This window comes from Siniperca chuatsi, linkage group LG2 (assembly GCF_020085105.1).
Source record: "Siniperca chuatsi isolate FFG_IHB_CAS linkage group LG2, ASM2008510v1, whole genome shotgun sequence".
Lineage (NCBI taxonomy): Eukaryota > Metazoa > Chordata > Actinopteri > Centrarchiformes > Sinipercidae > Siniperca > Siniperca chuatsi.
The window spans coordinates 21321753-21393331 of record NC_058043.1 but is presented as its reverse complement, the minus strand read 5'-3'; the positions used below and the strand labels follow the sequence as shown (position 1 = coordinate 21393331).

Here is a 71579-nt window from a genome sequence, read left to right as displayed (position 1 = left end):
CACTTAAAGTTTCAGTTTCGAGTCATGTTTCTGGGCTGCCTGAAATTTTAAGTCCAGCATTCACTCTGCTTTTAGCTGCATTTTTGTCTCCACCAACTCCTGAGCACAATATTTGTGTTTAGCTCGCTAGATGTTCGACATTCTTTGGTAGCTACTTGCTAAGTTGGTCTGCCTTTGTAGTTAGGCAGATAGTTTACAGTGGCTTTATCAGATCTTTTTAGCTGAAAAGACTGGCTTACTGCTGCCGGAAACTGTATTGTTGAGAGCTGTGAGACTGAACTAGTAAATGCACAGACCATAAAACCAAAGCAATGAGCTAAATGTGGCTAAGAATCTGTGTAAAGATGCAGAGTGGATTCTCATTCTCTGTGTACTAGAAACTTAAGAAATAGTTCCTACTTAAACACACATAATTTTGCAATGTATAAGATCCTGTCACAGAACCACAATGTACATCACACACTGACCATTACTGAAGTCAAAACATTGTTCAACACGTGTATACCTAGATTTACAGTTGTTTGCATTTGACATATTACAAATGTTAAGCACTATATACGATGTGAAAATGTGTTTTGTTAATGGTTCATGGTGTCTGAAGTGCACACCAGATGTCCAAATGTAAATTGTTAGTCGTTCCCACATTCAGATTTACAGATTGACAGAAACATTTGTGAGGTTGGGGAGGAAGAGTGGGAGGAATGGTGGAAATCCAGTGTCACTGTCTACCTTGCCATCGCCATACTCCCCACTGGAACTGATAATACACAAGGAGCAAAATTTGTCTTTAGGTATTTGATTGGTCACTTTACTCCAGTCATTGCATCTCTATATTGCTCCTATTTCTTAATATGGTCACTTCCTCTCAGTGAGCCATAGTGTGGCATTCACTGAGGTCTTCAGCCAAAGGACACAGTTACTGGCAGTGAGTCAAACATACCATGGCAACACTCATATTAAGGGACTATTAAGATGAGAGAGAACAAAACATGATGATACCATCAGATTATATTTTTTATCAGTTAAAATTAAACCTTAAAAATCCCTATTTTATTACATTTGTGATAATTGGGGTGTAACGGTACATGTATTCATCCTGAAAGATTTTCAGGTCAGTACTCAATTATCGCAAATATGTGACTTTACTCAGAGGAAAATACAGGATAAGCATACGCTCAAAGTGCTTCAGCACCAGTGTAATGTTCCCTCACCAGCACATAGTTTTATAGATAAATTAAAGCAAGGTTGATTTATTGTCTTTTTTTTAGTTCTTACTGACCTGACATAAATGTTTGAATGGCTGGATTTTTACATGAGAATTATGGCCCATCAGCTACTGTTAAATGTTTTAATTTAAAAAATTAAAACACTTAACAGAAATTTCTTGCTTGCCACACTACCAAAAACATACTGAACCATGACCCCCAAACCACAGGATATATGTTAATAATTTGACTGAAAGATTAATAATTTGTAGACGTTTTACATTACCTTAAACTTGCATTAACTGTAGAGCTGAGGCTAACTGCTGGGTCGGGTGATAATTCTCTGTAGGTTTATCACTACGAGTGACCCCTTTTTACATTACATGCAGTAATTTAATCCATTGTTAATATAAAAATATTGATTGTAGCAGCTACAAGGTCTCACATTTCACGAAGGAATCCAAACAGAATTATTATGCTCTTACAATTATACAGTATAGCTCCCTTCAATATTTTAGAGAAATATATCTAGAATTGTAATTATATATTGCATTGGAGCATTAAATTTAGCTCATAGTGCTTGCTTACACTAAGCTGTTATGCATTGTGTTAGTTCACAGATAAGGAGAGTGATTGTGGTTTGGTTTTGCAGATCTTTGTGTTTGGATTGCCCACAGAGCAAAGATGGTCTTTTTATGTTTCAGGGCCAGTATCGCAGTTGGGTATCTCTCAGCTCTGATTGGACCAGATGGTCCTTCCCTATGTCTCTCTTGACCTTTCCACAGTTACCATTTTGTCATCTGCTTACATACCTTCTTGACCAACTTCTCAGCAGGACAGATGGCGCAATTGGTTGGAGTTTGAGAAACGTGGGATTTACATGGGAAAAAAACAAAAAATACATGGCAGAACGTCAAGGAAGGTCTGTATTCTCAAAACATATGAGGAGCACTTCCTTGTTTATTTTATAATCAAAATCAACATTGATATTAAAAACATGTACATGTATTTGAGTTTATTTTAACACGGCATATGTACTGCGCATGTCTGCATTTGGCACAGACACCTACAGTATGTAACACAGCAGATGGTGACAAAAAAACTGTTTTCATAAAAAGAGAAGGGACTGAGACTGAACTCCTGTTAAATACAAGAACAAGTTATGTGCCTGTGTGTTTGCTGTACGAGCGTGAGCACAAATGCATGCATGATGGCATGTGAGATCCTAATTCCTTGGTTTTAATTCCCTTTGATGCACCGAGTGAGGCATCGTGGGATACGTACATGAAAAGGTTGCTTGTAGCAACAGAAACTAAGCAACACCGAGTCTGTATTTTAAGCAAGCAGCTTACTTGGAGACAGAAGAGAGTGATGTAATAAAGAGATCAACTCTGCTAATATTTGAACTTTTTGAGCAGTGAAAGTAAAAAGGCTGCCTCTTGTCCACTGTTTGGGCAGGATACAAAGTGTTTGGATACAGGACTTGTGCACAACAGCACAATGTCGATCACTGGAATATATGTTGTTTCATTGGCATGTAAATATTTACTCTTTGAGGCTCCGCACATTTAAATTGTGTTGCTGTCTGTCTATATTTAAACTCTTGTGTAAAGTATTTGCACAGTGAATTTCTGAGAACACACCCTACTGTTTGGATAGTGGCAGTAAGCGTGTCTTTATTGAGGGTTTATTGGCTAATAGCTGTGCAGTGGTACTGTGTGTGTGTGTGTGTGTGTGTGTGTGTGTGTGTGTGTGTGTGTGTGTGTGTGTGTGTATCCTCTTCCTGGACTCAGGTCCCATGGTGGTGATAAGAATGTCCTGTTAGGAACAGGAACGGCTCAGTAAACACAGTTGTTTACTTTATAATCCAGTTGAAACCTTTGCTAGGATTAAGCTCTCACCACACTACTCAGCTCCCATCAAATATTCATCACAATTATGCTCTTCATGTTTTCTGAGCCTGCACTGTGTCAGTAGCAGGGTAAAAATTGACTTTTGTCTTTCTGATTTTCAGGGGCAATGTTGTCTATCTGGTGGGCAATTTTGTAGAGATATCAAGTAATCAACTGAGGTTAGTGTAACGTCTGTCCCACAGCTGGACACAGGCCTCTTAAAAGACTTTCTTCTACAGTTCCATCCTTTGAGTAGAAATATAGTGGCTTTCCACAGTATAGTCTGTAGAAAAGCATTTGGATGAGTGAGCCTATGCTGCCAATGAGAGACGGAACAGGGCTTAAGTGTGGTGGCATCTTCCTCCTCTTCATCAGTGCTAGTGAAAATCTTTCTAATCTCAAAATATATCACTTGGATAATACAATAGTGAGCTGTAAGCAAATGTCTTTGGCAGTAGAACTAAGCAGACCATTGCCAGCCTATAGCGATATAATTATTGCTATCGTGCCCAGAATAAACATGCAAAGAGATTGTTGCCCAACAAGATGAAAATGTTACCCTGCAACTCACTGACATTCAGAAAGAATGTAAGTATCTTTTGGTATTACATGAAAACAATGTCCAATGTCATTTTGTGACAGGAAGTGAGGGGTAAAAGGCTTCTGTTTCTGACAAACAATGCACAGGCTTTATCTGCAGTCCAGCTGCACTAGTCTTTGCAAGTTCAAGCAACGATGTGCCAGAGGTTCAACCAGCTTAATCACTTGTAATGTCACTTATAAATGTTTGAAATAAAATGATCTTAAATAATTAAAAATGGGACAAATTTGCTGCAGTGTGTCATTATTTCACAAGACAAATATGTGCCACTGGAAGGGGTTTTCATGCAAAATGACAAACAATCAGAATCAGAAATATTTTATTGATCTTCGAGGGGAAAATCTTTAAGGGACTTCAATGGGACTGTCCATAGTCAAAGACACATTAGTGTTCTCAGATTTTCCCAGTGTTTGTGTGAACCACTGTTTGACACTTCCCCAGAGCCCCTTGGTCTGTCAGTGGGAGCATGGAGAATGTCAACTAAATCCTCCAGATGCTACAGAGGAATGCAGCACTGACAACCTCCTCCACACAGCTGGATTTCTACCAAAGCTAATGGCCTTTCTGTGGCAGTTTTGCTTGTTGCGATGTGACCACAAGACCTCACTCTCAGGATAATTATTATTTTGATCAAGAAATGGGTTCAGTGTTGTGTTAGCTTGAGGTGGGATCTCCTGATATGCAGCTGGGGTCATGGGACATTAAAAGGCTGCCCTTCTAAAATGAAATACAAAATTATGCAGTGCCAGAAAACTTTGAGAATCCCAAAATGATTTGATAAAGCGGAAATGTACAAAATTCAAGTGTAGATTTGTAGAATTTGCATGATGAGGGGTTTCCACATTCAGTCAAGATGAGGGGTTTCCACATTCAGTCAAGCTGTGACTTGTAGTCCACTCTAACTGAGCGGTTAAAGCTACTTTATAAAGCACCTGTAAGAGAATCATTGAAACAAAGTACACTGCAATGTTTCCTACACATTTTGGACCAAGGGGAGGTTCTGCTTTGTTATGAATTTTGAAAATATTTTTCTGGACAACAGCTTCACCTTCACGCTGAAGAGGACATTGTTCATAGAGGAGTTGTGGTCTATAGGTCACGCACTTTCTCTTCTGGTCACATTGGCATGTAACCATGCAGTACTTCCTTGTTTGTAAAGCTGATATGGTTATGGTTCCTCTCTGCCCACACATACAGCTATATGTGGCCGAAGAGATACTGTAACGCACAAACTGACAGTTGACATTCACCCCACGCACACACATACAAATATACCATATATACAGTACATATAGTATATACACACACATACAGTTTTGTTTTAATGACATAACTTCAGGGGATTTTTTTTATTTTGTAGTTTGCAAAAGTGCACAATCAGGTAGTGGTTGTGAGGTTGTCTTGTCTTTGTGTCTGTTTGATTCCCAACAGTCATGCAAGAGATCCAAATGAATTTATTTTTTGATTAGGGTTCATATTGCAGCTTTAAGACATGTTTAAACGTGTTGATACTACCAACATTTACTGTTCATATACTGATTAGGTCATATTTGTTCCAAGACAAATATGCACAAGTTGATGAATGACTGCTTGGTAGCAGAAAGTATGAGTAAAATCCGATGCGCTAACTTCCCAGTAAAAATATTGCGACACTCATGCAGGAATGTTCTCTTCGGATGAAGTGAACCATGAAAATAAGTAAGTGCTGGGTTTTTTTCTATTCTTTATGGGTTGTAAAAGAGTGTTTACCACCTGCAGTTAAGTACATTTCAGAAGAACCAGGGATCTAACAATACCTCAATTCTAAATAATTCAGTGGAGCACATTCATATCACAAGGCTTCACCGTGAATTAAACTCAAAAGGATTTTAATGGTCTTGTAGTTGGCACTTTCTGAGTAAAATCATTTGACAATTTTCTTGTAGTAGCATTAGTTTTTCATAGAATAATTGTTTATTGCACAATGCAGTTTTTGTAACTTAAAAATGGCTGTCCTAGTTGGGACTCTGATCCCATCCTCATTTGTAGTCTATAGGAATGAAAGCCTTGTCATGTCATATCTTGGTTACGATAATTACCAATGTCTGCCTTGTAAGTAGCATTTACGTAACATCTTGTAAGTCATAATTATGTCTGGGATTTTTCTGAAAGCTCCGATATATCCAACCTGGCACTTCATAATATGAAAAACCATACGGATGCCGCACATCACCCAAATTACAGTATTTTTAACCCTCACGTGTCCAACTCTGCAATCACACAACAGTCTTGAGCTGTCCAGTGAAGTGAACATGTGCAAGTCGTAAACATGAGAATCTCTCCCATCTGTACAATCTATCCCATATAACGTGAATGCAGCATAAGTTCGATTGTTTGTGGGATACACAGGTGTTTTGTATTTGAGCCAATTACTGCCTTTATATATATGTTCCTTCATTCTCTGTTTGCCCTGTATGCCTGAAGAAGGTCTTTGACCAAAAGTGTAGTCAATAAAATATAGCAAACAGGTCGCAGTGTGTGAAAGCTCTTCTTGTTTATTGTAGTAACATTTGAAATGTTGCCAAATCAATAGAATAATGGCCAATAAATTAAAATGATATTGCATCATGGTAAAAGCCTACGGTTGACTCCCCTAGTGTAGTAAGAGCATGATACAGTATTTAGCTTCATTAAAGCACCACATAGACATTAATAACTGCTACCATGTGATTTTCAAAAGGAAATCATCAGCACTTATTTTGTAATTGCGATATAGTTTTTATCAAAAGTAATCACAAGGCGTGACAATTTAAAGCAACATAGACACTATGTTTCCTAATTCACCAGGGAATTCATACATTTCATAAATCTGAGGCTACTCCCACTGTAGACCTTATCTACCATTAAATCAACTGTATGGAGAAATATGTTTGTCACTCAAAAACACAAAACATTAGACAATACAGAAGTTACTGTTGCAGGGCTGAGGATTTTTAATGCAATTCACCTTTTGCTCACATTTGACCAAATCAGTATTCATGTTAGAAGGTTCATTCCTTCCTGTACCATGTCTCATTGCAGTTGTACTACTAATCGTATTAGTGTAATCTTGAGTTGAAACCTATAATTGTGAGTCAGGATTCCATGTAGTTATTGTACAGCTTTTTTTTAGTCTAAAATCTCTGGACCTCGGCCAAAGCACCAGAGTTTGTAAGAAATGTCTGCCTCTACTGTCAAATGGGTCATGGGAAAATGCATTTGCAAACACTTTTTTGCCAGTTTTAGTTCTGTTGCTTTACTTGTTTTCCATTATTGATTTTAGTTGGTAGAAAGACAGAGAGAGAGAGAGAGAGAGAGAAAGAGAAAGCAATGTAGTTATTTATTGTAGAAGGCGTCAGGGCAGATCTAGTAGCTGTGCATACTTCAGCGTGTCACAACCTAAAGTAAAACTGTTGTACAGTGTTATCTGTACACACAACATACAGAACTAGATGGTTACATGTATTTTACAACTGCCTGGTGTTTCAAAGATAAATTGCAGTTTTATTATTAACTTAAACATCAGTAAAGCATGATGAAAGGAAATGAAAGAAAGAAAGAAACTGGTTACTATACAGTACACATACATTTCCACATAATGATAATAATCCAATTGATTGATGGGCATCAGATGGGTGAAACTTTAAATTTAATTTTTGGGCCCGTATCAAACTTTGTCACCAAGATAAAACTCAGCATTTGATATTGGTGCTTCCAAATCATCCCACCAAGTTGTTCTCTCTCCAAACCTTGACTCAGCAGCGACCCAAAGACTTCAGAAGGAGGCTGAAGTTAAAAATAAACCTAATCTGGCATCAGCAGGCTAGAATTTCTACCAGCACTTGGATGTAAGTAAGTAACCAAGTTATCACAAAAGTTAAGCCAATTTAACATCGAAGCCGGAGTTTCCTTTTTTTCTCCGCAATGTCAAAGATGTATCTGAAGAGCTCTGCCTAAACACCCAGAGATAAATGGACTGCGGCCTGACTGACTGACCTCTGTGTGTGTGTTTCAGGGGAGCTTTCTCTGAGGTGGTCCTGGCTGAGGAGAAGAGGACCCAGAAATTGGTTGCTATCAAGTGTATCCCCAAGAAGGCATTAGAGGGCAAAGAAAACAGCATTGAGAATGAGATAGCTGTCCTGCACAAGTAAGTGGACTTCTATGATTTGAGAAATTAGAAATAATAGACCCTATATATCTTTATTAATTAATATAATATGATGTATAGTAATATATAAAATAATTGTGCCTAGAATCTGAAATACTAGCCACAAGGTTCAAGATGGTACATTTTTCATCATGTATCTGTTGTATCACATTACTAGATATCATATATGATATATACTGTATTAATATGATCTGAACTGTGATGCATGTAATGTGCACCATATTGAACTTTATCTACTCTTCAGTTGGTCCCTGTAAGATGTGGATCCATATATTCAGTAAAGAAACAATTTCCCAATAGAGGGAATTAAAGGGCCAGGTCACCCAAATTACAGAGAAAAAAAATATAAACTTATATTCTCACTAACCTGTACTGGTATCTAGCCGTCCAGGTAGTTTTGGTTTTATTTGCCCAGGTACAGTTTAATAAAGGTGAATAGAATTTGTGGTGCTCAAGTGACATTTAGAAAATTCAACAACAGCTTGTATTTCTGGTTTTCTCTCTACCTGTGCAAGAGATATAATGTTTTATTATGTATTGACAAAGGCAAGAGACAATAACACTCCTTGTAATTGTGGAGTGGTTCAAACATACTTCTCTTTAGATGTGAGGAATTACAGGCCATGGTGAAAATGGCAGAACTACATTGGGTCCCAAGTTATTTTTAGAGCTCTTGTTGCCTGGGTTACAGGAGACACAACTCCAGTCAATATACAGCTATGATCCCTCCTGAAGTAAGGATGGTGGAATGAGAGCGGTGGGGGTTAGTTTGCAGTTCGGGTACAAGTAAACTGAGGTAAACTTGGCCTGAAAATCACAGTTCACTTGCTCTGTCTGAAGTTTGTATAGACATATACGAAGGTCTCATGACTCATTTTAACATGTCATCCTCACACAGTGCATGGGGACTCGGTCTGACTGAGTGGTATAAAAAGCTAAAATACACATTGCCTTAAAGCTGCATTAATCAATATTTTTATATTAACAATAGATCAAATGACTACATGTAACGTGACTCATAGTGATGAACCCACAGAGAGTTCCCCTCAGCTCTGCAGCCTGTCAGATCATTATTAGTTCCTCCCTTTGTGTTATTCGGTCCAGTTAAAAGTGTAATCACAACCAGTTGTTTGAATACAACAGCCAGACCCAAATAACAATCAGTCCGAAGTACTGATAACACATACACATACCTGTGTAAATGTTGAAAGTCAAATCCCACTTTTGTGTCAACAATCACTGTCTACTTTTTTTATCTCTTCCCAAATAAATGTAACCGTATGGTGGCACAACACTGAAGATTTACAGTGAAGTAAACTTGCACTTTTGTTTTTGACCACAAGAGACAGTCAGCACACAAAAATGTTATTCTGTAATAAACACTTACTGAAAGGGTGGCAGAACATTATATGGCCCATTTTATCACTGCTTTTCTTTAATGACTCTTGTTATGTCTTTTGCTATACATTTAATGGTGTTTATTTAATGTTTGCAACCTGTGTAAAGCACTTGTAACAGTCTTTTGATTTTAAATATAAAAAAGGAGTTACAGTAATTTGCTATCAATTTAGTGTCTAACGGCCCAGTTTGTACAGATCCAGAGCCAGATGATCCCTCATCTCTGTTCTAATCACTTTGTAAGATGGCTGCCCAGCCTAATGATAGTTTGATATACCACTAATGTAGCGAAATTATGTCATCACATTGGTTAGCGGGCTGTTCATCCTCTTCCCATTTTATCTAGACCAAATATTTACTCAAACACAGACGTGTTCAAATACAGTGACTAATCACACTCTGCTAAGTCATTTGTAGCCGTGCCAATCAGAGGAGTTGGTGTGAAGTTGCTGTGGAGTCTCTGTTGAAAATCTGAAAAGACTGAAACATGTGTTTGAGCTACGAATGTCATGTGGATCCATCTCAGTTATTATTGGACTCCACATAATTGTGTGTTTCTGACCACAAGTTTTTGGGTCTGACTAAGTCCACACTGTTAAAAAGTGCACGTGTGAGATGAGGTTCACAGCGAGTCGTGTGATTATACATTCTCTTCGATGTCAAACAGGAAACTTTGTTGCCCCAAGTTCTTAGGCAAGCAAGTGAAAATGTGAACCTATGTTATGTATCATTCTGTACATTTACATGCACCTAAGTAATCATATTACAGCTTTCTGCAGTAACCTTAATTTTAAAACATCATATAAACCAGAAACACATTTCCTAATATGGGTAACAGAGGTAGATTTCTGTTGGAGAAATCTGCTTCTCTTCACTTTAATGAATGAATCCCTCCTGACCTGAGATGAGAGGGATGTTTCTCCAAAGAAACACTCCACAGAAACCACGAGACATTTTAGAAAACAGTCCTCCCACCACAGGACCTTTAAGATCCTGCAGATATTGTAAGAAGCAAACACTCATTCATGGCTGGCCCACTCAGTGCTCTGGGAAAAAATAAATAATAATAACAAATATTGTGTCACAGCTGTGGAAAAAAACAAATAAAATACAAAAGCAAATGTGCAAAACAACTAAAAGAGTGATGCCAGAGGACCTGAGGCTGTGTTTCGACTCACAGCTGTTAAGCATTCAGAGATTTAGCGAAGCAGTAATCCAAAAGGTAAATAGATCAATAAATTGTGTATTTTTTTGAGAAACTCAACAGAATATGGATTTAAGAATCAGTAGATCTGCCAGTTTCACCCAGATGTCAGATGTAGTTGTTACTGGCTGCAGAGCTGGCAACCCTGTTCTTTAATTTGCTGATTTCTATGTTCTAATGCCCTGCGAGACCCACGGGTGCTGTTAGTGGTCAACTGATGACTCACCAGTCCTCAATAGACATTTCAGCTCTCTGACAATCACCACGACCAGTGTCCACCATAAGGTCATCACCCACACAAACACAAACACACCTGCGCAGAGATTCAAGGTAAATGCTGCACCTTTACTGCTTGTATTTGATCTTCTGTAATTGTGTGTGAAAGTGCACGCTGGAGCTCACACGCGTTCACACTTGTCTGCTCACTCGGCAGATTTAGTCCTTCATTCATCCTTCGCTGGGTCCATCTCTCCGTCCACACTGAGCCAAGCAGATGAATGAAGGTGTCCATGCATTGTTACAATCTGGAAAAGAGTCATTGCTGTAATCCAGCGTGAGCTCAGGTCGACGCATACACAGTTACCTCCAGTACAGCTCAGACACATGGCGTGTTGTCTTTGTCTTCCTACCTTCAAGTCAACTCAGTAATCCTCAAACACACATTCATAGAGAGCATGATAAGGGCGAAAGACAAAATCAGAAAAATATGAAAGTTGGAGTTAAAGGCACCCAGTGGAGTTTTTGACCATTAGTAGCGCTATGGAGCAATATTTTTGTGAGTGGGTCCCTGTTTTGTTTTATCGTACATGCGCACAAGGATACACATGTAGCACGCGAGTGGCACGGTTCACATCCTGTCGTTGGTTTGACGCTATTCCACTCATCCACAGTTGGTGACGGTAACATGCCAAGAAAAGTAGCAATGCGCCAACAAATGCAGTGAAGAAGAAGACTGCTAGCAAACAAACATGGATGTAAACAATGAGAGCAAACCTCGGAAAATGCTTACAGCATAAACGCACATGAGCTGCTCATTATGCACCACAGTCCCTCTAAGTAAGTAAATAACAGTAAAAACAGGTAAATAGATGAAAAATGTTTGCAATGTTGTTCAATTTTGAATGTTAACATTACATGACCCTATATTGAAACACACAATATGTGTTAATGAGTGTGTATGAGACAGTGGTTTGACATATACTCAGTGGCCACTTTATTAGATACACATAGGTATCATATAGGTACAACCTAATGTATTCCAATACAACAGCTCTGCCATAAAGTCTACTTTTATGATGCTTATAATGTTCAGTTTTTGTTGACACTGTCATAGAGGCGTTACTTCAATCATATGTTTTAGAATTGAGATTTCAGTTCAGTTTGGTGGTGTTGTACTGGACTGCAAGGTGTTTCTAATATTCTGCCCCACCTCATGTATGTAAATAGGACAAAACCTCAATATAATGTAGTCAGTACAATAACACCTTTAACTATGACCTCAGTAATAAACATATAATTGGATTTACACATTTCTGACATGTGTCAACAAAAACACAACATTCTAAACTTTGTAAAGGTAGAATTTACAGAAGAGCGGTTGTATTGAATTGCATTAGATTGTACAGGTATACCTAATAAAGTGGCCACTGAGTGTACAGTAATACAGGAATGGTAACAGTACATAGATATAGTGAGACATCTTCTCACCCCTGTCACTGCACCCACGGGTCTCAGGGGGCAGAAGAGTACCGAGTTTGGCCAATTAGGTAGCTGCATGCCACCACACAGTGTAGCCTCCTCTATGGTCAGTAACAAGTACATGTGACTGTTGGATGAAGCTCTGTGGCGGATACATACACTGACTGTCCCAACAACCTACTGGGAAAGATTTCAAACTCCAAACAAGGAATTGTCATTACACCCAGGGAGATTATTTTTGTCACCTGCAGACAAGATCTTGTGAAATACTAAAGGCTAAATAAAAATGACTTGCAGAATTATTAGTATCATAAGAAGAAGAATAAAATTAACTTAATTTCTTGCTTTTTCTTACTTCTTTTCTCTCCTTCACAGGATTAAACACGCCAACATTGTATCTCTGGAAGAGATATTTGAAAGTAAATCACACCTCTACCTTGTCATGCAACTGTGAGTATTCACATGTGTGGGTTTGTGTGATTCGTTTTTGTGTGATGTGTTTTTCAAACTCCGTACTTGTGCTATCTCCCACACACTGCATGTCACATGCCATTAATTGCACTCTGTAACACACTCGCATGTGCATGAACACTCACACACAAGCAAAGACTGTAGTGCACCTACTCATGAACACCAGTGGGGAGTTCGCCCTCACACCTGCAGCCTGTCAGCCTCCCACCCACCTCGACTACTAAAATGTCAGAGAGAGAGAGAGAACGAGAGAAAGGACAGATCAGGATCAGGAGCGCTGCTAACTGAGAGGCTCCAGAAAATATAAATCATTTATGCATTAATCACAGTCAATAGTAAATCAGAGAGATAAAAGACAGAGGCAGAGAGAGGGTGTACTTTTATCAAGGGAGGACTAGTGGAAAATTCTTTTCTTGAGTATTTGTGTTTCTTAGCTGTAGTCATTGTATTCACCGGTAATATATTTGTATTCCCTCATAATTGTTTTTGCATGTGCTTATAAGACGTTTTGTGTTCCCTCTGATTCATGATGCTTTAATGTAACAGCCAGTGCTTCACCACAGTAATAGATCTACTTATTCAGTTTTATTGTTAACTTGGCCTAACAACATCAATGTAAAAATGTCGTTAAAACTAATGTAAAAACTTATAAAGAAATGGTAATGTATCATGCCGGATCTGAAAGCAGCAGGTACAAGGTGACACAGGGGTTTTCCAACTGAGCTATTACAGACAGACGCTCAAGACTATAGAAGCAAATAAGGGTCATTAATATTTTGAGCTTGTGAAATGATGTTCACTAATATTTTTAGCCTGCAAAAGGTACAACACCTTTTGTGTGCTTGTGAAAATGCACGTATCTGAATGTGTGAATTATTTGTGAACATCATTTCACAAGCTCAAAATATTAATGACCCTTATTTGCTTCCAAACAAGACCAGACTCCTACAATTCTGACCTTTAATTTTACATTTCTTGTTTTTGTTCTTCATGCGTGTGTGTTAATAATGAGGCTCAAACAAACTGCTGCAGATTTTCTGTAGACAGAGTGAAGTCTCCATCTAGTGGCGTCTAAGTCTAATATCAAGCAGACATCATCACTGTATGTTTTCATTCACACCACAGTTGAACTCCCACAGTAACATATTTCTGTGTTTCTGTCTTCATGCGTTTGTTTGTTAGATATATATAACTGTAGTACATTTCATAAGGAGTATTACAGCAGTTATTTACAACTTTGACAAAGTCCCTATTTTATATTTCCTTTTTTTAGTTTGTCTTGTTGCTGTCTCGGCTAATCAGTGGGCTCCCTCCATTATTTCCGGAGACTTCAGTCCAGTCTGATTTTGTGGTTTCACAAGCTTCACTTTACTTTAATGAATGTGAATCTCTCCCTCTTTATCCAGAGTGTCTGGCGGGGAACTCTTCGATCGTATCATAGAGAAGGGCTTCTACACAGAGAAAGATGCCAGTAAGCTCATTCAGCAGATTCTAGATGCCGTCAAATACCTTCACGACATGGGCATCGTGCACCGTGACCTCAAGGTCAGTCCGGGGTCAGAGATATGATGGAAAAGTTAGCCTGCTTATGAGTGTCACTGAGTACTGAAAACATGTCTTGGTCCCTCCTCTTCGCAGCCAGAGAATCTGCTGTACTACAGCATGGATGAAGACTCCAAGATCATGATCAGTGACTTTGGTCTGTCTAAAATTGAGGGCTCTGGCAGTGTGATGTCGACAGCATGTGGAACACCTGGATATGTTGGTAAAGACGTCAGATACTGTCTTAAATTAGATAAATCTGCTTCTAATTAATCGGTTTTACAATTAGTACAACTACAAAATTAACAACTTTGATTTTTCCGGTAACGTACTAATAGTGCTGAACCTATTTAGTTGTATCACCTTGTTTTGTTCTTTCAGCCCCTGAAGTGTTGGCTCAGAAACCCTACAGTAAAGCAGTGGACTGCTGGTCTATTGGAGTCATAGCGTATATTCTGTGAGTACGCTTTTTAAGATGAATACATTTATTATATAGAGATATTGTTTGAGTTATTCCTTGTTTTGCATGCTGAATGCTTTTAAAACTTCAGTGATAGTAATTTTACCCTCCTAGTAGAAAAGCTCCTGCATGTCTGTGAGTAAACATGACATGTGTGCTCTCCTGTGTGTCTCAGGCTGTGTGGTTACCCTCCGTTCTATGACGAGAATGATGCCAAACTGTTTGAACAGATCCTGAAGGCAGAATACGAGTTTGATTCTCCTTACTGGGATGATATCTCTGATTCAGGTACCATACATATCAAGCTGTTTTTCTAAAGGCGTGATGTAGATTTTTCATGTGTATATATCTCTTCTGATGTGTTGGTCTATACGTGTTTGATAAGCTCTTTGAAACATTGGTCATTTTTCGAGGTGCATAATCTAGTAAAGGTCACCGTGGAAACACAATGATTAAAGCAGCCAAAACATCCTTTTTGTCAACAACTTCCCTGACCTCAGGTCAGCTTGGAAACTGTCCTGGGTCTGCCCTGTATATTCCTTCTAGTATACATATATACATCAAAAACCTGAGATTCTTAAATGCAGCTTCCAGATAAGAGATCACCTCTTACCTCAGACCTCCCTACCTTTCACCTTGCAGGTGTTGAGCCCACAAGCCAAGGCAATGATCCCATGTTGATTTTTTTCCCTGTTTCCCTGCTCTGGGCAAGGCTATCTCCAACTTTTCAAACTATTTCTGTCAAATGGGAATTAGAGATTTGTTTTCTCTTGTTTACAGCCGTTAGACACTGACTGCACCAATTTTTTGCAACTGGTGACTTTTGTAATATTGACTTTTTTAACCTTTCTTTTTCATTATAGCTAAAGACTTTATAGTCCACCTGATGGAGAAAGACCCCAACATACGTTACACCTGTGAGCAGGCTCTGCAGCACCCCTGGTACTGGTCCTACACTCCTCTATCATGATGCATTCACATCGCAAAGAAGATTTCTGTTGTCTGATTAAAACCGTGATAGTCCTACTTCAGTGATTTGCTTGTTTTAAGTAATCCAGGTTGAGAATGTTATGCAACCCTTGGTGCTTAAATTCTGATTATGACTGTGGCTGTACATGTGACTTCTATCCATTGCACACACACACACACACGCACACACACACACACACACACACACAGACACACTCTTATGTTTTCTTACCCCTCTGTTTGTCAGGATTGCCGGGGATACCGCTCTGGAAAAGAACATCCATGAGTCTGTCAGTGCTCAAATCAAGAAGAATTTTGCTAAGAGCAAGTGGAAGGTAAGTCACGCTGCCAGTTTATCTTGGATGCACTTTGATTTTCTTATATGTATGATTTATGCCATATGGTTTATTTTCCTTTTAGTATATATACAGTTTAACTACAATACAAAGTCTAGTCTTGGTCTAAACTTAAGGAATCACTCCAAAGTACAGCATTTTTTAATTTTAACTTTTGGGAATGGATCTTGTTTGAATTGTTAGAAACTTTTAAGATTTGGGACTGCCACAAATCTTTAGGCCAGTGGTTTCCAATCTGGGGGTCGGGACACATTTGTGTCTTTTCCTCTGCAGCAAGCATTCAATGCCACAGCAGTGGTTCGTCACATGAGGCGTCTCCAGCTGGGCACCAGTCACGAAGGACCCAACCCCACCCTGCCCGGTCCGTGCCGAACTCATCTGCTAATGCCAGAGGAAGACGCGGGTACAGGAGTAATTTGTTTACCTCACACATGCAGTAATGAAGACTGTAAATAAGCAAACATTTAGCCACTGAAGAGGAGAAAATGTGTGGATTGTAGATGTTGTCATTTCTAGTGTAACATATTTACTGCCTTTAATGAAAAACGGCTACAATACTGATAGTATGTACTCTGTCTCTCTCAGAAGCTTGTTGTGATGGAGGGTGCTCCCAGAACGTGGACAGCGGAGCTGACCCTCTGTCCAACTGCACCTACCGCTGCCACCCGACCAGCAGGGTGTGATCCCTGCACCAGCTCCACTTACCTGTCTAATCAATCCCAGTGACTTTCCAATTTGAACCCCCTCAGTGGAACCAGAGGTACCATCCCCCCTTATCTGGTTGGGAATACAGCGTCATTCCAACCTCTCGCCTGCAGGGGGAGCAAGCTTGTCCAGCCTGAGAAGGAAGACATAAAATAGGATGAAAGGAGGAGGAGGGAGATTTGATGATGATGATGCACCAGAGAGGATCACTTTTACAGACTGGGCCAGTAGTTTGGGATGAGTTGAAATGGGGAGAGGATACGAAGGAAGGAGGGGAGGATAACCACCTCCACCAGCATGTCAGGGGGATTGTTTTTGCCGAAGCAGGACAGAGCTTGTTGGACACTGTTTTTACTCATGATTTTTGATTCAACCTGTCTCTTTGTTTTATCGTTTCTTGTTTTATATATTTTTGTGTTGTCTTTTGAACCTCCTACTGTTAGACTTTGGTGCGTAAATCAAGAAACAATATCTGCATGATCAGGAGAGAGTTTCCCCCATGCATGTTTTGTTATCTAGAAATATAAATCTGTTGCAGAAATGCAGCATCTCAATATGATGCAAATGACTGGAGTGTTGTGTGCAACGTTTGTTAAGGTGGAAAGGCATATAGGAGTATTTTGAGATGTTGCCGTATTTGAAATGAAATTGATCTTGTAATTTTACAGATCTGCATTGTATGTCTTTTAAGTCGTGCTTTTAGACAATCAGTAACAGAATAGTTTATGCAATGAAAACTCCATCTATGTAGCCTTTCTTGTGGCGATATAGTGTTTCCATGCAGTGGTTAGGCTTTTTGAGAGGAAAAGGCTTCTCCCTGCTCTTTTTTTAATTTTTATTTTTTTATCCCAAACCTCTTTAACCACTCGAGCACAGGGATATATCTTTGTCTAAGGTGCCTTTAGGATTTACAGTATGATGGGTTCATTTTTGGGTAGCTTCTGAAATGTTTTGTCTCTTTCTGCAGAGTTTTTACAGCACAGATTCTTCCTGCAACTCATATTTTGTATGCATCACATTTTCAGCTTTAAAATGCAGTTCTGTGCTTTTTGTGTCAAAGTTAAATACCGTTATCTCAGAAGGGAGGCCTGTGCACATACTGTAAACTGCCATTATGGTCAAGTGTATGTTGTTATCCACTGAATCTACTCTAAATGGATATAACATCAATTACAATAAACATAACAATATGAAATAGTTAAACCAACAATAATATTGTTAACACCTTTCTGGAGGGCTTCACCAGGAGCCTAATTTATTTATTTAAAAAAATCCTCCAAATAAATGTTTTTCAGAAATATTTTCTTGCATCTTGCCAGCTCCCTCAGTGACACACATTAAATAACTGCATTCATGTATTTCAATACTAATCCTGCAGTACAATTTGTGCAAAAACATGTATTTGCAAACCTGAAAAAGTAGTGATCAGTGTGCTTAGCCATTCTCAAGACTAGGCTGACTTAGTGGGATTGTGTAAATGCAAAAATACCCAAAAGTTAATAAAACTGCAACCAAAATTTGATATGCATCTGTCACCATGTACTGTAATTGTTATTACAATCTTTTTCTTCATACATTCTTCTGCAGGCACATTTCCTCCACATGCAGCCTGTTTAGAAGGAACCTGGATTAAAGAATGTGAATCTGCATCAGTGACTCACTTCATCTTTACTCTACATCCATCAGTGCTTTTTATGTTTGTGTGTGCACACTCTGTATTCATTTTTCATTCATCCGATTCTTTTTTTTAAAACATACATTGACAAACACATAGCGGTGTTTGTTCTTTTATTGGTAAATTGCTGTAAATTGTTCAGAGGAGAATGGTGGCGAGTTACAGATGTAGAGGAGCTTAATGCACATTTGTTCGAATCCTCTGTACTTCATTTTTGGGGCCTGTTACAGTCAGGAAGTGAGGGACTGTCCTGGATGGATCACAGTGAACGTGATACTGACATCTTCCACCGACATGAGCTTCATCCGTCCTCTGATCACTCCGTCATGTCCTCGAAAGGATCACAGTTTATTTTTCAACGTGTCATCCTCCCTCTCTGATACAACAGTACAGACATTTGGTACTGATTCTGTTTGCATGTTATGGCTTGAAATTTGTGATTCCCATGACCAACAATGAATAGTGGTGTACACTACTTGTGATAATGTAACAGTTGCCATGAGATGATTGCTGGTAAAAGCAAAAGCTGTAATAACATTTCAACAGATTAAAGCAAGTTCAGTGTGCTGCTTCACAAAGTATTTTTGAGCTTTATTCTGCATTTCTATTGGGTAGGCGTTGTAGTGTATTTGGACAGTAATGTAACTGGTGACTCCAAACTGTAAAGCGTAGTTAAAAGAGATTTTTAGTGTGCATTGTTTGTACCTCATGAATAAATGTGACAGAGGAGGACCCAAACAAGCACAGGAAAGCTGACGGATGGAGGCCGTCGTCGTCCACAGTCTTGTTAATGTTGGCAGACGGACAGTATCACAGTTAATCTCCTGATAATAAAAACAACTCTTCTAATTTGACATATTGCATCAGCCTGTCACTAAACTCCTGCAGTCTGATTTGGCTCCTGTAATTTGCCTAGTGATGATAATTCATTTTGTATCATTAATATATAAAGGTTTTTTAGAAACTCCAACTCCTTTTCGCTCAGCACGCTCAATCCCAAAGGTACTCAAGTGAAAATGTTTCCCACAAATACTAAAAAAAAAATTCCAGCAAAACCTAGAGGTATATAGTAATAGAATAGTTTGTTATAATTGAGCGCTGTGAGTGAGGATTGAACAAACACAACAAAAAAACTGAATGTTTGTTCTTATTTTGTGGAAAAGGAAAACTTAAGAATTTTTACATTCCAGTGCAATGAAACAAGTGATGAAATACATAACCAAGTAGTATCCCATTACCTCACCACTCAACCACCTTGGTAGGAAAATAGCAGGAGTGATTTTAGAAGCACAGTTAGGGGAAATTAGTGATACTGAACTTGCCCTTAACAGTACTGCAGAGTGTTTAGATCAATTACCACAGCTTTTGCATTAACAATTATCTTAAACATTTTACAGCACATGCATTTCATTAATGGATTTTACAGTGCATCAACCTAAAGGAAGGTTTCTCCTTTGGTCGATCATTATCTGCTTGTAGAGGATGACCAATGTGTGATAAAATTTAATTGCACAAATGAGTATTTGTACCATAAATATGTTGCCTTTTAAGAAATGCTGTTTTCGGCTACGGTACCTTCTGTATACACAGATGCAATGCATCATGGGTTGTTGAAAGTGTGAAAGCCGGTGACTTGTGCTTGGGACAGATTTGTAAGTGAAACATACATTAAAATCCTTGTCTATGCATTATGAATCTGTCTGAGTCAGTTTGTCAAAGAAAAAAAGACACTTTTTAAGCTTATATTTCATGCAACACACACATTTAGCAGTACATGCCATGATCAAAAAAATTTAATCAGTGCTTCTCATTTCTGGAAAACAATGATTTTATGTATTTTTTGCACAAGCAGGAAATAGTGCAACCAGTGCTGCCATAACAGACAGATAGGATGTAATGCCTGTCTTTATGCCTTAATATCTTATTTACTTGTTTTTATTTACAACAAAAAACAACTGACAGACCTTTAGAAAAAACTTTAGGGAATATAAGGGGAAAACGCAGTATCGACAAACAAAGTCCTTTCAGCTTTCAATCTACTGTAAATTATTACTTTTAATTTACTTTTAACAACTTATTACATGTAAATATGTGATTTAGAAGTAGCTTAACCACACCAAACTGTGAACTCCACTAGTCAAAAGCTTTACTGCTACACTGCTAAGGTAGGCTAGCCTTGTTTTTAACATCGTGACTGGATTTTGCTGCTGCTTTATTTATGTGGGATAACAATGAAAGTACCAAGACTTTAGTTCACCAGTATATATATATATATATATATATATATATATATATATATATATATATATATATATATATATATATATACACATACATATATATATATATATATATAACAGGAAACTAACAGCAACATTTTGACTAAATGCGTGTAATTACTGCATTTTGGCTTTGTAGTGCAGAATAGTATCAGGACAGATTTTTTTAAAAGTTACTCTCATTCTTTGTCAGAAAACAGAAACCTGCAAGAAAAGTTAGAATAATAATAACAATAGGAGTGATAACTTTTCTCAATGATGAAATTCTGCAACTGCTGCTCTCATGAAATAGTTTTGTGGCTCGAGAGGTTTGTCATGAATGTTAATTTCATAGTCTGCTACATGAGGCCTCTCTCGTCCTCTCCAAGGAATGCTGGGTAATTGAGGCTTGTGGTTTGGCTGCTGGAGCCTGGAGGAGACTAGAGAGCAGAGCGAGAGCGGGAGGCTGGTGGTTGACCTCATTCAGGAGACAGTAGACAGAGTAAAAATTATGCGGTCAAACCAGGAAGAAGGGACTGATTCAAAATAATGGGAGAGAAATTGCATGGATTACAAGGTAAAGAGTGCTGAAAGATGCAGGCGGTGTTTCAATGTGGAAAAAACAAAGTAAAACATGGCCAGGGGTGAAACTTGGCATCGTGAACAGTACAACTAAATCAAGGATGGGGCCAGAAGACAGTGGGCCTACATTTTTAAAGCTAACACATATATCTTTATGCCTGGGTTTCATTTCTCCTACAATATGAGAGTGGAAGCACATTGATGAAGGTTGTGCTTAGTGCACATCCTCCTCCCAGTATGACTTTGGAGCGCTGTTGCCCATGCTTGCATGGAATGTGAAATAGAGACTTGATACAGTGATGTGCCAGAAGTAAACCACACAGTAGGCCTGTGACTGACTGATATTCATCGTTTGCATGTTGATTTATCTGAGCTGTGTCAGTAATTTAAACCTTTAAAGAGTCTTGAAAAGTCTGCAAAGATTTATTTAGTGGTTGGTGTCATATCAACAAGGCACAAAATCACTAGCACACATGTTGTGAATGCTGCTTAAATCTTCTGGTCGGAGGAAGGTTTACGTATTTACTTACACATTTCACATCTATATTATTGGCAGCGATGGCATCATGGTTATTTAGAAAGTCGTTTATATCTGCGATGCTAGCAGCTCTAAGGCTGCATAGGCACAGCAGTGTTTTGAGCTTAATGCTAACATCAGCAAGCTAACATGCTTAAAATGACATGTTATCATGTTAGCATTGTCAGGTGGATATGTGGCCAGGCAGGAACGTTAACCACAGTCACCATTTTAGTTTAGCGTGTTATCATGCTAACATTTGCTAATGTCATTAGTTTTACAGGTGTTTGGTCATAAACCAGAGTATTAGACAAATTAAAATTTTGACCCGCTGATGGCGCTAGAATAAAAGGTAAGGGATCGTTAAAGTTATTACAATTCATTCCGGGGAGAACATGAATGTCTGTACCAAATTTAATTTATCCAATAGTTGTCGAGACATTTTACATAAAACCACAAATGTCAACCTCACGGTGGCGTTGGAGGAAAAGACAGAGGATCACCAAAGTCAGTCGGGTTCATCTTCTGGCGACCATAAATGCCTGTACCAAAATTTCAATCCATCCAATATAAGACGGTGTAGTCCCTCATTCGTCCAGGAGTGTTCTATCATAGAAAAGGTTTCAGTCGTAGTCATCTGGACACTGTTTTCAGAAAAACAGTGTCCAGATGACTACGACTGAAACCTTTTCTACAATCCATCTAATAGTTGTTGAGATATTTCATTCTGGGCAGGTCGACCAACAGACAGACCAACACTGCCATCCCTAGAGATCCCTAAAAATCCAAACGCACTATTGATCTCAGTAAGTTTCTGAGCAGCACTGCCTCTCAAAGGTCCACAAGTCTTTGTCGCTCCCATCCAAGGTGACCTACTGCACTTGGCATAAAGTTATGCGCCAATAATTCTGAAGATAATTGATAAGATACTGCGGGTCATTGCAAATGACTGTAGTGGATTTATAATGGCATCTTTCGGGAAAAAATATTCTCAAATAAAACAATTCTTTATAACCCTTTATTATTCAAGGTTACTTGTTTCACCTTATGTCAAAGTGTTGAGTTAAGGTTTGAAATTAAATGTGTTGTGTGTACAGCGAAAGAGCGAGCACACACACTGCCTTCCTGTCTGTCAGCAGGAATCTATTGTGCTTCTATCTGTCAGTGCTCTCAGGACGTTTATGTGCCCATTATGTCTTTCAGCATGTGTGTGTATGGAGAGTTTTCACTAGTTGTTTGAGCTTTTCACTCTTTTTCCACTCTTTTCCAGTCAAAAATGATTAATTATTTAAGTAAATATCTGGTAAATCTGTATTAGACTGGTCTTCCTCTATGAGGCCATTTGGGAAATTTCGAATGGAAAACTGCAATTCAAAAAATTATTTTGGAGATTAAAAAGTATGGTTTGTACAAGGATTAATTAGGAGGAGTAACATTTCAAGTGAATCAGAATCATGACCACTTCATAATGGTTCTGCAGTGCCGACTATATGTGAAATCTTGCAGCATCTGTGATGTGTCAACCCTGTCTCCTAAAAATTGGGTTTATACAGTACTAATTTGTTGTGCTAGTTACATTTTGGAGGGAAACGTAACTGCTACCTGTGTTATGTTCACTGGCAGTGTTTTTTGTGTGTGCAATGCTACACTTATGCACATGTGGTTGCAATTGCACAATGCATTCAATTGTAGCATTTTATGTTAAATGGTGAATAGAAGAATAGCAGATATGGAATGTCAGATAACAAATGAATAATGTTTTTGTTATATGCAATATGATGAAGACAAAAACGAATTTAGCTTCTACACCTCACAGTTCAGGAGTTATGAGTGAATCCATGCAAAAAGTGCTTTATAGTTTAAATGCCTAAATAGTTTACTATTTAAAAGCATCTGCACCAAAATCTAATCAGTTGTTCTTCGGCCCACGTCTGAACATAACAGCACGTCACCAAAATCTGAGTAGAAACAGACAAATACATAAATGAAAAAATAACCTCTTTAGTGGAGGTCACAACAAATTCAATGACACGCCATGTCATGATATGATATGGTGTTTATTTTCATAAGACACACAGGAGGACATCCAAAATTTAAACTCATTATTCAAACACTGCACAGACAGTCTATAATGTCTTATGACATGTATGCTACAAGTAAACGATAAGACGTGTGTGTGTTTTAATTGTAAAAAAACAAAAGTTGAGGTTTTGCAGAAGCTTTAAATAATTTGTTAAGTGATCCAGCTTTGATTTCCTTTTTAACAAGACTAAACTGTCTCTCTCTCTCAAACACACACAGCAGGCCAACACACACACACACACCACGGCATGCAGCCTGGGAGCTTAACTAACAACTAGTTGTGTGGATAGATTTAGAGTGGCTTTATGAACAAAATACCAAATAAATACACAAACACACAAAGACACACACACACACACTATTTTTCCCCCTTTACCTAATCACTGAGATCTTTCCCTTGTATCTCAGTTGTGCATTTGTTTTGGATGCAGCGTCAAATAGCTCAGAGCATCTTGGCCAAATGTTTTCTTTGGACCAAAACACGGAAAAACAGACACAAATCATTAATGTAAAAAGATTTTCCAGTTCCATGTGGCCTCACATTGTTTTAGGAGTAAAACCATGTTGTTCGAGTTTGAACAAATCAAAGTCCCTGAGGTGCTGGAGCACAGTGGGGGGCAAGACACTAAACTATACAGTGAGCTCACCATCCTCCTCATGCCCTGGAGATGAGTGACGTGTAGTTTATGAACAATTCACTCACTGTGAATGACTCATTTTAGTAGATCTGAGTGGGAGAGACGATGTGAAAGTGTTTTGCCACACAGTTTTTTCAAAGGCTAGTTCTTCAAACCTGAAATCTGAACCAGTTTGTTCAAATCCAAAAAGATGTTCAGAGAACTCTTTCTGAAAAGCATGGACTGAATTTCTGAGCCTTCTTGGAGCATCAACACAGAGCACTGCAGCTCTTGAAGCCAAAGCACCGCTTTTATGAAAAGTTGCAGACCCTCAAAGTCCTTCATGACTGTGCAAACCACAGTTGGTAATAATAAATAGGATGGAGAGTATCTGGCAGTATGAGGAGAGCCACTAATTTTCCACTTTTGGGAAAATTCAGCCTGCAATTAGGGTCAAACATCGCCAGAAACATGACATCCATGTTACTTGCATTAGTAATACATCTGATACCAGTCCGAGCTGGGAGTTTACCCCGACTCTGTCCATCAGACGACACAGTCCCCGACCACGGCAGATGAAAAGGAAACACATTGTCAGGAAGAAAACTAAAAGAGCAGGAACAATGGAGAGGAAAATCGTGAGAGAGTGTTGTTTCCACACTTTTGCACGTCTAGAATGAGATTGAAAGGATCAAAGCAGACATCGGATACAGAGTGAAATTCTGGGTCGTCTGAGGTCGCATTGGGGTGTCAAGTCACTGGGGACGTCGGCAGAGAAATGTGTTAAATGTGTGAACTCACTTTCATACATTCATTCATTCACCCTGACCAGGTAACCAGTCCAACACAGCAGCTACTCTAAGGAGTTTCTGTTCACATTTGCACAGATTTTTATTCTTGTTTACATACTAAAAGCTTGAAATGGCCCTTTCTTAATGTCTTGGCCCCTAAACCCTTTATTCAAACTGGGATGCTTGTAGAAAACAGCAGTCCTTTCAGTTTTACCACTTAACAAATTCTGCTTCCCATTCTCAACAAAACCAGCTTGAGCAAATCACCAAGAACATTTTTGACTTACTGAAGCTCCATCTACCAGTCCTTTACATGCAAAACACATAATCACACACATACACACTATGCAGACTGCAGGGCTGTGCTTTCGGAAACCTTTTCTCAGGCAGTAATTTATGTTCAAATAATATGCTCAGGTTTATTATGGTTTGTACCAAGGTGGAAAGAGTGCTGCTGATCGAGGGAGCTGCAAATTAAATCTGCTCTAACATGCCCAGTGACTCACATCAAATGGAACTTCAACAAGATCGATTTCAAAACCCTTTTATTTAAATACCAACAACAACAATAACATACTGAGTATTTCTCTGTTTCACCTCATACATGCTAATTAATTAGTTATTTCCATTTCTGTTTTGATATTAACTCACACTTTATTTGATTCATCCAATATACTGTAGATTCTTAGCTTTATATATCATATATAGTTTACAGTGGTGTATTACATTATTCTGCAAATAACAGTGGTGGCACAGTGGTGCAGGGGTTAGCACTGTTGCCTCGCAGCAAGAAGCTTTCCTCTGGGTACTCTGGTTTCCTCCCACAGGCCAAAGACATGCAGGTTAGGTTAATTAGTGACTCTAAATTGTCCGTAGGTGTGAATGGTTGTCTGTCTATGATTTGTGTGTCAGGTGACGTTAAATGACTTGCCCACGGACATTCAGCTTACTTTCTAGTTTGCCAAGATATGCTGTTGTTGTGATGTTAGCTATAGTAGCAGGAGAGTTGTGAGTATCGCTGTCTGGAGCTGGTTTGCTAGCTCTGGGAAACTGTCTCGTCCTCTCTAGCTGTTAGCTTCGCAGCAGCAACTGTAGGGACAGTTTGCTAACCCACAACCTAGCTAACGTTAGTTACATTACTTGCTGTGTCATTTTTTGCTCAATATCATGGTATTTGTCATGGTATTGGATATATCCAGAATCGCATACGCTACCTTTACACAGTGCATATAATCCATTACAAATACCTTAAAATACATTAATTTATCGATTAATTATCCCCTTAAAATTCCATTAAAATACATTAATTTCTTTAAAATTAATGGGTAAATTGATGAAATTTTAAGGAAAAAAATTAAGGGATTCGGTTTCACAGTGAGAGTGTGTAGAGAGCTCCCAGTAGGTGACGTGTTTGTAAGGTAAGATCTAATTTTTATTATCTTGTTGTTATCTTGTGTTGTTCTCTGCTTCACAAGGAAGTAATTAGCCTTCACTTGTTTAAAAATGATCAGTGGGACTTCAGTTAGTCGGTATTTGTGAGTGGGGCTGCACAAACACATTTGATTGAATCTTTTGGGTTTCTTAGCAAGCTAGCTTAGCTACATTAGTGTATCCACCAATAAACTGATGTTTACCTGTGTACCTCAAACCTGCAATAACTGATTTTTTGGCCACCAAATACAATTTACATTTGACAGATATTCTGCAACCCTTTTACTCTTTATGAGTGGTCAAACAGTTTTGATGGATTCCTAGACTCCCAATCAGCTCCACCTCCAAACCTCATCACCATTTAGCTTTGACTCAGCTAATAATACTTCAGCTCTCAATCAGATCTGCAGCACTGGCTAACTCACAACTGAGTGTTTATCAAAACAGTAACATCAACCACCAGTAACCCACACAACTGGTAGATTTGCAAAGAACAACAGTCAACCCACCGCAGGATACTCTTCTCTCAAAACTATGCAAAAACTTCAAATGCAGTCCAGAATGAAACAAAGAAAAGCCTCAAATCCTGAACAATCGCTCAAAAACGCTGTAAACATGCGCGGTGGAAAATATAGCAACATAAACCTAACATCCCAGAGTCTAACCATTAGATTTAAAAACAGCTTGGCAGCGCTAACAGCAAACACATGAAGTCAAATTCCTCCTGTTTGTCTTGTGGACTTCGTCAGCAACCCAGACGAAGAGAGGAATAATTACAAGTGAAGGATGGAGGGAGAAAGAAGGGGGGAAGGGAAGAGGAGGATGAGTGAGGGAAAGAAGTAGGTTGTTTGTGAAGGTAAAAACAGCAGTATACCTTTAGCCAAATAAGAAAAAATGTAAGGAAGAAAAAAAAATTTAACCCACCACTACAGAGATGACAGAAGAACACAACCAAACACATTTGTATGCAGCCTGAAATAAAGTTTGTGTGTTATGGCCTTTAGTCAGGAACTGTGGACATGACAAATTATTTTCCAGAGTGAAAAAACAATAGTGAAATCCAAATTCTCAAGTGCGAACCATGGCCCTTTTGCGTGCCATAACTGGGCGGCAGAATTTAATCTGGTGTTATGGTCATTATTGTAGCCTTAAAGTAAAATACTGAGATCACTCTTTTGTGCTCGCCAAGATACTTGTGCGGCATTTCCCTCTCTTGGGTCTTAAGATTGAGTTTACAGTATGGCGCTGAGGCTAAAAGCACGGTATTGTGATTTTAGTTAGACTGGAACAGCAGAGGTCTCTGAGGACAAACACACACATCAGTCATCCTTATTGAAACAGACGTGGACAGGCAACGATTAAAAATCAGAGTGTAAAGAGATGATGAGGAAACATTTCCATTCACAGAGGTGCTGGGTAATGTTCACTTTGTGAAGCAGACGACTGGCAACATAATATCAAATTTCTTATAATGTTTGATCTGAATTGCAGATTCTGGTGTTATTACGTGCATGTCTCCCTTTTTAGCCATGCTGGCAACATGGCTCTAGGGTTGGTCAGTCGGTCCATCACTTTGGTCCAGTCTGAAATATCTCAACAAGTATTAGATGGATAGCCTCAAAATCTGTACAGACATTCACACACAACCCATGAAATTTGGCACAGACAATCATGTCCTCCTCAGGATGACCATCAAGTCACAATTTCATTTCCACCTTATGACTTAATACCTGGGATACAAATTACATTCCCATCAGCCTCTGCTATACTTTTGCTGTGTCGGAATTTGGAAAGTTCCGTAACTACACTGTGTACGTGGTGCATGAATTTCGACAGGGTAGTGTTGTCTCAAATCGAACACGGCTGTTGTGTACTTACCAGAAATGACGATCCCAACATTTGACTGCTTCTTCATGCGAGGTGGAAGATATGCCGCCATCCTCGACGGCCATTTTCACAAGTTTGGTGGTCCTTCCCCTTCTGCGACGTAGCCAAGAAGACAACCATTGAGGGAGAGAAATGTATGACCAGCGTTCCACACTCAACTTTTTGACCGTACACCATCATAGTGCACTGCATTTTGCAACACACTTATGCACTCAAAATGGCAAGTGTAAGTACGGTGTAAGTGTTTCCTGCTAATTAGCAAATGTTAGCATGTTAACATGCTAAACTAAGATGGAGAACATAGTAAACATTATACCTGCTAAACTGGCACTTTTTGGCTCCGACAAGCTGTCTGGTCTGTTAACAACAGAATGATCTTAGGTCTCCCACAGCCAACTTTGTGGTAACAAGTCTAGAAAATACTAAAACAAAGAAAGAAATAATTTCGCTAACTGCTGGTTAGCAAGCTACACCGCAGATTTCTAATGAAGCTACAATCACGTTAGCAAAATCTTGGTGTGCTCAACAAATGACTAATAGCCAATACAATAAAAACACTTGCTGTGGCAACTGGAAGCCCTCCTTAACATACAACATACATAAAACACATTTTTACCAACAAAAACAAAGTGGGCCTAACTGAAGTATTTTGACAGAGCTTGTTACAGATCAACCGACCACGTGATGTGGGACAGGATACAGCAACCTGTAATCAGAGTTTGGGGCGCACAACACACAACAGACCAGTCCCAGTGGGAAAATGAACATTATAAACAAGATAAATAAAAATAGAATAGTAAATAACATAACAGTAAAATATAAGAGTGACTAAAAGTGCAATTTAACAGTGACAATCGGAAGAAATGGCAAGTGGAACCATTAACATTAGCATGCTAGCGTTAACATTTAGCTCAAAGCACCATTGTGCAGCCTCACAGAGCCACTTGCATGGCTGCAGACTCTTAGTCAGAAACAGTGGAGCCAATGGCAGGTTAGAAAGCTCAAAGTTAGAAACCTCTCTGGTGAATTTCTTCATGCAGAGCTGTGAATGACAGACGAGTGAAAGACTAAGTGTAGCTGCTTGAGAAAATAGATACAGAACCAATCAGATGCTCTGGGATTATAAATACAAAATAAAATGAAACCAGAGCAGCCAAAAGACAGTAACATTTGAAAAAATAACAATAATAATAAAACAAGGCAAGATAAATAAACCATGTCCACAGATAGCCAGGTTTTCTGGAAGGGAGCACCACTGTGCAGTCGTATTGCCTAACATCTGTTTTGCAGCTTGGCTATGCACTGTGGTTTATGTTGAGAAAGCTGTGTGTGTATATCATCTTTGGCCCAGGTCCATGGGATTTTGACAGTTGGCTGCAGGCAAGGTTGTCTGATGCAAAGGTTTCACAGGGAGAAGAAAGAGCTAACGAGGAGACAAGACGAGGAGCTGTCCTCTGCAACAATTTCTCACTTTGCTCAAGAGGTCAAACAACACGCGAAAAGAAAAGCTTGTAAATGTTCCCCTGGTGTCCAGCTTTACTGCAGAACAACACTGCAAGAGAGTTCCTGACATAAACCATTTTTGAAATGTGTCCATTTCTTGTTTCTCCTCTCGCCATGCAAACCCTGCCCCTCATGCCCTCGGTTTTATGCGGCAGCACCATATGGAAGAAATTTGGTTCAGCTCACCTGGAAATTGTGTTGAAAATAAAATCTGCCAAGACAATTTCGTGTCTGAAATGGCCTTGTGTTCTTTCTGAAAGTGCTCCGGACATAAACTGGACAAACGCTTGAGAGGAGGAGGTCAAAATAGGGCCAATTTATTTTTAGGATTTATGTTGCTCTTGAATTTGCACCAGTTCTTTGAAAACCTTTGATTTATTAGCACTGAATCACACTAAACATGTTGTGCATGCCAAAAAGCATTTATCATTTCTGACCTGAATACATGGAAAGCAGGAAACATTACAATTGAGGTTAGAAACTTTCACTTACAGCTCTCTCAGTAGGCGCTTTGTTCTGGTGTTTGGCTGGATACATTTACTCTAAAATGTCAATGTTGCAGATGAAAATAACTTCAGAATATTAAATAAAGTTACACTGTTGTGTGCACCTCCAGGACACTGGAAGCTCTTTTCCGTATCTGTTTGGACAAGTTTGGAAAAGTCAACGAGGCAAAAGATACAAGCATAAAAACACAAGTCTTTAACACACCCAGATTACAAATTCTGCATTTTTAAATTGCAAAAGAGTTTCATCCCTTTTCACACTGCAGGGTGCTGCTACTTTTACAACTTACAACAATATTGGTTTTTATTGTTTGATTTATATGTTGAAAGCTTCGTAGATTCAGACGTTATGACGAATGCATATTAGGAACTGTTTTGTAACTCTCAAGGAGGCTGTAATCTGTGGATGTATTACTTTTTATATTGAAATTGTCAAATTCCACCAAAAAAAGTAACATACAATAAATGTGCATGTTATGAAGATGAAATCAGCTGTGACAACTAAAAACAACAACATAGGAAGTCTTGTAAAAGTTCATTTATTTATAAAAACAAAAACACACAATAACTGTTACACAAATGATTATGCTATTGGCAAAGCAAACCAGATGTTTATAGTTTAGGGAAAGAAAAATAATAAGAAAAGCAAATACAGAAAGTATAACAAAAGCAAAGTTTAATTTCTGACACAGAAAAAGCCAATCCTGTACCACGCCAGGCTCACTGGCTGGACTTTATGAATGCTCAGCACCCTGTTTTACAAAAATTACACTTTCATTTAGTACATTTTGCATAAAGGAGAACTTGAAAAAAATGAACTCTTGGGAAACAATTCACTGAATTTAAAGAATCACTACACTTTTGGATAGCTTCTTGGGTATAAATAGATCAAACAAATAAATGAAAACCATTCAAAGGTAGAAAAGAGTGATGTGACGTAACGTTGCATCTTTTAAACTTTGGCACAGCTGTTCCTCTGTATCTATACGCTCATATACACAGTCGGAGTATTATGTGTTTCCACACACAAGATTTTGAATGCTAACAACTTGTATGTTCCGTTCTTTATTGCACTCATTGCAATTAATAACTGGTTATTTGTGTCATGTTCATATTAACTTGTCCAAATGTGAGCTCAATTTGGAGCATTTTGACGACTGAAGAAAGAAACGTAATTAATTCTAATATTTATACAATGCATAATGTGTCCAGCACAGAAAAAAAGCAAGATATTCAATTTTCAATGCTTTTGTCATTGTACACATATTGTTCAGCAGTGCATCCGCCAGCTATGAGCTCTGTCCAATGTTTGGAAAATGTTTTGTGCTGCCACTGAATTAAACTAAAAAAAAGACAAAGGTAAAAGTTGGGGGTCGAGACGGGCAACAGCAACAGTTATTCAGAGAGAATGATCATATTGGACTAAAGGGGTGAAATAAGAGGTAAGGAGATTCAGATGAAGATCTCTTACTCCTGTGAAACCATTTAAATCCTTTATCTCAGTGGCAGTTAATCCTTTACTTTAGTTCATCTGGGGAAATAAAATAGGTCAAGTGAAAGCCCTCCCCTCCCAACACACACACACACACACACACACACACACACACACACGGTTCTTCAAAGGAAGTATACAGATAAGGATGTAAATGGGCATGAATGGTCTCTTTGTAGTTGACAGTCTCAGTGGCACAGGTCAGTTTTACCACTAACTAAAACAACAGTGTTTTGTTAGACCAACAAAATGGCCACATTTGGTTGTGCAGGTAAAGTTTCTTGAAATTTGTTATGTTCCTTTAGAAATAAGCACATTAATTAGGATGAAGACACAGAGAACATAATGAAATTACAATTAAAGTCCATCGTTTTACTCTAAATTGATCACCTCTGTTAATTGTTGCTGCTGTTGCTGTTTCTTCCCCCAGCTTTTCAGACACAATCCTTTCAGTTTGCTCTGTCCTTGATGTTTCATAGGGAGCAACAATTTGGTTTACATTCAAAGAAAAACCTCTAAAAACTAGTTTTTTAGCCTCTTGGAGAGGACCTTTTTAAGTGGCGGGTTCCTCTGGTCCTGGGTAGTGTCCTGATCGGGGTGAGTTCGGGGCGTCTTTGACTCGTAGAGCTGTTTGAGGCTGAGGGTCTGTTGCTCCTTCGTTGTTTCTCGTTGGGCCTGGCGTAGCTGACGTTTCATGGTCTTCACCTTTTCCCTCAGGTGGTCGTTGGCTTTCTCCAAGGAACGCACCTGCTGGGAGAGAGTCCTGACCCTCTCCTCCTCCTCAAACAGAGCCTTCTGCACTGCGGAGCACAACAACTGTGAAGAGAACAGGAAAAGATAGAAGTTTGTTTATTCCAGTTTTTACAGTAAATACATTTGAAATATCTGGAAAAGCATGAGGAGCATTTGATTAAATGCACTTCAGGCAAACATGTGATTGACTGTGACGCATTTAAACACTGAGCTGTCAAATTATTGATCAATGACTTTCAGGTTACTTGCAGTAACAGTATATAATCTGCAAGATTTCCAGCAGACTTTCATCTTGCACTGCCTTTTGATTGAAATCATATCTGGAGTTTTATCCCGTAACGGCTCATACTAAATACTAGTGTCAGATTTTTATGTTTTTGTAACATTTATGACGAAGCACCTGACAGATCTGCTGTTTTTGATGCTGGATTTCCTTTGGATAAGTCAAATGAGGGAACACTTCTGGCATGCTCTTTTGGCTGACAACTAGTGCCAAGTAAGTCTTTCAGCATATTCCACTATTTGTGTATGAGTGAGTCTAAAAACGTTTTTGGCTAAAAAGACGGAAAAAGGAAGGGAAGAAATCAAGAAATTAATTATTAAGTATTTTTTGAGATTATACCTTTCTTGCTGTGGAACAGTTTGTGGAAATGTATCTAAAGACTTTAAGAGTTACCATGTACTGCACGTGCTGCTCTTTATGCACCAGCCAATTTATATAAGCCAAAGATAACACTGTAGCTCCAGTTAGCGACCAAGATGAATCTAAAGGTAAAGAAAATGGTTACACAACATGCTCCGCCTGTTTCAGTGAGACACCACTGCGAGATGAAACCCAACATGCCTGCGAACCCGCGACAGACTTTTCCTACGTGAAAAAATTAGCTCTAGCTGCCTCTGACTGCATGCCTGTCTGCCTGAATGTGGATTTCCTTCACAGGTCCTAATGTGTCCACATGGGCCAGCGTGAAATACTGATGTATATTCCCCGCCATCAGATAACAACCACTGAGGGTTTTGAGGAAATGTTAAAAATGTTCTGCTGGCTGCCGGCCCACATCACTGGTTAGTACATTACTCGCTGTAAACTCACTGTGGATTTTTCCCATGTGCTCTTACTTATGTCCCATAAGGGATTTGAAAGGGGTATGAAAACTTTATAATGCAAAGGATGAAGTTCAGGAGCAGAACAATCACGCTATGTAAACTAGAGGGTGTAAAATGGCACGCCACCATTCTGTGCACGTTTCGGCTCCCATCCGGAAGTCATTTTCAAAAAAGTACAAAAAAGTCAAGCTCAAGATATTTGTGTTCTGTGATGCTCTCAATATTAAAGAGTGTGAAAGGAGATTATGCAAATTATTGTCACCTATATCTCCAAGATCTATAGTTTCCAAGCCCAAACTGAGATTAGTTAAGTGATGTAAATGGTAAATGGAATGTACTTATATAGCGCCTTTCTAGTCTTTCTGAATACTCAAAGCGCTTCACTAGAGCAATCTCCAGAAGACATTATACAACTGTTTTTACAGGTTGTGATGTGTTAAAAATGACTTTGACATTAGTATTGCACCTTCATAAATTGGATTAAAAAAGAATGGTCAAAATTAATGCAGCTGAAGCAGGGATATCCTGACTGTTAGACCCTGATATGGTTCAAGCTCTAAAACTGCACTGGATCCTACATTTCCCACAATGCAACTCTGTTACATAGCACTTTTGTTAGACCCTCCCCACCTGGTAAATGCCCACATCTTTCAAACTCCAGATCCCCAGTATTTAACAGGCCCCAAAATGTATCCATGTGGCACACCCTCAGCACCCAGCAGGGTTTGATCAACTCTGATGTCATCCAAACTCAACTGCAACATGGACAAAACAAAAAGGGTTTCTCTTTTATGCAGGACCGAAGCCTTCTCTAAGTATCGTTTCTCATCTCAGAGGAGGTTTGTTTGAAATCTTTCTGAGGAAAAACACACGGGTGTCTGCACATCTTGGGTATTAAAGAAAAGTTTAGTTAGACCACGTAGAAGCTTGAAGCTGTGAATCCTGTGCAGCGTTTGTAGCCCTTCAAAGTGAATATTTCTGCATTAGTGTTGGGACCATAAAACTGTGGAAACAATCCTGCTGTTTTTATTGCTGATACTGTTTGGTTTTAAATCTTAAAGATGACTACATGCCATTTGATTTACTTTGGTTGACACTGGATTACAACATGTTATCTGTTCTGAAGTGAGTTTAGGTCAGTTGTCCAAACAATGGTTGCGCAGTACCAATGAAAACAAAGTCTGTTTTTATTTTGCTAGGAGGAAATCTAATCATGCGAATGATGTAAGAAAGCAGCACTGATATCTAAACGTCGCTCTGTAATTATAATCACAGGCCTAACCCAAAAGTTTGCTGCAAATGGAAATACAAACCATGTTTTCATTCTCTTTACCCATGGCAGATTTTTGCTTTTATGAGTAGTCAGCAAATGATTGGAAACAGACAGAAGAAGACTGACCTAAATCAGGGGGATTATGCCAAAGGTTTAGATTCATTAAAGAGGATAAAGCAGTGGTGAGTGACTGGAAACCATTTATATATTACTGACACATGGACTCTGAGACGAGATGCAGGAAACTTAGAGTCAAGGAGCACCAGGTGTGCGTGTTTGCCGATGGTGTTTAGGTAAAAATGAGCTTTCCTCAATTAAACAGTGACAGCAAGGCGTGAAACGGAGCTGAAGCTTATTACTGTAATTCAGGCATTCATACATTTCCATAAATTCCTTTCAGTATCCCCCAGAGGATGGACACGCACTGTTGCATTGGTTATATAAATAGGTGGAGAGTTAGTTTTTCCAGTCCAAACAACAGTGGATTGGAAATGTTTCTTCAGTGATGAATTTCAACTTGCTTGATTGTTGAGCATCCGTGTAAATCAGCACTTGGTATTTGATTCTGACACCCAAACCTGACTTTAGTGTTTTGTGAGCTATCAAAAACCATTGTAGTTGCACTGGACACATCTCCACATGATGTCCCTTACTTCTGCGTTTGGGCTCTCGTCTTTGGGAATAAAAATAATACTCGATTAAACAACAAAATGGTTTGCCAAAGAGCTGGCAAAAACAATGTGTTTTAAAGTAGATTTTTCCTTTAAACACAGTGAGTTCTTTGTCTAGCCAAAACCTCAGGAAATGTGTGTTTGGTTTCCCATGCATTAAGAACATGTTTAACTTGCCAGCGCCTTCATGGTATTCCTTTGAAAACAACAGGATGTAATATTGAATCCTTTATGTGTTCACCACAATACACTCTTGTTCCCCAAATCATTTGAGTAGCCACCATGAATACGCAACAACTGATTCAAAATAGATGTCCTTATCACTAAGTAAGTTTGAGAAGGACACTTTAAAAGAGGCAAATGTTTCATCAACACTGGGAACCGGTTTATGGTGGTGGTTCCGATGGGCTACATACCCGGCTGTCCTCCTGAGCCTCCCACTCCGGCGTGTAGGTGTGGACCTGAGTGCCAGGCATGCAGTTGGAAAACTGGAAAAGGCTGGCAAACATGCGGTGGATCTCTGCCGTGTCGGGGAAGATGGGGTCCTGGAAGTTCACTCCATGAGGGACAATATTGTAGTTCTCATCCATCCTGCAGAGCAGAGAAGGAAAAGAGTGTATTGTTACAGTTGTGAACAAAGGCAAAAATGAACATGTAGTAAAAAGTTGCACATGTGTAAAAAAACAAGCGGAAGCACACACACACACACACACACACCAACAGAAGTTGTAAGATGGGTTTTACCTATTTATCCTATAAAGTTGGCAGACATATGTCAATAGTTAATAAAGAGAAAACATATCTATGCAGAATTGTTTACAGACCCTGGTCTATTTTTATGAAAATTCAAGCATTATGTGGATGAGTCAAGCCAGCAAATTACAAGCCAAAGGGATTTAATGTGCATGTTTCATATCTTCTCCTACGATGTGAAGTGTGTGAGGGGGGAAGTCTTGCAGTGTGTTTCCATACATCTGGATTCCATCTCGCATCCCTCGAGGGACATCAAAAGTTTGGTTGTCCCTATCAGAGACGGTGTGTGTGTGTGTGTGTGGGTATGTGTGCATGTTGTGAGAGCACAAAGAAAGCTGATGTTTTGCTTCAACAGAGGAGGTCAAAGGTCAGATGAAAGCACAGTGACCAGGAGGTCAGAAGGAACTGCGGATCCAGAGGAACTTGTCTGGACCCTACAATGAAGGAAACATAACTAAATAAAACACACACAGAAAATTCACTGAGCACAACAATAGTGACATAAAACATCTTTTTTTTTTTTACAATGTATTGTAAAAATGTAATACATTTTTGGTACATGTTACAAAAACTTAGTTTTGAGTGGCACTTTATGTTTCATCTCCTTTAAGGTTTGGTATTTGGTTGTTTTCTTTCAACAGAGAAGTTGAAAATCTTGGAAGTAGTGAGATATAGGCTTACGTTTTTACAGCAAATATATGACTCAGCCAGAACACTCAATCTGTCTTATTTAAAGGTCCTGGGGGAGATCCTCGGTTGCATTTTTCTCCATGTTATGCTCTGATTTGTCCTGTCCTGGGAGCTGATACTCATGATTGATTGGAAAGACTATTTTGGTCTGAGACAGTGGTGTTGGGGCTTTTATAACAGGAAATAGATGTCCAAATAGATGAGAACTTTTCAGTTTTGGCTTTTTCATACAGTGTCTGGGACTCGGTGTTGCAGAGTGGCCACAACAACACTCCTTTGAAACTCTACACTGATCTGTTTTAGGTTTATGACGGGGAGTCTCACGTTAGCAAGAATGCCACAGAGCAGGACATGCGAAGACAATTTGTTCAGCCATATCCCGTTTCTTTCAACCGACTGATGGGCAACATTCATGAAAGTTGACATTTACTCTTCATGAATATTATGGGTGTTGTGGTGACGAATAACACACCAGGTAGACGCAAATGGCACTTTTACTATGAAAAGTAAGTAGAAAGTAAGTAGAAAATGATAAATTGGAGGAATAGTTCGACATTTTGGGAAATACACTTATTAGTTGTTTTTTGCTGAAAGTTAGATGAGAAGATCGATACCACTCCCACATTTGTACGATAAATATGAGGCTAAAACCAGCAGCTGGTTAGCTTAGCTTAGCATAATGACTTAAAGACATAAAGAAACAGGGGAAGCAGCTAGCCTGGCTCTTAACTGCGCTTAAACAGAGCTCTGTTGTGACTTTAGCTTTGGGAAGTTTCCGGTGGATCGCCTGGCCGATTACAGGGATAACGTCCGCATGTTTCCACCATCACAACAGGGGACAGCAAAGTCTTCCCTGGAGGTGTGAGGAACTAAAACCAGTGGAATCATTTTAAAAGTCTTTGAGCCATCATCAGACGCAGCAACACACGATCTGTGCATATGATGTCTAACATATGCTATAAAAAATACTATTGTAGTTGGCCCTGCTGCAGACCCTCATGTGGGACAGCCAAACATTAAACTTCAGGAATGCTTTTCAATGCCCCCCCCCCTCCGAATATTAACTCTTCATCTGTTTGAGAGAAAAAGCAGAATATGAGGGAAATATAACGTGTCAGCACAAGTTCCCTTCATTGAGCAGCAAAGTGGTGTGTTTCAGCAGGACAAAAGGTGGTCCCGCCGACCGCTGGCGCGCTGATAACTCTCCTGAGTGAAAATTCTTTGTAGCTTTACCTTCAAGCTGTTGGGAAATGTCTGGCTCAGTAATTACACTGGCTGGAATGCAATAGACGTTTCCTGAGTAACAGTGTTGTTTCTGTCCAACACAGACATTTAAGAATTAACCTATCACATAAGTTTTTGAGATCTGTGCGGAAAGTTTGGCAAGGTTATTAAATGTATTATTAACCTGAAATCAATATGGTATCACATGGGCAGATATTGATTTAAAGAGAATATGTGAGGATGGTGCCAATGCTCTGCTTTTGACTGCAAATGTTTCCTTACTGACCAGATGATTGATTGAATCCTCCGAGAGTCTTTACTTCCTTGCATGACAGATCTCTGCACAGGTTGTGAACGGTTGCTGGTTTTCATTGGAGAGACAGGCCCGGCACAGACAGGTGAGGTGAGGTTTAATCAATGGATTTTATATTATACTCATAAATACATTACTGGGGTATGTAATGGCAACATCCCCGATTCAATTCAATGTCATTCCCCCTCTGACTTGATCCCCTTATTTTCTGTCACCTTTCAACTGTTCACTATTACATAAAGGCAACAAAGCCCCAAAAACCTTGTAATATAATTTCTAAAAAGACATTTCTAAAAAGAAATTTTATTACATCTACACTGGATGTGGATTTTGCCTTCTGGACCACCGAACTACTGAATACCAATCACTGACATTCTGTTAAGATGATTCTTAATTGCCTTTTTAGAGATTCTCCAATGGTTAATTACCACTTAATTTATAGAACTTCTCTCCTCCAGTGTAAATACTGACTTCTCGTAGATGTGTACATTGTGTCAGAGAGGTCCCAAGCTCAGAGGGGCAGAAAGTGGAGCCAACCATGATGTAATTCAAGTCTCTCACTGTGAGACTTGGAGACAGACTGAGGTCCTTGACAGCACAGTGTTATACCTCATGGTCTAATCCAAATTAAAATTAAAGCACTGTAAAATGTACATCTCAGTTCCTGCTCTTTCACGTTCACATTTAAAGTGCTTTACATTGACTTCTTTGGCAGGATAGGGTGAAGCGACTCAACTCACTGGATATCTCAAGTACGCAGCAGGAGGGACTGATGGTGGAGCCCCACCATGTGAAATGAACATATAGCTTTGCCAAAGACAACTTCACATCACATTACCTACCCCATTGCTTCCCACGTTTATAGAGATTGAAATATAGCATGTAGTTTCCTTTCACAATAGGGTTAATGCTGTCAAATCAAATTATCACTCATTAACTTTTTTGCCATTCTTGGTCATGCATTCCAATAAAAAGAAGGCAGTCCTGTCATCTGGCTGAGTTGAATTGTCTTCACAAAACTTGACAAAGCTGATGCCTGATTCTCAAATACAAAGTGACACTTCTGCAACATTTTTCAAGTGTTATGTTTTCTCTTGAACAGAAAATGTGTAATTTGCATGTGCACACTGATCTGGAACAGCAAAGAGAGGTTCCATGGCACATCCATGGCAGTCACATGGACACACTTTCAGCATACCTTAAAGTCTATAACAAAATGATATTCATATGCTTGAACCCTTACCCTGCTAGAGTAAATGTAGGCTACATTAATGGAAGCTTACTGATACATCCTAAAGGAACAGTTGTTTCCTTTGTTGGAAATGAATCATTAAAAAGTCTTCATTAACTTGCATGACTGATGCACAAAGTGGCAGTTGTTTGTTATGAGGACTGACTGAATCTCCTCTCATTCTGTAGGGGACGAATAAAACTTAATACATTTGTGACAACAAATCATTTTGATGATTGATTAGATCAATAATATTGGGAATAGCTGGGTTTCTCACCTTAGAAAGAAGTAGTAGTTGTTGTTTTTGGTGACACTATAGGAGACGCAGTGGAAGTAGCCCAGGCCGGTGACATTAAACCTGGAGCCGGCGGGGACCTCCAGCATGCTGCCCCACGCCTGGTCGCACAGCAGCTCAATCTCGGCGGAGAATAACAGGCTGGTGTCGTGATCCGACTGCAGGTAGTTATACACACTGTAAGACTCCTCGTGCAGTGCTAACACCTTGGCAAAGACTATGATCTGCGCCAGCTCGGCACGGCACGCTTCAGTCTGCGGTCTCCAGTCGTGGGGCAGCTGACATCCCCAGCTTCCATCAGGACCGGCCGCTGCCAGAAAAAACGCCAAAATAATCCACATGATCCAACAGAGAGGAGACGGCTGTGGGTCAGTGAGGCGCTGCTGACGGGCGAAATCACGAAAAAAAAAAAAAAAAAAACACTGCAGGGCTCTCACACCAAGCACATACTTCCGCCAATGCTGACTCAACTGATATTCACAGTAAGTCCATTTAAACAAAGGTTTTATACAGCGGACAGTTAATAACGTCTCTGCTCTCTGCGGTCTTTGCTCCCTCCTCCAGCCACGATACCTGCGATCAGTGGATCAGCCCATTCACACCAGCATCCCCTGCAAAAACTTTGCCTCCCACATTTGAAATGAGACCAGAGGGGAGCAAATAAAGAGCGTGCATTCAGGCCTGCGTGTGAAATTTCTTGAGTAAAACTTTCTGCAAAATTACAACAAAACCTGAAGCTCCATTGCTGTGAGATTAAACAACAACAAAAAAAAAAACGCCTTGAAGCCTCTGCAGCAAGCAATAAAAGACTAAGGTTAGAATTCAAATTGAGGAAAGATCAGTGGCGCCCTCTAGTGACAGTGTGCAAGTACACAAGGTCGGCAGTTGAGTTACTTTTCTATCCTTTAGAGATTTTTTTTTATTGGCTATTTCACTGTTGGTTGATTATAAGAAGTATTCCGCATTATGTTCAGCTGCCGCTCAGGTACGGTAGGTTGATGTGTTGATCAGCTGACTCCGATATAAACGGTTGAATCCTGTGTGAATCTCAGGCACCTGCGAGTGGAGTCCGAGGAAAAACACATCACTGAGTAGTTTTGTATAGATAACGCGTCTGACTACGGATCAGGATATTGTAGTTTCGTCTCCTGACTGGCTCGACTTTTTTCAGCGTCAATGCTACTACTTACTGTTCACTTACTGTGCACCTGCAACACTTAACGCCGTAAAAGGTAAAGTAAAATCAACATACCTACAGCAAACAGGCTCAAGTAAGTATTATCTGAAATCAACATGGTATCACATGTAGTCTACAGATGCTGCTTCAATGTGAATGTGGTGTATCTAAGGATGGTGTCAGTCCTCTGCTATTGGGGTGCAAAGGGCTAGAAAACTACTGAAAGTCACAGTCAGTTAAAGTGATGAGGCCAGTTGCCTTTATAGAGGTCTCCCAAAAGTTCACCCAAAACTACCACTTAACTGATGGCACTACAATAAGTATAAGTACTATTCTTTGTATAACACTGCAGTAGCTAATCCTAAATTGCTAGTTACAACTTTCTTCTACGGTTGAAATATTTAACTCTTATAGGTGTGTAGGCTACACTGTGTCAGAGGTCCCAGACAGGAGGGACAGATAGTGGGGCCTGTAGTGTCATGATGTAATTCAGTGTTGAGAGACAGGACTGAAGACTTTGGCTGCAGCTCGGAGGAATGCAACCTGTGAGTCAGAACTGTGGGCAGACAGGACCCTGATGACATCTGCAGGGCCAGTGGCGCAATGGATAACGCGTCTGACTACGGATCAGAAGATTCTAGGTTCGACTCCTGGCTGGCTCGAGTCTTTTCATCATTGCTACAGCGCATGCAGAATAGTTACAACGAACTCCTATGACATCATCCTCCAAGAGGTTTCCACTTGATGGGACTGCAATTGTTAATAAACACAATCCACTCATCGCTGCACATCTCCTGTCTTTGAAATACGGTATTTAACTCTTAATATAGGTGTACACTGTGTCAAAGCGATCACAAACTCCCAGGAGGGACAGATAGTGGAGCCAACAGCGCCATGATGTGATCTGTTTGGGTGAGAGACAGGGCTAAAGTAATTGACTGCACATCTGACACCTGAAAGTCAGAGCCCAGTAAATAGTTTATACAGTCTATGGTGAATATACATTGACATTGAAGTTTTCAAGGGCCAGTGGCGCAATGGATAACGCGTCTGACTACGGATCAGAAGATTCTAGGTTCGACTCCTGGCTGGCTCGAGTCTTTTCATTATTGATATAATGAATTACGTAGGATTCAGGATTCAGTCGTAGTCATCTGGACACTGTTTTCAGAATCAAGACGTCCTCCCTCTCGGCTCCCATCCGAAATCATTCTCAATTGTGAAAAAATTGGACGGGAACTGGAAATTTAAGCGAAACTGACCTAATGGTTCCAAGATGGCCCAGTAATCAGTAATCAGGCCTATTGTTTTCTGGCTGCATCTACTTCATCACTGTTAAGTACCTGATTAGCATGTGACCAAGGTGATAATACACTCTGATAGACTTTGGGCAGATTAAATCTCAGACCACCATTTCTGTTCAAAGAGGGGTTTTCTTTTTTCACAAAAATGGCTTCCTTGACGCCCCGTTCAAACCAACTCCTCTCTACTAAGAATCTTCACCTCGCTGTCTTCAAATGTGTGGTTTGTAGCTTTGGTCACATGCTAATCAGGTACTTAACAGTGATGAAGTAGATGCAGCCAGAAAACAATAGGCCTGATTACTGATTACTGGGTCATCTTGGAACCATTAGGTCAGTTTCAGGTGAAACTAGCTATTAACAGATACTCAGGCAGATTCCTTAGCGTAGCTTAAATTTCCAGTTCCCGTCCAATTTTTTCACAATTGAGAATGACTTCCGGATGGGAGCCGAAACGTCTTGATTCTGAACATTTATTTATGTATTTATTTATGCGTTCTTTTCTTTATTTTTTTTTAGCATGTATCTATTATTTTATTTATGCAATTATTTATTTTTTCCTGTATTTATTTATATATTTATTGATACTTGAGTCATTTTTCGTCCTCCATAGAGGCGGGTTCAGCCAAGATATCTGATGTTAATTCAACATTTAGGTTGTTGGCTTTACTTCCTGATGAATACTAAATGGTGACACTACTTTCTATAACGTCCCGACCTACCTGCCACACATGACACTGGCAACGTGTGTTGTCGTGGCCGAGTGGTTAAGGCGATGGACTAGAAATCCATTGGGGTCTCCCCGCGCAGGTTCGAATCCTGCCGACAACGAGTTCTTGTTTACACAGCTCATCAATTACTTGGACAAGTTTAGTGTCTTGTAGACATGAAGATAGTGATGTTTCATTGGAGGATTTAAGATCACACAGTTCCTTACAGTAAATTAATTTAATTTAAATGTAGGTGAACAAACATGTAGAAATAGATTTAAGGCATGTATTTACGTCTTGTTGAATGACCAACTTCTATTTATTTCAGCATTTATTTATGAAATTATTTATTTATTCTTTTATTTATTTCAGCATTTATTCATGAAATTAGTTATTGACACTTGTGTTTTCCCCACTTTCAGATCTGCAAAGCTTTCATGGATGTGTGTGTTTCTTGGAGATTGTTTCCTTGTCATGGTTTCTGGGTTGGTGTGTATTTCCTGTTTTATTTTCTCCCTTCCTCTTCACCATCTACACCACAGACTTCAGCCACCACACAGAGTTCTGCCACCCTCAGACGTTTTCTGATGACTCTGCTGTGGTGGGATGTATCAGCAGTGGTGATGAGACGGAGTACAGGGCTGTGGTGGGGAACTTTGTCTCATGGTGTGAGCAGAACCATCTGCAGCTCAGTGCAACAAAGTCAAAGGAGTTGGTTGTGGATCTACGAAGGGCCAAGGCACCAGTGACCCCGGTTTCCATCCAGGGGGTCAGTGTGGACTTTGTAGAGGATTACAAGTACCTGGGAGTACACATGGACAATAAACTGGACTGCGCTAAGAACACTCAAGCTCTGTACAGGAAGGGCCAGAGCCGCCTCTATTTTCTGAGGAGGCTGAGGTCCTTCAACATCTGCCGGACAATGCTGAAGATGTTTTATGAGTCTATGGTGGCCAGTGCTATCCTGTATGCTGTTGCATGCTGGGGCAGCAGGCTGAGGGTAGCGGACGCCAACAGACTCAATAAACTGATCCGTAAGGCCAGTGACATTGTGGGGGTGGAGCTGGACTCTCTGGCGGTGGTGTCAGAGAGGAGGATGCTGGCCAAACTACATGCCATCTTGGACAGTGTCTCCCACCCGCTCCATGACGTGCTGGTCAAGCAAAGTAGTACCTTCAGCAGAAGACTCATCCCCGCAAAATGCACCACAGGAAGTCATTCCTGCCTGTGGCCATCAAACTCTTTAACTCCTCCCTCTAAGTGTCAGTCTGTATGACCCTAAGTCATTAAACTGGACATTGATCATTACGTCTCTGCAATACTTAATAATAATTGTGCAATATTCTGTGTTAATACTCCTGTACAATATACTCTTTTCAGTTTAAAATTCCCTATTTATTGATATTGATATTTATTCATACCTCTATTACTGCTGTGCAATATCCTCCGTCTCATTATCTTAATAAGCTACACTTAACTTAGCAGTTCATGCACTATTACCTTATACTGTATTATTATCATCAACCGGTAAACCCACTTTGTACTTCACACTTATTTTATTTTATACTTATACCCACTTGGTACTTAATTTATCTTGCCTGTATTATAGTACATTATATTTTTTTTGCTTAGTACTTCTATTCCTGTGTGCACTGACGTGATAGTGAGCTGCTGTAGCAAAAGAGTTTCCCCTCGGCGATCAATAGAGTATTTCTGATTCTGAGTGAGAATATTGTATTATGGAATTTATCAGAGCCCTTTGGCCATTTACATTGATGTAACTGGTCTGAGAACACTTGGATTTTCATGCAGACTTTTACTGTTTTAAACCAATGTCATCACTCAGATGTGTTTAATTCATTTGACTCTAAAACCCCCATTGAAACCCTTAAACTATTCTACCAATCAATGCAAACACGCACCGTAACTTGTCCAGTGAACATTGGTTTATTAAAGACAAAAGCAGGTGAAACACAAATATAAACGATGTTCATCATGGGACTACACAGACAACAAATGTCAGAAGAATAATCTTCTTTGAGGATAACATGCGATGTAAAACACGTAAAAGCTGACAAAGGTAGCTGTGACACTTGTGAATTTGTGGAGACCTGGAGTCCAGCTGGCTCTGCATGTGATGACAGACAGGATGAAACACTGACCTCTGTGCTACTTCCATGATGAACAAACTATATACAAATGTACAATATTTACACCTCAGCCAACCATATCTTTCATATGGTGAAGCATGTCTACATGGGCCCCGGAGCAAGACGCTACCAGGGGCCTCACCAGCCCTGCCAGACGCAAAGGCCAGCCCTGAGGAGTAAAAACTAAAGGTTTGTCATGCCACCCTGCCAGCTAGAGGATAAAAATATCATCACACTCTCAGGCATTTCTTTGGTGGAGACAGACTGCTGCTGCTCTCTTCCTCAGTGCCCTTCCTTTTCTTCCGCTGAGTCCTTGCACAGTATGTGGACTCTTTGGTAAACTTACAGAGGACTGACATGAGAAAGTGGCCCTCTGCACTGTAGTCGCTTACTCTCCAGCAGTTGGTCAGGCTGGTGCTTTTAGAGCGGTACACAGTGGAGATGACTCTGGTCACAGTCCTGTTCTCCAGTCCATGTTGCAGACGCAGTTCCTGCGGTCGGCCTTCAGGGCTCCCAGCTCCGTCCTCTCAGGAAGAACTGGAGTCAGTATAATTGGAGGAGAAGCGCTCAAGCCTGCAGTGTATTGTATTTCTGTGTCTGTATGTTAATGAGGTAAATAAATAATAATAATAAACAAAAAATTCATTTCATGGCACTCAAGGTCACCTTACATCATAAAGATCAGTAAGGACCTGACTCTAAAGCAGGATTGTTCAGGCAAGCCAGACAGACAAACAATTCCTAGCGAGTCTTCCCTGTACGCGATATACACTAGCTACGCTAACCTTCTGTGAGTCGGATGTTAGCAAACTAGCTACATGTAATGGCTTTGACGGCCGCTGGCAGACCTGCTGCAGGATGTGGCTGACCAGCTTGAAAACTGTGAGTTACTTTGCTTTCATTTGTAATGGCTTGTAAAAAAGTGCAATTAATAAACCAGTGCTACATAAAATACAAATGTCAGCAACTTCAATTTCAGCTAAGTGAGCGGGCTTATAGCAAGCTAACAGCAATGCTCCTGTACACAAGTCAGCACCCCTGGAAAGGCAGAAGTAGTAGACCGGATCGACTACACTCCATTCCTGCTTTAGACTGAGGTTAGGGCCTCCTTCCTCATTCACATATAGACACAGAAACTAAAAAAATGTAGGTGAATAAAAATGTAGAAATTTATTTAAGACATTTATGTCCTGTTTAATTACAAACTTGTATTTATTTGTGCTTTAAATTATTTATTTCAGCATTTATTTATTATTTTGTTTATTTTTTTCTGTATTTATTTATGCATTCTTTTCTTTATTTTTTTTTAGCATGTATCTATTATTTTATTTATGCAATTATTTATTTTTTCCTGTATTTATTTATATATTTATTGATACTTGAGTCATTTTTCGTCCTCCATAGAGGCGGGTTCAGCCAAGATATCTGATGTTAATTCAACATTTAGGTTGTTGGCTTTACTTCCTGATGAATACTAAATGGTGACACTACTTTCTATAACGTCCCGACCTACCTGCCACACATGACACTGGCAACGTGTGTTGTTGTGGCCGAGTGGTTAAGGCGATGGACTAGAAATCCATTGGGGTCTCCCGCGCGCAGGTTCGAATCCTGCCGACAACGAGTTCTTGTTTACACAGCTCATCAATTACTTGGACAAGTTTAGTGTCTTGTAGACATGAAGATAGTGATGTTTCATTGGAGGATTTAAGATCACACAGTTCCTTACAGTAAATTAATTTAATTTAAATGTAGGTGAACAAACATGTAGAAATAGATTTAAGGCATGTATTTACGTCTTGTTGAATGACCAACTTCTATTTATTTCAGCATTTATTTATGAAAGGAGGAGGAGAAGCGCTCAAGCCTGCAGTGGGCACCATCATACCTGCTGGTGCATCCGTTAAAGATGGTGTGGTGTTCTCCTTCTGCTCCTGCTCCACGGGGACGAAGGGTGTGGCCGTCTGACGTGAACGGAAGGATCCTTTGAATGGAATCAAAGGGAAGTCCTTGGAGCCCGTGATGAGGTTGTGGTACAGGCTCAGGATAGACTCCCTCATGGATTATAAAATGCAATGTAGCTGTGACAACTTGCAGACCTTGTGGAGACCTGGAGTCCAGCTGGATCTGTGTGTGATGACAGACAGGATGATGTTCAGGACAACAAACTGTTTGTGATGCTGCTGCAGATGAAGAGACATCTGGAGCCACTCGTCCTCCCTGGAAGTACATAAAGACAGATGAGGGAATAGCAGTTTATAACTTCAGCAACATGGTGAACACAAGTATTTATTAGCATATTCATTCTGATAACATTAAATGAACATAAAATAAATGCGCATTTAAGGGGTAAGAAGAAAGATAACGAGGGCAAATAAGACGGAATAACACTTAATTCCAGCAATGCCATAAAATACAAGTATAATGTAATGAAGACTAAATGTATACTTATCTTTTGAAATGGGAAGCTTCACAGTGCATACATCTCCTTTCTTCTCCTCTTGTCTGGTCTCTTCTTGTTTCCCCCTCATGTCATTTCCTCTTCTCTCTAAAAGACAAATAACAAATTGGGGGAATAACAGTAAATAAGTTGAGGAATGACAAAAAGAACTACTGATCAGAATAGAAATTCTGAAAAAATAACAGAATAAATAAATATTTATCTTTTTATATAAGATGGTTGACAGTCCACGGTGTCTCTTCTCCTCTTGTCTCGCCTCGACAACTCCTCTTCTCTCTCTGAAAGACAAATAACAGATATGGAGGTTACACTTAATAGCTTCAACTGAGGTCAACAGAACAACTACTGGTCAATATAAAAACTCTGATAATATCATAAAATAAATGTATATTTATCCTTTTAAATTAGAGGGTTCACAGTACACGCTCTCTCCTTTGCTCGTCTCTTGTCTCATCTGGACTTGTTTCTTCTTCTCTCCCTAAAACACAAATGACAGACAAGAGGAGACAATAGTTAAAACAACTTCAGCCACCAGAAGAATTATATCACTGTATAAGAATTTTGATAATAACTTAGAATAAATGTATATTTATCTTTTTTTATAAGATGGTTGACAGTGCATGCTGTCTTCTCCTCTTGTCTTGTCTCATCTCTAATAGACAAATGGCAGATAAGGTTAATAACTTCAGCACTGAGGCACACAGAAGAACTATTGATCAATGTAGGAATTCTGATAATAACATCAAAATGTGTACTTTTTTTTTTTAATGAGTGTTCACAGTGCATGCTGTCTCCTCTCCTTTCATCTTCTCTCTCTTCTGTCTGTTTCCGTCCTTCACAAACAGCTCAGTGTTTATCACTCTGTCCACAGCTGGCTGCTCCAGTTAGCTGGGAGAGAAGTGCAGGAGGAGTTAATATCATCGCTGGTTTCTATCAAGCTGTTTCTGTCCTCTCCCTCTTCTATCAGTCTGTTCTTCCTGCTTGTCCTGCCTGTCACTGGTGGATCAGTAGTGTTGTAGCTCTGACTCTGTCCCTGCAGCTGTAATGTGATTCTCTTTCCTCACTCACACTGAAATCTGAAGCTCGATCTGAACTGCTGATGAGTCAGCAACATTCAATAAAGTTGGATGCGTTTCTAGCTCAAGAAAACACATTCAACGTTATTTATTGCTATAGAGGAACATGAAGAAATCCATTTAAAGTGCTTCTGCCGTCCAAGGCTGCAGGGGAGACTGGTGTTTATCCCAACACACATTGGGCAAGAGGCAATATGAGAGTTCCCCGAGTCCCCCATGGCTCCCTGTAATTTCATCATGTCAGATACAGAGGCCAGCTCTAAGAAATAAAGAAAGATGCAAGACGCACCAGTGCAAGATGCACTGAAAACACTGACCTCTGTGCTACTTCCATGATGAACAAACTATATACAAATGTACAATATTTACACCTCAGCCAACCATATCTTTCATATGGTGAAGCATGTCTACATGGGCCCCGGAGCAAGACACTACCAGGGGCCTCACCAGCCCTGCCAGACGCAAAGGCCAGCCCTGAGGAGTAAAAACTAAAGGTTTGTCATGCCACCCTGCCAGCTAGAGGATAAAAATATCATCACACTCTCAGGCATTTCTTTGGTGGAGACAGACTGCTGCTGCTCTCTTCCTCAGTGCCCTTCCTCTTCTTCCTCTGAGTTCTCGCACAGTATGTGGACTCTTTGGTAAACTTACAGAGGACTGACATGAGAACGTGGCCCTCTGCACTGTAGTCGCTTACTCTCCAGCGGTTGGTCAGGTTAGTGCTTTTAGAGCGGTACACAGTGGAGATGACTCTGGTCACAGTCCTGCCATCAAACTCCATGTTGCAGACGCAGTTCCTGCGGTCGGCCTTCAGGGCTCCCAGCTCCGTCCTCTCAGGAAGAACTGGAGTCAGTATAATTGGAGGAGAAGCGCTCAAGCCTGCAGTGGGCACCATTATACCCGCTGGTGTATCCGTTAAAGATGGTGTGGTGTTCTCCTTCTGCTCCTGCTCCACGGGGACGAAGGGTGTGGCCGTCTGACGTGAACGGAAGGATCCTTTGAATGGAATCAAAGGGAAGTCCTTGGAGCCCGTGATGAGGTTGTGGTACAGGCTCAGGATGGACTCCCTCATGGAGTCGACACTTGTGCTGCTCAGAGGACGGTTCCTCAGGTTGGTCATTAACAGCTGAAGGACTCGTCCTGGCCGAGGCAGAGCAGCTGAGTGGAAAGGAAAAGGAAAACATAATCACATTAGTCATGACATGGTTGGACTTATTAAAGCCCAGATTAAGAAGTCAAAATAGCTGCACATTTATGACTTCAAAGTACAGTACACATCATTTCACACAGAAGAACATAAAGATTCACAGCACGACTTATTGTGAAAAATCTTATTTAATGTGAAGACTTTAGACACAACATGACATTAAACAGCTTTGAAACCAACCCAACTTCTGTTTATTAAAATCTTGTTTAAAAAAGTTAGTCCTGCTGTTAGATTTTGACACTTGGTACAAGAGACATGTGAATGAAATACTATTTAAATATCCTTCAGATTGACAATAACATGTGAAAGATGGTGTCTGTTTCATTTCTGTACTTTTATTTACATGACATTTAAAATCAAAAAGATGAAAATGCAACTTCATTGTGAGGCTGCAGTCTTGTCTAAAATTATGTAATAGTTTCATTTAATTAAAAATGTAAGCATCTTATAGCAAAAAATTTTTTTTTTACTATATTAAACAGAGGTTGACTGGTGTGTTGAGCAATTAACATCTAAGCTCCGTGTTTCAACCAGGAGCAACTGCAGCATATGTCAAACTGATAAATGAATACAAACCATAATAATTATTTTATATCTTTTTCTGACATATGGGCACAATATGGCAGTAATAAGGGGACTGAGGGACTTATGTGATCAAGGTCACATTTAATGCTTTTACATTCAAAACTACAGACTTTTCCAGAGATAGCCTAGCCTACTTGTTTCTTGACTCAACAAAATCAAATTCAACTAAAGCAAGTACAGGTACAATTCTGCTGTTATTTTCCAATAAAAATGCATTATAAATATTTAACTGTATACAGGAAGCTCTGTTGAGATGTGACTACTAATCAAACAGAAGTGCATGTGCGTCACTCTTTGGCATCACGCTGTAAGAGCATTAACTACCAGAAGGACGGTCCAAGTATATTAGCTACTACACAGAGGCCCCGAAGTCCAAAAGATGATCATTTGATCATGTTGTGAGCACAAGGACAAGCTCAGTGCTTTTTTTAAATCAATGATTAGGTAAGAAAAAAACTATATAATCCTCGAGGACTTGGTACACTTCAAAGTTAGGTTTGGTTAAGCTGACTTTTCTTCTAAACCTACCTCTAACTTCAACAAAAGGCCAAACATGATCCGGTAAGGTTTGAATTTATGGGTTTATCGGCTAACACCTCCGGATGATTTCAATCCAGCGTCAACAATGAAAACTCGCTAACTCCGTCTTCCACATTCAAACAGGCCCAGGTTGACTACGCTGACGTGACGTCAGACGTCTGTCTCTGGCTAGTTCCAATAGCTGACGTCGTCTCCATGGTGTGTGCAACATACACAACTTTTAGCGGTTTTTAAAAAATGGCCCAGTCGCCATTTTGTCCTATACTTTCAATGTTAAACTCGACGACCCTTCACCATGCACCCCCTCAAAAAACAAGTTTTTTTTCTTAATCACTACATTAATATTCCTACTTCTTATTTTTCACCTGCCACGTGCTCTCTCATTAAAACCCAGCTTCTTAAATTATTTTACACTGGCATAACAATGCAGGTTTAATATTTTGATGCTGTTCTGGGGAAATATTTTCAACCAACAAAATGAAAAGAATGTCTTATTAATCTTATACTCTCTATTTATAAATATTGTATTTATTTATGATTTAACTTTATATATTATACAATATTATGCTGTATTTAATAATGATACAAACCAAACATATGGTCTAGTGTGTTTTACCATAGCGGTCATCCAGCAAACGGAGGATGCCTATAGTCAGCAGGTGTTTCTCACGGCATAAACCAGAGGAGGCCATTTTTTTCCCCTCACTGCAACAGCTGCTTTGTCACTTCCAGATGTTCAACAAAGATCTTTTCTTTCTTAGTTTTCACCTTTCAACTTGTTCCACAGTTGAAAACTTTCACAAGAGGTCAGCTCTTGTCAGCGCTCAGGTGCAGAAAGAAATTAGAATTGTGGCCTCTGCTTTTATAGGAGCAGCTAAACACGTGAGTCCTCATCACCATGACTACCAGTGAAAAGTTACTGATGTGGGCTGTAATTAGAAAAATAATATGGGATTTTATCATTATTTTAAACAATATGAATAATAAAGATTTATTTTTTATTTTGAATTTATGATTTTGAATCAAAGCCTGATTATATTAGAGCTGAAACGATTTTAGTAATTAACTGACTCCTTGAACAACAGAAAAATAATTGGCAACTCTTTTGATAACGATTAATCGTTTGTCATTAAAAATACAAACATTTGATGCTTTCAGAATTTGATGCTTTTCTTTATTATATATGTAAACTGAATACCTTTGGACTTTGAGATGGACATTTTGTCACTAATTTTTGACATTTCATAGAGTAGCCTATAGCCTTTGTTATTTCTGCTCTCTTTGTAGGCTATTTATTTCAAGTAAATGTATGAATTTATGAAGTGAATAATTGCCCATTTATAATAATAATAATAATAATGGCGAATATTATCTAATGTTGACATCAGAAAAAGCACTATGGTCACTTTATTGATGTGGCTGCTCATTAACAGGTCACATTTGTTACTGATTTGCTGCAGTTCGGTCTCATTCAGAAGCATGAGGGATTTGGTAGTGATGGCATAGATAATGGTGATTGTGGTTAACATTATCATCATTATTATGTTATTATTTTTATTGCTGTTGCTGCTGATAATATTGCCCTCATTATTATTATTGATATTATTAATAACAAAAATAGTGGTGATAATTATGACAAAATAATAATAATTGTTATTATTGTTTCACCTGACACCCACAACCAACCAACCGATTATTATAGTGATGATGACAATAATATTACATTTTTATATATATTATTTTGTTAATATTATTATTGCTGATTCAATTTTCAGTATTATTGATATTATTATTATTAATATTGAATCAATATCAGTCACAATAAATACAAACAAACACAAATCATCACAATAAACAAAATAATATTGGAAACATGGTAGCAACAGTGCAGAGATATTTTAATAGCACATTTCTCTGTTTATGTATATGTTTTTATTTCACACTTGCTTTGGAAATGTTAACGTGTGTTTCCCATGCCAATAATGCCCCATTGAATTGAAAATTTATATTCACCAGCTGCTTCTGAAGCTGGCTGCTGTGGACACTGGCAGCTGCACATGCCAAAGCTCCCTGGGCATCCACAGGAACAGGGGGTGCCCAAAGAACTCCAATGCTGGCATGGCACTAGAGGTCAGTGATGGCCGAGGTGGCTTCCACCACATTCTGTCCACCTGTGTGGTCCAGCTCTGGTTGATTAAAGCGTGACCACTAGAACAGGGCCTTGGCAATCCAGCGCTGATCAACTGCTAGCAGGGTGGGGATCCAACCAGCGGGCAGGAAAATTCTGCTCTCAATTAAACATATATGAGAATGAATGAAGATAGAGATATATATATATATATATATATATATATATATATATATATATATATATATAGAGAGAGAGAGAGAGAGAGAGAGAGAGAGAGAGAGAGAGAGAGAGAGAGCAATAACAGTCTGTACATATTTGTTTCAGATTCTTATTTTCTAGTATATTTCTACTACAGGATAGAGAGACAGCAAACTAAGAATATCATTGCATTGATAACTAGTTTATTTCTGCATATGACAATAAAGCCTTTGTATCCTTGTATTGTATCCCTGTATCCTGAACTCCCATCTAACTAAACTAAAATAAATGAAACTAAACTTTAGTCTGTGTCTATTACTTCACATGCAAGGTTATGCCTTAGGTTATGCAGCATTTGGTTGTCATTTGTCTATCTGTGATACAGTGTTTAACAATAATGTATTATAAGGAAGCTGTTCACAGTTTAATTTCTTATCACCAGTTACCAGTTAAGTACACTACTAAAGCGTAGTTTTATATTAGCTAGCTGGTTATGAATGGAGAATTGTTCGTGACTTAAGTAATGGTTAATAACGGTCCTTTGAAAATTAAAACAGCTAATGTTAGGTTACCTGCAGCGTGCTGGCTCGCTACCACCGTAGGTAAAACACATCTTTTCAATAATTGAACTTAACATTAGAAAATTAAAACCAAAAATATAGCGAAAGATGTCAGTCCAAGCAAAGTTGCGGTGCTCAAAAGACTTGATGTTCATTTCTGTGGGGGCCACTTCCGGCACCATTCGTGGTAGTTCTACCTGATTATGATTGGTCAACTCGTGCAAGGCGCAAAGAAGGTGATTGGTTTTCACAATTCTTGGTAGTGGGGTGGCATCTGACTGGTCAAATCTTGGTAGAATCTTTGGTAGTGATAGGCAACTCGATTGGCTCTCACGCACTATAAAAACTGTAAATCTAGGTTATTTTGGTAGTGACAGCCAATCACGTTTCCATCCAACCGTCAGTGATGAGACCATTTGCCTATTTAGAGGTTCCCCAAAAGTTATCTTCTATTTAACTGATGGGGACTGCAGTAGTCATACATTGTTAACTACACCTGCCTCCTACTTTTGAATTAGTTAACTCTCATAAGTGTGTGTATACTCAGGAGGGCCAGATAGTGTGTCAAGATGTCACTCTAGCGTTTCGCTGAGAGACAGGACTGAACTGTCACTGCACCGCTGAGAAAATGATCCTGAGAGTCAAGACTGAGGGAAACAACCCCGTTGTTGTGTATCGGGCCAGTGGCGCAATGGATAACGCGTCTGACTACGGATCAGAAGATTCTAGGTTCGACTCCTGGCTGGCTCGGCTTTCTTTTTCAACAGTTTGGCAGAGCATCCAGTTCTCTGTTTAATACTTATGTAACGTATAATATCAAAGAATGCCAAAATATCTGCTTATAATGGGGGAAAAAAACACCAGTTGGTTTTTGCAGGGTTAGCTTCCAGTGCCGTACACTGAGCTAACCAAAAATACTGTGTTAATTCAATAATTCATGTATTTTACTACAAATTACAGATACTCAATTATACTTATTTCATAATTATATTGGTTTTAGCTCTAATTCAATTAGCATTTATTATTAGGACAAAATTCTCATGTGAAGTTATCATGTCTTAATTGTAATTCTAACAAATCTGTTTTAATGTGAGATATAAATACTCGATCTTGTTACATAACTTGACAGCTGTACAGGAATTTGACTTTTATCATGTAAGTTTGAATACTTAAGTAAACATCAGTTACGTGGGTGACAGTACGAAAATGGATCCCACGCCGTCACAGTACATTTGAGATAAAACAAATACACCTCTAGGTGGCAGCAACATTAAGCATCACGGCCTTAATGCCTTGAGAGTTACAGTACAGTTGGTCTCCATTATTAAGATGCATTCCTGCCAATCCTTTCAAATGCACTCACTTAACTTTGAATCATTTCTGCTTCTCTTCACTCAGTTGAACTATCACTGAAAGCATGATTTGCTGAACGTTTAACACAAGTACAAGCACTGAGAACAGATTTCACCTGAGGGTCTTCTGATAATTATTTAATTAAAATTAAAATGATTTAATTGTTTCAAGCTCCATTACTTGAACACTGGAATCACCCACTGTACTTGAATGCTACAGTGGCAGTTGCTCAGACGCCCTGTCAGTGAGTCATTGTGATCATAGCCCATCATACTACAAGAAAAGTTACTCATCACAGCAAATACAAAGTTTCTACATTTTAAATAGACCTTCAACCTCTTTCCACACCAAAAGCTTTTGTTAGGGCTTTGCACTCTCCAAACACAAACAGACACACAAACATTTTTCTCTTCACTCTCCATGGTTTCTAAGGCCTTCAAAACACAGTGCTGATACACACATGTGCTCACACATTTGTTCCCTCCCCACTGCTCAGTACAAATCCATCTGATGCCTGTTGTCCCCTTGGGAATGATACTGGGTCGGTGGTGGGCGTGGGGATTTCTCAGGTGACAAACACAAAGTGCCAGGAGCTGCAAGGGGGCACAACACTCAAGTGTGTGAGAGTCTGCATGAGAATATGGCTGCAACACTGCTGACTGTGATGCTCATCGTCCCCTACATCTGTGAGGGAGGTGAGATGTTTTTATGACACAGCATGTCTGGTATTTCAACCTCTCAGCTATTATCTGGGAAATGAATGCATCTGTGTCACCTGTTTATGTGATAGCGCTGCTGAGGAAATCGACAGCGACGGACTTCCTTCAAAAAATAAGAGAGAAGCGTTCATCAGAGTGTTTTCCTGGAGGCTGCAGCACAGAGGTCAGCGAGGCTGGAGAACTGATAGAAGCGGATGTAGGATATGTAAGTTCTTTGTCAATTGTACTTTCTCTTACATTTGATGCCAATAGACAATTTGCTGTAGCAAACAAGTACCTGAAAAAATGTCAAAAATGCCAAAAAGACTAATTTGACATCAAATTGGTGTTTTGTTTTAGCTTTGGGAGAAACACAATCATGTTGCCAAATTATGTCTTAATAATGTAATTCATTACATTCTTTTCTTTCTATTAATTTATTATCTCTCAATATTCCCCTTTAATCTAATTCAGGTCAGGCTTTTGACTAAAACACAGAAAAATAATATACATTTCAACAGCAATTGTGATTAATTTAGAATGTATTCAGACTGAATTCCTCTCTGCAAGTTCTCCTTTTTCAAAACAAGTGAAAATGTCAGTAACTACAGACGGTAGTCAACAGGAAGGTTTCAGTTAAAAGTGGGCCATCAGTCTGTTTGGGCAGCTGACATGAAACTAAACATTGTGAATAAAGACCATGTCCAGAACCTGGACTCAAGAGTTGAGAAGCACTCCTCTGTTCAACAGGGATAAGGTGTAACTCAATCAAGCAAGTCACGGAGGCATTTACCATTACTGTGTTCCTCCATACCAGGCTTGCAATCTGAAGACAGAGTGAAGGCAGGCCATTAACGTTGACTTTGTTACTTAGTGCACCTGTTGCAAATATCAGATGACCAGCATGAAAGCCAGCAGAGAGGTGGAATGCGATCAACTAGGACTTCTTTCATGATGTAGGACATTTAGGTACATGATGTTCCTTTGTTTTGCATAAAGCCATGCCATAAACCTTTTTAAGAGAGACCTTCGTTGAGAAGCACACCTCATGGATACTATTAGCAATCAGAGCCTACCAGTGTTTTGTATTATGTACCAAGTTTGGAATAAATATAACAACTTATTTGTAGGAGGAGAGTTCCAGCCTGCTGTATAATGGAGGTGCTGCTCAGAAAGAAATAAACTATGTAAGTTGTAATAGTTTGGTGTTGAATCTTAACTTCATTATGTTGTTTTTAAATAAATAAAAGTCATATTACACAAGAAGTGTATGAATAAAGCCACTACTACAAAGCCTAAAAGCACTTTTGTCTTGCAGAGCCCTGGAGGGGAAGCTGTGGTGGATGAAGGATCTGGGATGTAGCCAAGAGGGAGAGCACAAGACAACAATGTTGTTGCCAACCAACAATACATTATAAATATAAAAGTATTATCACCAAGATGAACCTTTCAACAAAGGATGTATACAGTTAAGATGATTTGTTTCAAGGATTCATTTGCATGCAATTTCCTTTCTTTTAAGTTAAAATATTAAGAATGGTGATGAAGAGCATGTTTCATTTGTTATCTCCAGTTGCTATTGTTTTAAGTTTAGTACTTCATACTGTTACTTGTTACAACTCAGTAACTGTGACTTGTTACTGAGTTGGAAATAGAAAAAAGTAGGTCTCCAGTATGTTAGAAAATAGAAATGAGAATATCTTGTAACCACTGTTTCAATATACGTACATACATACATATATATATATATATATATATAACCAAATATTAAAATATATTTTCCCATTTCTCAAGAGTTTAAAAAATCATTCATTTCAATCATTCATTTTGCAGTATATTATAGCTAACATTTAAAAATATATATATTTGACCTCCCATGAAGCTTATGTACACATAAGTGCAAACTAATCATTCTCAACATGAACATTTTAATAAATGTATATTATATGCATGTTTGTTCATTTTGTCTCATTTTGTAGTAAATGGCAGATACAGATGGGTGACACCATGAGCCACCCGAACAGCTTCAGTGCTGTAAGATTATCCAAGTCTCTACTGGAGGGATGAACACCGTTCTTCCTAAAGATATTCCCTCATTTGGTGTTTTATGTTATGTTGGTGTCTAACTGTCAGTCCAAAGTCTTCCATAGGTGTTCATTTGGGTTGAGAGGGTCTTAAGGCCCTAGCATACTGTTTGATTCACATCATTTTCATACTCATCAAACCATCAGTGATCCCTCATGCCACCTCTATGTTATGTTTCTCCACCCATTTCTTCATTGTTTTTATTTGTCACCTGTCTGTATTTTATGAAGCATGTTTATGCACTCAGCTATCCACAAAATTACATCTGACTGGATCATTTGCTTAATAATAAAGTAGAGAGTAAAGATGAATGTCAGACAAAGTGCCCTGACAATCCACAGAAGATCACAGGCCTCTTACATGTTGCCTTCAAGTGCACACACACTAAACACACCTCATAATCATTTAGTTTAACATTTCAGAGGGTTGTGTGTAGTCCCCCTGCAATTTGGACCTGTGCTTTGTATGCTTTGTTATTGTTGTTGTGATGATATTATTAGTTGCAATCCGTCCATCTAGGCTACTGGTTAAAACAATCCAGGGAATTAGCACTGGCTCAGTTAACCCATTGATTAATCGCTTTAGTAGAAAACAACTCACTGACAGGAAAAACAGCACAGCTCGTGCCTTGACCTGTAGCCTGTAGCATTTAATTCATATTTGTGAACGCTGGATGTTCTCTGAATCAAAGAATAATATTGTCCTCTGTGTAGTTTCTATTTATACGTAGAGGGACTACTCCTAACTTTGAAAATATACAATGCAAAGTTGTAGTTCCCATAGGCCTATGTCACATGCTGATCACGGGCTTTGCTTCACTTTCTCTTCGCATATCTACTGGACAGATGACTAATGGAATGAATGAAGGGTGAAAATACACAGATTTGAGGCGTTACTCTTCTATATTAATGACTAACGCAATATCTTGCCATATTTTCAAGTATGACCTCTTATGTTATAATCTAATGTTATGCGTTAATAATTGTAGCCATGCACAGATGGCAAAAGGCTACTGCCTCTTTAATGTTGCCTTCATGTGTTCATCGTAAGCTCAAACATTTACACTTCAAGTAATACATACGAGCTTTCGAATCAAATAACAAAATGTACCACATAATAAGAACCGGTTTTTGTATGATGTTTTATTTAGGAAATCAAGTTACACAGAGTCAGTTTGTGCAGTGAATAAGGACTAATACAAATAGATAAATTGGCTTTAAAATGTAGGTTTTATATATAAACTGTGCTTAATTTAATTAAAAAAGTTATTCTATATAATACATTATATTAATATCAATTGGCATTGCATCTTGGAATATCGAATAGAAAAGAAACCTTTCTTGGTTTTATTTAGTACGTTAATTATCTGTCGTTTGCATACGTATGATGTTTCCCATTTCCGATAGCACAGGAAGGCAGCATAACAAACGACGGCAGTAACTGTTACGAGTTGACACTTTAGCGTTAGCTTACAGACAAGAAACAGAGGCGGTGTCGTTCAAAGAAATTTCATTTCACAATGTAAGTCTATTATGTTTCTACCAAAAGTTTTTACCAAATGTTACTCTGTTGAACTTGTCTAACATACCGTCCTTCCGGGTAGTAGTTAAACAGGATCACAGAAAAAAAATCTACGCCCAAAACTTTGCTACTAGCATGCAACAAGTGCTAGGACGTTAGTTTTCGAGATTTAGCTAAGCTAACTAGCTAGCTGTCGCAGCGTTACATTAGAGCTTGATAACTTTGCCCAGCACAAACTATGTTAACATTCCTTTGCAAGTTAAGTAGACAAGTAAAAGAAAACAGGCATGGCATGCTTGTATAACGTCCACAGCTGCATAAATATTAAAGTTGGATAATGAGCTTTATGCTAGTTTTCTTCGTCTATGGTCACAAGCTAGCCTTTCCTCCGGATCCGGATTTTCTGTTAGGTTGACCTAATAATAGCTAGTACCTACGTATATTCCGTTAAAAACAAGCTGAAAAACGTTCGTAGTTTAGCTTAGTAGTGGTTGTAAATATTGCAACTGTAATTAATTGGACACCACTACAATTTGAGCAATGTACAAGTAGTGGTAACGTCAATTTCAAAACAGGAAATGCATTGATGGCTAACTATCTTGTTTGTAGTCAGTAATTGATAAGATAAGAGGGCAATTAAAGTTGTGTAGGTAGGATTGGGTGATGTTTTATTTTTATCATTCACTGTTTATCGAACTTTGATCATGTTACAATAGTAATGTAGCGCAAGCCAAATCTCTTTAAAAATTCCCTTGTTTCCCCATTTCCATTAACCTCCCACATCCCTTCATCCATTCCCACTCCTAACGTTACTTACCACCCGAAACACAAAAAGTTTGTAACGTACTTAAGAATGTATAGTGCAAATCAAGAATCTCGATGTTCCAAAGTTATTTTGCATAGTAATTGTTTGGGTGATGTTAATCCTCGCTGAAGATAGATCCAGGTATAAAATATATTAAAGAAGCATTGTAGCCCAAGTTTTAGTGATAAGGCAAAGGGAGTTTTTCAGAGCTTAACTATTTTCTGATTGGCTGCAGTCAAACTTGCAACCCAGATTTTGCTTGTTCTTTCTGCAATAGACTAAGTGATGTTTTGATTAAATCAATAATGGACAGTCTTACAGACAGGATTTTATAATGTCAGGATTATATGAATCATTTGATTGTCATTCATCATGATTTTTTGTAAAGTCAAAGTATTTAACATTGCTCAGCCTTAGGTGATGCAGTTAGTGGTTCAGTATGATACACAAGACTACAAGATACATGACGCAAGATGTTAACCGCCTAATTTAGTACGCTTACAATATTTTTTTCACTTCTACAGTGCAGCAGAGAAACTGCGAGTACAGACAAATTCATATATCTCAACATTTATTTCTGTTGGGAGTTAGAAACAAGTAGTAATTGATACAGTATATAAAATAATAGTGGAAAAAAGTTACTTTTATTACTTTCTGTAATTGGGATTCTCCTTTGCTTCAGGAAGACCTAGGCTGTTTAGTTACAGTTTAGATGTTATGGCGTGGAGAATGGATGTATGACATGGGGCAGGCATAAACCCATTTGAACACGTCTTACACAGGTCTTAAACCTCTAGGGTTATGAGAGATAGGAGAAACTTTACATAAAAAGTAAAGTCCTGCTGTATTCACAATGAAATGGACATTTTATGCTTCCAGAAAGTCAGATATTTATTTTAAATGAAGAAATTCAAAAGATGTCTTAATTTAAACATAGTGACCTTGCTGTCAATAATCTGCTAACAGCCATCACTGGAAACAAAGTGGCCAATTGCCGTTAACACGGCAGACATTTTGACACATCAAAAGAGGAATAAATATAAATGTAATATAAATAAATAACATAAATGATTGCTGCAATCCATTTATGTCAGCCAGTTTCAGGGCCCTGTTATTGTGCAAGCTGGCTCACCTGGCATGACTTAATGGAGCACTTAAATGGAATTGAGTCATCATTCATGTTAATTATACCTGTGCCTTTTGTGCTACGACAAATCTGAACGTCTGTTGTGTAAAAGGTCAATAGAAGATATGGTCATTCATAAAGAATACAGATTCTACAGAAAAAGTTAGATTTGATAAAAATACAAGTTCCAGGGGTGAATCTATACGGTGATATTGCAGCAAAAGTGAATTATCAGGTGTGTTAACAGGCAGGCAACAGTAGTTACTGACTGATTATTCGATCGACAGAAAATTAAGTATTTTGAGAATTGATTCATCGTTTAAAGTCATTTATTGTGTAAAAAGAGGAAAAAAATCACAGGTTTCAGCTTCTCAAATGTGAATCTTTTCACTTTTTCTTAGTCTTCGATGATAGTAAATTAAATATCTTTGGGTTTTGTTGTTGGTGTTTGTCAGACAAATCAAGACATTTTGAGAAGTCACGCTATTTCCTGACATTCTAGACCAAACAATCGAGAAAATAAATGGTAGATTAATCAATAATGAAAATAATCGTTAGTAGCCTAATGGCTAGATGTATGATGTTTACCATTTACAATATTTTCTACTTGCCCAATTGGGCTGGCAAGTCAGAGTTCTGCTTGCCCCTAATGTGTTTTCTCTGGCCCAGCAGAGAAAAACGGACTGTTGGGTTGTTAGTTTTGAATCAGCAATAAAGGGGAGCAATAGAGCTCAGCAATGAGGTTCTGGAAGCGAAAATCTCATTAATATTCTGAACAGAGGATTTAGACTATTAGCCATAATGTCATAACCATCCAAGGTAAACTTACCACGAGCTATGAGATTGTGAAACGATGGTATATGCTCCAATAGAATTCACAAGTATGAGAAGTAGTGCACCAGGCCTATTCAATTGGTGGCCTGCGGGCCATATCCAGCCCAGAACCTTTTCAAAACATCTGGCTATTGACAGTCACAAGTAGGGAAGTGCTCTGCTGAAAATATGTCTCTGTCAACCCTGAAACGTAAATTTGACAATGAAAACCGTCAGTTTAACCCTGCCTGGACTGGTAAGTTTATTGTTTATTTTACCGTCATCTCCAAACACCTGCTATTTTTTAGTACATTTAGTACATTTGTTTAAAATTTGTCATTACCAAAAACAAAAAAAGGTTTTAAATAGGCTGCTGAAAATGTCTGGCCCATCTACATTTCCTGGTTTTAAAATCCTGTTACCATGGAAATGTGTACCGTACCCGCGAACAGCTAGTGAGCTTTTTTCCCCACTTTATTTATACACTTAGCTGCCACCACTGAACTCTACGATTGTTTACGTTTTGTTTACCACAGAGCAACCATGACTTACCTTTCTGACATGCTGCCTTTTTTTTTTTTTTTTTTTTTTAAGAGAATCACTACAACTCTATAATAATGACAAAGGTTAAATTCAAGAAGAAGCGCAATACTATCGTTAATTTGGAAGTTGTTGGATAGGTGTCATTTGTCAGTCCAATCTGTGCCACTGAAAGTCAAGGGCACTAATAGCAGCAGCAAGTTAAAACAGATGCAGATATAGGCATGGCAAGGTGTGCCATCTACAGTAACTGAAAGCATTAGCACTGTAATATTGACACTTGTGCCACCTGAAGGAAATGTGTGGTATCTGTAGTTGTTTGTTTTTAATAGGTGCCTTTTTGTGTGTTTTGAGGTTTTTCATTTTACACTTGTATCAACTTTAAGCTAAAATAAAATGATTAACTAATATGGAAACTTATTTTGCCACAGAAACCTCCAATGGATATTAAATACTCAAAAACTAAAATATGAATTAAACTTGTGGTTGTAAACTTGAACTTGTGTTGCCTTCATGGGGTCCACCTATTCACCATTGTTGGGTTTGGTGTTTGTCTTCCTTTTGAAAGGATTTACATCATGGGTTGTTTTACTTCAGGAAATGAAGTAGGTTAGGCCTACTAGCATACATCAGTGCAGTTTCGATTTACTTTTATGGGTTCCTCTGTTGTTCAAACCTAGACAAGTGGAATGTAAGTGAGCTGGGGCATCAGCAGCAGTCGGCTCTGAAATGCTGACAGATTTTTATACACTCTAGCTGGCTGTGATGTTTACACACTCAAGTAACAGCCAGGTTGCAGGATCAACCAACAAATAGGTTTGTTTTCTGACTTTGTTGTGCAGCAGTGTACATCAGGATTGTTCACATATTGATACCTAGCCAAATCACTGATAGTGTGCTCCCTCATCTATTGTATGTTTCTTGCTTCACAATACCTTTTCTAGCCCAAGTAAGGTTTGGGTTTGTAAATTCACTAAGTAGGAAGTATTTGGCTAGAAAATATGGAAATGTGTCCTTTGCTGCTGCACGCTGCTTCCTCATCCATCTGTACCTAATGACTGTTTTAAAAAATCAAAACAAATATACAGTATGTCTAACATAAGCACATTTCCTTCTTATTGGTGTAATCTTGAAACTCAGAAGGGTCCCCTTTCTGTAATACCAGGAGAAATAAGAGAGAGGCTGTGAAGGTTTGGGTCTGTCAGCAGTGTCCTGGTCAGAAGGTCGGTGTAGTTTAGGGAATTTGGTTTGTCAGCCTGATGTGAGAGTTGGTACACAGCACATCTAGTCTGCAGTTAAATGCTAAGAGATCAATTGGCCCTGCTCACCATCAGGTTCTTTGGCCCCTTTTTAGCTCTCACTTTTGTTCCATACCTTTAATTTAATATGAATCTGCTATTTTAATTTGATGAGCATATGTTAATTTGTAGCTTTTATTGTCACAAGGGATGATGAGGGATGTTTTGAACATAGTAAATGTTTTGTGGGTTTTGTGTTTGCATTTTAGTATACATGGGTGCTGTGTGCGATAACATAACAGTAAAAAAGTGATACATCTCCAGCTGTCCCGGCTGTCTTTTAATGTGGGCCGAGTCAGAGTATTTGCTGTAAACTGAGTCATAATAAGCCCTGTATAATCCCTGCAGTTTGGTGTAAACGCCTTCAACCCATTCTCCTAATTTCAGTCATCTGTTGTTAAGAGAAGTGTTGTCACTGCAGAGCAATGCTGTCTTAAGTCAGAGGATGGCAGTAGCTAGCCACTGTAAAAAGGGCTGCAGGAACAAGGAATGCATATCAAATCTAGAAATTCAATCTGCATTAAATACAGTAAACAGTATAATTTCTTTGTTCCAGTTTATATTTGTGTCCTTAGAACAATCTTCCCAAGTTGTTATGAAGTAACAACTGTTAGAAATAAGAATTCAGAGGCATGCTTGCATTTTGAGATGGGCTGGGTGTCCGAATTGCACAGCTGTTCATTTTTTCCATGCATTTCAACCAGATAGCTATTCTCAATTATTTGACTGTTATGAAGCATTGATATGAAGCATTCATCCTGCAGCAAAACTTAGGACAACCCAGTCATTCTTAAGCTATATCACCATCCAGTGTATTCTTGCTTTACAAATAAACCCCCATTCTCATATTGTCCACCCTTAGTTCTCATTTCTTTGAATCACATTTCAGCCACCATACAGACATGAATATTCAATTCAATTCAGTTTTATTTATATAGCGCCAATTCATAATAGAAGTTATCTCATTCCACTTTTCCTATAAAGGAGGTCTAGACCGTACTCTTTATAATATTATTTACAGAGACCCAACAAATCCCACCATGACCAAGCACTTAACATTACATTTTAAGGAAAGTAAAAACACACCAGTGTGCTTAATGAATGCAGTTATTGACAGAGGGACAAAATGGAGCGTGAGTGCAATATACAGTAAATATTCACATAAAACACACAGCTAGAATACCCCACCTGTAACTGCATGGGCCTCTCCATGAGCTCCTTCAAATTGGAGGTTGTGCTGTGTAGCAGACATTTACCTCTAACACAGAGCCAACCCTCCTTGCCTGGAAAAATCTTAAGATGTCTTTTACAACAATTATTCACATTGTAAACAATTTGACATTTTAATTTAATTTAATGGCCAAAAATCACATGATTCTGTGTCAAGGGAGTATGAAATACTAAATGAGTTTACTGCCCTAATTTCTGCTTTGTTTCTTTTGAGAGATTTTTCTTGATACTGAATTCTACTGTATTAATCTGCGAATCTATATTTATTTGTAACAAAATGGGAAAAACCGGGGGGGGGGTTGCTTTAGAGTTACTGTTGGTGTGTTGTAAAACAGGGTAATACAGATATAGGTAATATAGGGAGAGTTATGTAGGTTGAATATTAGACTGTATTTTAAGCTGCAATGTTTCTTTAAGTGAACTTATAAAGTCACAGGTGTGTCATCATCAGTTCATTTGGTATTTTTTGGTTTTAGTTTTCTTTTTTTTTTACTGTGGCTTTGACTGTGATTCAGGGATTACATAGCTATGTGATAGACGAGAGGCTAAGTGTCTGTGATAAGAATGGATTTTTGCAATTGTGGTTCGCTTCCACTTATCACCATGTTATTAGTCATATGTGTCTTTTTTATTTTAGGTGAAGATTGAGTGACATGGTATGCAAAATATATTTTTCTGAAATCTCACAGAAGGCTAATATCTACACTTAATTTTCTTCATTTCACCAGGTCAGCCCCCGATCCAGAAGGTTCTGGCGCAGCGTCAAGCAACAGACGCTTGCAGCAGACTCAGGCCCAGGTGGATGAGGTATGATATGTCTGATTACTGGCTTACAAGGTTCAGTTGAAGCCCCAGACTTATATTTTCATGCTGGTTGATGTTGATAATAATCCCAAAAGATACATTTATAATAATCTCAATTATTGCTCTACCATTAGAAATACACAAATTCTTGATTTCCATTTATCATTTTTAAAGAAAGCTACCACATGTATAACACATGTTATTGGACTCATAGTATTCATCATTTTCAAATCATGCCATCTAGGAAAGGCATGTTTATTTGTTTAACGTCTTTCAAATTCAGAGGCAATTCTACCTAGTCTACCTCTCCCAGTGTACATCATTTCTCTCACCTAGCCCGCTCTTATTGAACTCCAGTTTTCCCCCCTCTCTCTGTCTTCAGCCACTCTGTGTGACTCCATTCTTCCTTGAAGTCTGTCTCGAGCAGAAACTTGCATAACCCTTGGCAGCAGTGTTATGAATCACCGCAACGTGGAATCAGTAGCTCTCCAATACGCTAAATCCACATGTCATTTCACACGCCAGGGAACATTCAGTGAAAGCCATTTCTTCTCTAGTTTTTAGAAATTATTTTCAAAACCATGCCAGTGAGGCCACCATGAAAAATAGTTGCCAAGTCTCCTCCTGTGGTTTCACTCTTAATGCCCTTTACTGTTTCCCTCTCTCTTTCTCAGTTGTGGCCTCCTTAATGTAAGCCCCTCCTACACAGAACTTTACCCTTAGCGTGTCCCACAAAGCCTACAATTGGCTGTTCGAAGTTTATATAATCACTGTCTCCATGGTTATGTAAGGCCTGCATGGGCCTACACGCTCCTCTCCACCCTGCTGCTCTGTCTGAGGGGAGGGGCAATAGCGGGGTTTGTGGATCAGTGGAACATATGGGTTATGTGTATTCTGTGATAATGCGTGTACGCACATGCATGCCTGTCTGATTCTAGGTGAACTCTGTGTGTGTGTGTGTGTATATATATATATATATATATATATATATATATATATATATATATATATATATATATATTATTTTTATTTATTTATTAAGGCAGTGTTTGGTTGGTCTTCAATGAGGTCTAGTCAGGATTACCCAATATCCCAATATCCAGTACACCAATGAACAGGATTTAAAAAGTACTGACATTAAACCAAGTGGTTTGTTTGTTTGTTTGTTTGTTTGTGTGTGTGTGTGTGTGTGTGTGTGAATAGGTGGTGGATATTATGCGTGTTAATGTGGACAAAGTGCTGGAACGTGACCAGAAGCTGTCTGAACTGGATGACAGAGCAGACGCACTGCAGGCTGGAGCCTCCCAGTTCGAGACCAGTGCTGCTAAGCTGAAAAGGAAGTACTGGTGGAAGAACTGCAAGGTGCCTAAACACAGTTTGGTCCAAAAATCACACCATAAATGAAATAACTTTAACTGATCTTAAATTAACTCCATACTAGAAGTCTCTAGGCTGGAAGTGGTCTGAATTATATTGGTCTTGAAAAAGCCTCGCCCTTTAAATGTGTTTCATGTACACCCAATGAATAGTTTGATTTTAGCAGCATCAAAGATAAATTGTTTGACTACACAACATACAGTATATACATGTTCCATGTACTTATGATAGTGAACTGAAGTGAAACAAACATACAGAAAAATAGATTGTTAAACAAAAAGAACTAGTCTTAGAAATGATAACAGACTTTTCTGTCAATAAATAGACATCTTAATTCCAGTGAATGTGTGTGGCACTGAATTTTACTTTACCCCTTGCAGATGTGGGCCATCCTGATAGCTGTCATAGTGATCATCATCATCATCATTATTAGTGAGTATCAAGCCTATGGTTAGAGAAGTTTGTCGTTAACAGTACTGTTGCAGTTTCTTACTTTTTCTCGTTATGCAATCCTGTGTTGTAAAATTATCAATAAATCTATCTTGTTACTTCCGATGATCGAAAGAATCTCTAGGATTTTCAATGAGGTGCTGCTCATAGCCTTTAATATAAAATGTAACCATCCATCAACCTGCATATAATTACTTAGAGGTTTCAGTTTGATCTAGAAAGATGATATTGATTGATCTATATACAGTGTGTTGAGATACAGGAAAGTTAAATTAGAGATCTGTTTGTTAGTTATTATAGTTACAGACATTCCTTGGTAAAACTAGTTTAGTTAGTATCTAGTCTTTCATCTAAAAATGCCCTACCTTCTCCACAGTTTGGAGTTCCTCGTCATAAAACAGCAACAAGAGGAGGAGGAGTGGAAGAAACAATGAAGAAGAGGAGAGGAGCAATGTGCACAATTAATATCTCAGAGGAATACGTCACATGATTACTGGCTACTGAGCTCTACAGCATTATCCCCCCCCTTTGCAGGGGGTCTTCATTCTTTGTCCTGGTTTGCCGTGTGTGTGTGTGTGTATGTATGAATTTGTGTGTGTATTTTCAGATGTGTGTGAGTAAAGGATTGTCATAATACCAGAGTTTTACCCTGCATTACTACACCATACCAGACATCAATAAATTTCTATTACAGTGCTATGCCACTTGCCAAAGAAAACAGACACATACATACAGAAACAGGCTGATAATTAAACTCCAACATTTTTTTTAAGTATAAATGAAACATCTTCGACTGTATGACAAAGCACACACACATACTCCAACCTCAGGACTAGTGAAGAATATTGTTGTAAACTCTCCTCAACTTATATTTACTTTTTTATGTTTTATTAATAGCCATTTATTTTGTGTGCCAGGCTAAGAAAAGTGCCTTTAAAGATATGCTCTTCTTTGTTAGTGTAGATTGTAACAGTAACCCTGCATATCATTAAAGAGATGCCCCTTTCCAACACATACACATTTGTACTTTTCAGAGTGCCAATATTTTGATTAGATTTTTCTCCTCATTTAAAAAAAAGAAGTGCTGGTCTGTCATTTTATGAATGGTTAAGGTTGACCAGGGAATGATGGGATCTGATGCCTTATTTTATTTATGCACATGGTTGAGTGCTAATTGAGTTTTCTGTATAAGACACTTGATTTTGGGTTTAATAACAAGGAATTTCATTGGTCCCCCAACAACAAAAAGCTAACCAGTAACACACTGTTGACCCACCTGATCACACCTGTCCTTGTGCATCTTCCTTTGAGGAGGACTTAGTTACAGTAAAAACTAGTATGGGCTTGTGTTTAGATAAGTGCCTGTATGCTAAGACAAACAGCCTCACAGCTAGGCAAGGCTGGAGAAACTGCCACAAAGTTTTAAAAAGAAGAACAAAAAAGTGCTACACTGTGTTAAAAGTGGTGAATGGTCTCAAGGATGTGCAAAGAACATTTGCCTTTATGAAATATAAAGGCAAATATAAATAGTATTAAAAAAAAGTAAGAAAATAGTAGTGAACATATGCCTTAATATGTTTCTCCAATGGAGAACAGCCAAAATACAACCATGCCTTATTGATCATATATACCAGCCAGTAAAAGAGTTGTGCCTTCTGAATGCTCTCACTGTCCAAACAAATACTGTGCTGCTTGCTAATTCAACTGAGCTTAACCTTGAAGTCTTCTGTTTAGGCACACTGGCATTGATCCCATCTGATCAATGCAAAGTACTTCTCACGTGTGATAGTTTTATTATTCCTCTAACAATACCTTTTTTTGCAATCTAGCAATCTATTATATGTAGAACTAACTTTAGGGAGACTGTATAATTATTTTTTTTCTAGTTGCTCTCAGCTGCTGAGCATCATGCGTGTTTGAGTGTAGAAGAAAAAACTTTGTTGGGCAATGACAGTGTGATATATATATATACCATACCAACACTGGATGATTGCATTCCCTGCTATTGCTTCCATCCTATTAAAGTAAATGTATTTTAATGAGACAAACAATTTGTGATTACTTTGTACATTATTTTCATTCTGTCTGGAATTTCATTACTGCAAGTAGAACTGTTGATGTTGCATTTTTCAGTAGTTTTTAAGATGCATGCATGATTCTGTGTTGATTGAAATGAACACTAACACAAGTATTGGCTCCTTAGACATTTTTATAGTATATAGCCAAACTGTAGCCATTAAGGAAATGTGTGTAATATTTTCAAAGGCCACTGGAAATGCTTTTGCAGTGCAGGCTTTTAGACCAATGTATGAAATCGTCATCATCCTCTCATGTCCACGCTAGAAATTTGAGACCCAGTTTCTTCCGAGCCTTGCTCATGTCTACCTACTGGGAATGCATTTGGAAATAAGTGCAGTTCTACTCTTTGGCCCTAAATGACTTTTGCTTGAATAAAACAGATTTAACTTAAATCACAAAGCTTCATCTGATCGTTTTTTTCCTGATCTGTGACAGAATGAATGTCAAAGGTTACTCTTTTCAAAAGCAGCTGAGGGACTCACTCTAGGTCCAGCTTCAGATGGCTATATCGTCCCTGATTCCTCTGTTGGAGTCTGATACAGCCATACTTACTCACTAATTCAATAATTCAAAGATCCAGTGTGTCATCCACACTGCTGAGCAGCTCATTGCCTGTCACCTGTGTAGCAGGTTAAATGTTTAAATGCATTGAACTGATCGTATCGAATTACCTTAATTTTGGTAAGAGGAAGGAGCAGGTTTACACTCACTTCCGGCTATCAGAATAAAATCAGCGTTCATATTAAATAACAGTGTTTAACACAGTAAATTCATTTTAAAACGGGACACCACTAATTTTACAAGGAGAAATTGATTAATTAATAATCAATTGAATGAATTATCTTGAGTCTGTTTCGCTCCATCTCTCCATCTCTGCCCCACTGTGACTGGTGGCCCAGGTTGTCTTCTTTTCTAAACTTGTCATCTCAGAGATGGGATGTAATTAACAGACAGTGTTGATTAAAT

At 38.8% G+C, this 71579-nt stretch overlaps 4 protein-coding genes and 5 non-coding genes across 18 annotated transcripts in view; 7 read left to right on the top strand and 2 right to left on the bottom strand.

The window, feature by feature from the left end:
- The window catches only part of camk1b (calcium/calmodulin-dependent protein kinase Ib), a 35267-nt gene extending 15214 nt beyond the window's left edge, over nt 1-20053 (top strand). For 2 of the 6 annotated variants that reach the window (XM_044179703.1, XM_044179687.1), the window contains exons 3-12: nt 7732-7863; nt 12560-12634; nt 14062-14200; nt 14294-14420; nt 14579-14654; nt 14833-14945; nt 15521-15599; nt 15874-15961; nt 16256-16385; nt 16568-20053. In XM_044179703.1, the coding sequence (XP_044035638.1) occupies nt 7732-7863; nt 12560-12634; nt 14062-14200; nt 14294-14420; nt 14579-14654; nt 14833-14945; nt 15521-15599; nt 15874-15961; nt 16256-16385; nt 16568-16665 (1057 nt within the window). In that variant the 3' untranslated portion in view covers nt 16666-20053. Of the gene's footprint in view, nt 1-7725; nt 7864-7947; nt 10817-11376; nt 11543-12559; nt 12635-14061; nt 14201-14293; nt 14421-14578; nt 14655-14832; nt 14946-15520; nt 15600-15873; nt 15962-16255; nt 16386-16567 lie in introns of those variants that run through there. The other 4 variants (XM_044179730.1, XM_044179710.1, XM_044179721.1 and 1 more) reach the window with 4 other exon arrangements.
- An 11006-nt stretch (nt 20054-31059) lies between these two features.
- On the bottom strand, nt 31060-41662 carry ccdc3b (coiled-coil domain containing 3b). Its single transcript, XM_044179672.1, has 4 exons — nt 41591-41662; nt 40321-40648; nt 36249-36423; nt 31060-32844 (listed from the first exon to the last, which is right to left on the bottom strand). The coding sequence occupies exons 1-4, from the start codon at nt 41631-41633 to the stop codon at nt 32551-32553; spliced, it is 840 nt and encodes a 279-aa protein (XP_044035607.1). The 5' UTR covers nt 41634-41662; the 3' UTR covers nt 31060-32550.
- Nucleotides 41663-42104: 442 nt separating this feature from the next.
- Nucleotides 42105-42177, top strand: trnar-acg. The gene has a single exon. It is a non-coding gene; the product is annotated as a tRNA-Arg (tRNA).
- A 361-nt stretch (nt 42178-42538) lies between these two features.
- Nucleotides 42539-42611, top strand: trnar-acg. The gene has a single exon. It is a non-coding gene; the product is annotated as a tRNA-Arg (tRNA).
- Nucleotides 42612-43565: 954 nt separating this feature from the next.
- Nucleotides 43566-43647, top strand: trnas-aga. The gene has a single exon. It is a non-coding gene; the product is annotated as a tRNA-Ser (tRNA).
- A 3569-nt stretch (nt 43648-47216) lies between these two features.
- trnas-aga lies at nt 47217-47299 on the top strand. The gene has a single exon. It is a non-coding gene; the product is annotated as a tRNA-Ser (tRNA).
- Nucleotides 47300-48134: 835 nt separating this feature from the next.
- Nucleotides 48135-54623, bottom strand: LOC122868019. Of its 5 annotated transcripts, XM_044179555.1 has the most exons (6): nt 54447-54623; nt 53559-53829; nt 49865-50371; nt 48893-49025; nt 48560-48789; nt 48135-48415 (listed from the first exon to the last, which is right to left on the bottom strand). In XM_044179555.1, the coding sequence occupies exons 2-4, from the start codon at nt 53602-53604 to the stop codon at nt 48994-48996; spliced, it is 585 nt and encodes a 194-aa protein (XP_044035490.1). In that variant the 5' UTR covers nt 53605-53829; nt 54447-54623; the 3' UTR covers nt 48135-48415; nt 48560-48789; nt 48893-48993. The 5 variants fall into 5 exon arrangements, with proteins under 5 accessions (XP_044035490.1, XP_044035515.1, XP_044035483.1 ...); XM_044179580.1 differs by lacking the exons at nt 53559-53829; nt 54447-54623 and adding an exon at nt 52314-52435; XM_044179548.1 differs by lacking the exons at nt 53559-53829; nt 54447-54623 and adding an exon at nt 52162-52390.
- A 488-nt stretch (nt 54624-55111) lies between these two features.
- On the top strand, nt 55112-55184 carry trnar-acg. Its single transcript has one exon. It is a non-coding gene; the product is annotated as a tRNA-Arg (tRNA).
- Nucleotides 55185-59945: 4761 nt separating this feature from the next.
- Nucleotides 59946-71005, top strand: vamp3 (vesicle-associated membrane protein 3 (cellubrevin)). Its single transcript, XM_044179525.1, has 5 exons — nt 59946-60091; nt 66632-66710; nt 67911-68069; nt 68465-68516; nt 68911-71005. Coding segments are annotated over exons 1-5 (312 nt in total). The 5' UTR covers nt 59946-60089; the 3' UTR covers nt 68931-71005.
- The last annotated feature ends 574 nt before the right edge of the window (nt 71006-71579 follow it).

Bases quoted from the DNA above. Each gene is read 5' to 3' on its own strand.
- vamp3 (XM_044179525.1), top strand. The intron at 66,711-67,910 runs GTATGATATGTC...GTGTGTGAATAG, and splicing joins CTCAGGCCCAGGTGGATGAG to GTGGTGGATATTATGCGTGT. The intron at 68,070-68,464 runs GTGCCTAAACAC...TACCCCTTGCAG, and splicing joins ACTGGTGGAAGAACTGCAAG to ATGTGGGCCATCCTGATAGC.
- ccdc3b (XM_044179672.1), bottom strand. From the start codon at position 41,633: ATGTTGATTTCAGATAATACTTACTTGAGCCTGTTTGCTGTAG. The intron at 40,649-41,590 runs GTATGTTGATTT...TTTTTCTGGCAG, and splicing joins CTTGAGCCTGTTTGCTGTAG to CGGCCGGTCCTGATGGAAGC. The intron at 32,845-36,248 runs GTATGTAGCCCA...TTCTCTTCACAG, and splicing joins AGGCTCAGGAGGACAGCCGG to TTGTTGTGCTCCGCAGTGCA.
- LOC122868019 (XM_044179548.1), bottom strand. From the start codon at position 52,237: ATGGCCTCCTCTGGTTTATGCCGTGAGAAACACCTGCTGACTATAGGC. The intron at 50,372-52,161 runs GTAAAACACACT...CTTTCCACTCAG, and splicing joins TTTGCTGGATGACCGCTATG to CTGCTCTGCCTCGGCCAGGA. The intron at 49,026-49,864 runs GTAAGTTTACCA...CTTCTCTCCCAG, and splicing joins CGTTCTCATGTCAGTCCTCT to CTAACTGGAGCAGCCAGCTG.